General features: G+C 37.5%; 2 non-coding genes across 2 annotated transcripts; one reads left to right on the forward strand and one right to left on the reverse strand.

The window, feature by feature from the left end:
• Positions 1-39,174: 39,174 nt before the first annotated feature.
• Positions 39,175-39,278, reverse strand: LOC112745797 (small nucleolar RNA R71). The gene has a single exon (XR_003173708.1). It is a non-coding gene; the product is annotated as a small nucleolar RNA R71 (small nucleolar RNA).
• Positions 39,279-51,343: 12,065 nt separating this feature from the next.
• Positions 51,344-51,451, forward strand: LOC112745913 (small nucleolar RNA R71). Its single transcript, XR_003173819.1, has one exon. It is a non-coding gene; the product is annotated as a small nucleolar RNA R71 (small nucleolar RNA).
• Positions 51,452-72,089: the final 20,638 nt, after the last annotated feature.

Genomic DNA, 72,089 nt, shown 5'->3' on the forward strand with positions numbered 1-72,089 from the left:
ACTTTTCACCACTCGTACCACTAACCAGCAAGTGCACTGGGTCGTCCAAGTAATACCTTACGTGAGTAAGGGTCGAATCCCACGGAGATTGTTGGTTTGAAGTAATCTATGGTTATCTTGCAATTCTTAGTCAGGAAGTCAATTGTATTTATCAGTTGAATTGCGAATAAACAAGAGAGCATGGGTTAAAGGTTACTTGTTATGCAGTAATGGAGAATATGTTGGGGTTTTGGAGATGGTTTGTCTTCTGAATCTCTGCTTTCCTTTGTCCTCTGATTCACGCACGCACGTCCTTCTATGGCAACCTGTGTGTTGGGGCATCACCGTTGTCAATGGTTACATCCCCTCCTCTTGTGAAAATGGTCCAAATGCTCTGTCACAGCATGGCTAATCATTTGAGGTTCCCGATCATGCTGGAATAGGATTCACCCTCCTTTTGCGTCTGTCACTACGCTCAGCACTCGCGAGTTTGAAGCTCGTCACAGTCATTCAATCCCTGAATCCTACTCGGAATACCACAGACAAGGTTTAGACTTTCCGGATTCTCATGAATGCCGCCATCAATCTAGCTTATACCACGGAGATTCTGATTAAGGAATCTAAGAGATATTTATTCAATCTGATGTAGAACGGAGGTGATTGTCAGACACACGTTCGTGGATTGAGAAAGGTGATGAGTGTCACTGATCATCACCTTCTCCATAGTTAGGCGCGAATGGATATCTTATATAGGAACACGCATGTTTGAATAGAAATCAGAAATACTTGCATTAATTCATTGAGACACAGCAGAGCTCCTCACCCCCAACAATGGAGTTTAGAGACTCATGCCATCAAAGAGTACAAAGTTTAGGTCTAAAATATCATGAGATACAAAAATAAGTCTCTAAAAGTTGTTTAAATACTAAATTAGTAACCTAGGTTTACAAAAGATGAGTAAACTATGATAGATGGTTCAGAGATCCACTTCTGGGGCCCACTTGGTGTGTGCTGGGGCTGAGACTTAAGCAATTCACGTGCATAAGGCCATTTTGGGCGTTCAACGCCAGGTTTGGACCCATTTCTGGCATTGAACTCCAACTTTTAATCCTTTTCTGGCGCTGGACGCCAGAATTGGGCAGAAAACTGGCGTTGAACGCCAGTTTACGTCGTCTATCCTTGAGCAAAGTATGGACTATTATATATTGCTGGAAAGCCCTGGATGTCTAATTTCCAACGCAATTGGAAGCGCGCCATTTCGAGTTCTGTATCTCCAGAAAATCCACTTTGAGTGCAGAGAGGTCAGAATCCAACAGCATCAGCAGTCCTTTTTCAGCCTGAATCAGATTTTTGCTCAGCTCCCTCAATTTCAGCCAGAAAAATACCTGAAATTATAGAAAAATACACAACTCATAGTAAAGTCCAGAAATATGAATTTTTCCTAAAATCTAATGGAAATAAACTAAAAACTAACTAGAATATACTAAAAACTATATGAAATTAACCCCAAAAAGCGTATAAAATATCCGCTCATCACAACACCAAACTTAAACTATTGCTTGTCCTCAAGCAACTAGACAAATAAAATAGAAGACTAATAGGTTGAGAAGCAATAATATCTCAGAGTTTTTGAGTGAAGCTCAGATTCTAATTAGATGAGTGGGACTAGTAGCTTTTTGCTTCCGAACAGTTTTGGCATCTCACTTTATCCATTGAAGCTCAGAGTGATTGGCATCTATAGGAACTTAGAATTCAGATAGTGTTATTGATTCTCCTATTTCAGTATGATGATTCTTGAACACAGCTATTTCATGAGTCTTGGCCGTGGCCCTAAGCACTTTCTTTTCCAGTATTACCACCGGATATATAAATGACACAGACACATAATTGGGTGAACCTTTTAGATTATGACTCAGCTTTGCTAAAGTCCCCAATTAGAGGTGTCCAGAGTTCTTAAGCACACTCTTCTTTCTGCTTTGGATCTTGACTTTAACCGCTCAGTCTCAAGTTTTCACTTGACACCTTCACGCCACAAGCACATGGTTAGGGACAGCTTGGTTTAGCCGCTTAGGCCAGGATTTTATTCCCTTAGGCCCTCCTATCCACTGATGCTCAAAGCCTTGGGATCCTTTTTATTACGCTTGCATTTTGGTTTTAAGGGTTATTGGCTTTTTTTTTTGCTGCTTTTTCTTGCTTCAAGAATCATTTTTATGATTTTTCAAATTATCAATAACATGTCTCATGTTCATCATTCTTTCAAGAGCCAACATATTTAACAGTCTTAAACAACAAATTCAAAAGACAGAAAGTATTGCCACCACATGTAACTAATTAGAATTTCTCTTATTAAAACTCAAAATTTTATTGCCTCTTATTCAAAAGATCTACTATTTTATTCATGTTTGCTGATGATGAGAAAAATAAACTATGGCTTAATTGAATATAAAATCAAAATAGATACTAATTACTACTATATGACTCTTAAGGTGAACTTCTCTAATGATACTATCACAGAGTTAAAGCAGAAATTGGAATTTAACAACCTTTGTTCTGGGAAATGGGTGTTCCTCTGATCCGTGGGGTGCTTGATTCTTCAAGAGATAACTTCTGGCGCTTTAATTCCCTTAAGTCACGCCCTTGCTCCTCTTGTTCTTTAAACATATAGGTCAGCATTTGACTGTGTTCCTTCTGTTCTTTTATTATTTGCTCCATAGCTTCCCGTATCTTGGTGACAGATGTCTCAAGATACTCCCAGTATTCAGATTGAGGGATTTCTGGGAGAAATTCCTGTGTTTTCTTCTTGGTGGGATCATCCTGGGCTTGTTGTTTTTCCATTGATGCTTTGGTGATTGGTTTCTCAACTAAGATATACTCAGTTATTCCCATCCTTATCCCGGCGTCCTTGCAGAGCAGAGAAATCATGCTTGGATAAGCCAACCTGGCCTTTTTAGAATTTTTGTTAGCAATTTTGTAGAATTCAGCTGAGATCAGCTGATGAACTTCCACTTCTTTTCCCATCATGATGCAATGGATCATCACTGCTCTTTTAACTGTGACTTCAGAACGATTGCTAGTAGGTAACAGAGAATGCCCAATGAAGTCCAGCCATCCTCTGGTGACTGGTTTGAGATCCTCTCTCTTGAGTTGATTTGGGACACCCTTTGTGTTGGTGGTCCACCTGGCTCCAGGGATACATATTTCCTCTAGAATCTTATCCAGGCCCTTGTCTGTTCTCATCATTCTCCTGTTGAAGGAGTCTGGATCATCTTTCAGCTGAGGTAGCTTTAAGATCTCTCTGATCTTGTCAGGGATGGTATGAACAATCTTTCCTCTGACCATGGTCCGATATTCATAGAAAGCAGTTCCAGATAGTTTCTGCTTGTCAGTATGCCACATATTAGCATAGAACTCCTGGACCATATTCCTCCCTACCTTCGTTTCAGGATTAGCTAGGACTTCCCAGTTCCTGATTCAAATTTGCTCCTGGATCTCCGGATATTCATCTTCTTTCAGATCGAATCTAACTTCCGGGATCACTGATCTTAGACCCATTATTTTGTTATAATGGTCTGAATGTTCTTTAGATAAAAACTTCCCTTGATTCCAAAGTGGTTTTAGAACGCTCTCTTTCTTGCCTCTTGGAGTGGGTTGTTTTCCTTTAGGAGCCATGATCTTAGTGATCGCGGATAAACACACCAAACTTAGAGGTTTGCTTGTCCTCAAGCAAAAGAAAAGAAAGGAGAGGGATAGAAGGAGAGCTAGGTGCAATTGTTGATGGAAGGGGAGGGAGGCTGAACCCAAATTTAAAGGGAGGGAGGGTGGGTTTTCGAAAAAAAAAATGATAAAGATATGATAAAAAAGATTGATTTGGAAAAGATAAGATAGAAGATTTTTGAAAAAGATAGATCTAGATTTTAATTTTTTTTTTGAAAAAGATAAATTGGAGATTTTGAAAATGATATTGATGAGTTGAAAAGATAGATTTGTTTTTAACAGGATTTTAAAAGAGTTGGATTGAATTTGCAAAGAGGGTTTGTGCTTATGGATTAAGATATATTTGATATTTTTAAGGTAGGGTTTTTAGAAATTAGGGATTTTAAAAATCAGTGTTCCTAACATGTTTATGCAAGAAATCATGAATTGAAGTATGAAAATCAAGATTTGAATGAAAAAATATGAAGAAAAATGAATTTTGCCTCCTCCCTGTCATCCTGGCATTTGAACGCCCAAACACTGCCTGTTTTGGGCGTTCAACGCCCAAATGCTGATCTCCTGGGCGTTCAACGCTCAGTTGTTGCCCTTTTCTGGCGTTGAACGCCAGATTTCTATCCTTACTGGCGTTCAGCGCCCACTGGCTGCCCCTTTTGGGCGCTGAACGCCTAAAATAGGCTCTTACTGGCGTTTTCTTGCCAGTGAGCTCTTTTTCTCTGTTTTGCGTGCAGATTCCTTCTGTAACCCTGTGAACTTATGCAATTGATTCTTTACCTTGTCATCAATGAAATCTATATAAACAAATAAAAATAAAAATAAAAATAGAAATGGGGCAAAATTCTTGGAGGATTGATGCCCCATGGCTGGGTTGCCTCCCAGCAAGCGCTTCTTTATTGTCTTTAGCTGGACCTTGCTGAGCTTTTAGTCTAGCTTCAGCCTTGAGCACTCTTGTTCAACGTTGCCTTCAAGATAATGCTTGATTCTCTGTCCATTGACAATGAACCTCTTATCAGAATCAGAATCTTGAAGCTCCTCATAACCATATGGTGATACACTTGTAATCAAGTATGGTCCCCTCCACCGGGATTTCAATTTCCCGGAGAATAGCCTGAGTCTAGAGTTGAACAGCAGAACCTTCTCTCCTGGCTCAAAGATTCTAGATGACAGCTTTCTGGCATGCCACTTTTTTTATTTTTCTTTATAAAGCTTGGCATTTTCGAAAGCTGTGAATCTGAATTCCTCTAGCTCATTTAGCTGGAGCAATCTTTTTTCTCCTGCTAATTTGGCATCAAAGTTTAGGAATCTGGTTGCCCAGTAGGCTTTATGTTCCAGTTCCACGGGCAGGTGACATGCCTTACCATACACAAGTTGGTATGGAGAGGTCCCTATAGGGGTCTTGAATGCTGTTCTGTAAGCCCACAGAGCATCATCCAGGCTTCGTGCCCAATCCTTTCTATGGGTACTTACTGTCCGTTCTAGGATTCTCTTTAATTCTCTGTTAGAGACTTCAGCTTGCCCATTAGTTTGTGGATGATATCGAGTAGCCACCTTATGGCGAATTCCATACCGAACCATGGCAGAGTAAAGCTGTTTATTGCAAAAGTGAGTGCCCCCATCACTGATTAGTACTCTAGGGACACCAAACCTGCTAAAGATATGTTTCTGGAGGAACTTCAGCATTGTTTTAGTATCATTGGTGGGTGTGGCAATGGCCTCAACCCATTTTGATACATAGTCAACTGCCACCAGAATATAAGTGTTTGAGTATGATGGTGGGAAAGGTCCCATGAAGTCAATTCCCCATACGTCAAACAACTCAATTTCCAAGATTCCTTGTTGAGGCATAGCGTAACCATGAGGCAGATTACCAGCTCTTTGGCAACTGTCACAGTTACGTACAAACTCTCGGGAATCTTTATAGAGTGTGGGCCAATAGAAGCCACATTGGAGGACCTTGGTGGCTGTTCGCTCACCTCCGAAATGGCCTCCATATTGAGATCCATGGCAATGCCACAGGATCCTCTGTGCTTCTTCTCTAGGCACACACCTACGGATTATTCCGTCTGCACATCTCTTAAAGAGATAAGGTTCATCCCACAAGTAGTACTTTGCATCAGTAATTAATTTCTTCTTTTGTATCCTGTTGTACTCCTTGGGTATGAACCTTGCAGCTTTATAGTTTGCAATATCAGCAAACCATGGTGTTTCCTGAATGGCAAATAAATGCTCATCCAGAAAAGTCTCAGAGATCTCAAGAGACGGGAGGGGCGTTCCTTCTACTGGCTCTATCTCGGACAGATGATCAGCCACTTGGTTCTCTGTCCCTTTTCTGTCTCTTATTTCTATATCAAACTCTTGCAGAAGCAACACCCATCTGATGAGCCTGGGTTTTGAATCCTGCTTTGTGAGTAGATAGTTAAGAGCAGCATGATCAGTATACACAATCACTTTTGATCCTACTAAGTATGATCTGAGCTTGTCAATGGCGTAAACCACTGCAAGTAATTCTTTTTCTGTGGTTGTGTAATTTTTCTGGGCATCATTTAGAACGCGACTAGCGTAATAAATGACGTGCAAAAGCTTGTCATGCCTCTGTCCTAACATTGCACCAATGGCGTGATCACTGGCATCACACATTAGCTCAAATGGTAATGTCCAGTCTGGTGCAGAAATAACTGGTGCTGTGACCAGCTTAGCTTTCAGCGTTTCAAACGCCTGCAGGCACTCTGTGTCAAACACAAATGGCATGTCAGCAGCTAGCAGATTGCTTAGAGGTTTTGCGATTTTTGAAAAATCCTTTATAAACCTCCTATAGAATCCTGCATGCCCTAGAAAATTTCTGATTGCCTTAACATTGGCAGGTGGTGGTAATTTTTTAATTACCTCTATTTTTGCTTGATCCACCTCTATTCCCTTGTTTGAGATTTTATGCCCAAGAACAATCCCTTCAGTCACCATGAAGTGACATTTTTCCCAGTTTAAAACTAGGTTGGTCTCATGGCATCTTTTTAGAACAAGTTTCAGGTGATCAAGACAGGAGCTGAATGAGTCTCCATATACTGAGAAGTCATCCATGAAGACTTCCAAAAATTTTTCCACCATATCAGAGAAAATAGAGAGCATGCATCTCTGGAAGGTTGCAGGCGCATTACACAGCCCAAATGGCATCCTTCTATAAGCAAACACTCCAGATGGACATGTGAATGCTGTTTTCTCTTGATCCTGAGGATCTACTGCAATCTGGTTATAGCCTGAGTAGCCGTCTAAAAAGCAGTAATAATCATGACCTGCTAGTCTTTATAGCATCTGGTCTATGAATGGTAAAGGAAAATGATCCTTTCTGGTGGCTGTATTGAGCCTTCTGTAGTCAATACACATGTGCCACCCTGTAACTGTTCTCGTAGGAACCAGTTCATTTTTTTCATTATGAACCACTGTCATGCCTCCCTTTTTTGGGACGACATGGACAAGGCTCACCCAGGGGCTATCAGAAATAGGATTAATCCCAGCCTCTAGTAATTTGGTGACCTCTTTCTGCACAACTTCCTTCATGGCTGGATTTAGCCGTCTCTGTGGTTGAACCACTGGTTTAGCATCATCCTCCAATAAGATTTTGTGCATGCATCTAGCTGGGCTTATGCCCTTAAGGTCACCTATGGCCCACCCAAGAGCTGTCTTGTGTGTCCTTAGCACTTGAATAAGTGCTTCCTCTTCCTGTGAACTTAAAGCAGAGCTTATGATCACTGGAAAAGTGTCACCTTCTCCCAGAAATGCATATTTCAAGGATGGTGGTAATGGCTTGAGCTCGGGTTTAGGAGGTTTTTCTTCTTCCAGAAGAATATTCAGAGGCTCTTTCATGTCCTCTGAATCCTCTAAATCAGGCTGAACATCTTTAAAGATATTTTCCAACTCTGATTCGAGACTCTCAGCCATGTTGATCTCTTCTACCAAAGAGTCAATAAGATCAACTTTCATGCATTCTTTTGATGTGTCAGGATGCTGCATGGCTTTGACAGCGTTCAACTTAAAGTCATCATCATTGACTCTCAGGGTTATTTCCCCCTGTTGGACGTCAATGAGGGATCGTCCAGTTGCTAGGAAGGGTCTTCCTAGAATGAGAGTAGCACTCTTGTGCTCCTCCATTTCCAGCACAACAAAGTCAGTGGAAAAGGCGAATGGCCCAACTCTGACAATCATGTCCTCAATCACGCCTGATGGGTATTTAGTGGAGCCATCAGCAAGTTGGAGACATATCCGGGTTGGTTTAACTTCTTCAGTTAAGCCAAGCTTTCTGATAGTGGATGCAGGTATTAGGTTGATGCTTGCCCCAAGATCGCATAAAGCTGTCTTGGTGCATTGACCTTCTAATATGCATGGTATCAGAAAACTCCCAGGGTCTTTAAGCTTCTCAGGAAAGCTTTTCAGAATGACTGCACTGCATTCTTCAGTGAGGAGAACTCTTTCTGTTTCTCTCCAATCCTTTTTATGATTCAAGATCTCTTTTATGAACTTGGCATAAGAAGGTATTTGCTCAAGAGCTTCTGCAAATGGAATCTTTATTTCAAGAGTCCTGAGATAATCTGCAAAGCGAGCAAATTGCTTATCCTGCTCCTCTTTCCGGAGTTTTTGAGGATAAGGTATCTTGGCTTTGTATTCCTCAACCTTAGTTGCTGCAGGTTTATTGCCTACAGAAGTGGTTGAAGAAGCCTTTTTAGAGGGGTTGTTATCAGCATTTGTGTGTGTCTGATCCCTCACTGGCAATTGAGTGCCAGGGTTAGAAGCTGAAGTGAAATTGGACGCCAGCTCCTTATCTGTTCCTGGCGTCTGAACGCCAGAACTGTGCCCATTTTGGGCGTTCAGCACCAGATCTTGCCCATTTTGGGCGTTCAACGCCAGATCCTTGCCTATTTCTGGCGTTGAACGCCAGTCCTGAGCATGGTCTGGGCGTTCAGCGCTAGCCTTCCACTAAAATTCTGGCGTTTTAGTTCCAGAATTACTTTTCCCTGGGCTCTTACTGTCCTCAGGTGAATTTTGGGTGGTTTGCTCATTTTTTGGCTTTTTGCTGCCTTGAGGTGGGATATTTAATGTTTTCCCACTTCTTAGTTGAATTGCTTGGCATTCTTCTGTTATTTGCCTTGACAGCTGCTGCCTTGTTTGCTTAAACTGTTCGTCCATATGTATATTAGCCATCCTTGTTTCTTGTAGTCTATCTTTGAATTCGGCTAACTGCTTTGTTAGAAAGTCCAATTGCTGATTGAATTCAGCAGCTTGTTTTACAGGACTGAGTTCAGCAGTTGCTGTTTTAACCTCTTCTTTCATGGAAGGGTCACTGCTTAGGTACAGATGATGATTCCTGGCAACTGTATCAATGAGCTCTTGAGCTTCTTCAATTGTCTTTCTCATGTGGATAGATCCACCAGCTGAGTAATCCAAGGACATTTGAGCTCTTTCTGCAAGCCCATAATAGAAGATGTCTAACTGAACCCACTCTGAAAACATTTCAGAGGGGCATTTTTGTAGCATCTCTCTGTATCTCTCCCAGGCATCATAAAGAGATTCATTATCTCCTTGTTTGAAGCCTTGGATGTCCAGCCTTAGCTGTGTCATCCGTTTTGGGGGAAAGTATTGATTCAGGAATTTTTCTGTCAGCTGTTTCCATGTCCTTGTGCCAGAAACTCTGTAGGTTCTTCCTGTGGAAGACCAGAATACTGGCAACTTTGCTGCACCATGATGATGAGCTGAGGATTCAACTCAAAGCTACTGACTCCAATGGAGGGTATGCAGATGCTACTCCCATATGAAGCAGTAGAGGGATTAGAATATGACCCCAGAGTCCTCCTGGACTGTTCATTTCCACTTAGATCCATGATGGAAAAAGGGAGATGATGTAAAATAGAGAAAATAAAATTTTTTTATTTATTTATTTATTTCGAAAATAAAATAAATTAATAAAATAAATAAAAGTAAGTGAAGATTTTCGAAAAAAATGAGGGGAGAGAAAGTGGTAAGGAAGTTTTGAAAAAGATATGATTTGGAAAAGATTTTAAATTTAAAAAAAAATCTGAATTTTTAAAAATAATTTTCGAAAATCTGTTTTAAAATTAGAGAGAAAAGATATTTTTGAATTTAGTGAGAAAAGAGAAAAACAATAAAATAGCACAAGATTTAAAATTTTTAGATCTAATGCTCCTTGTTTTCGAAAAATTTGGAGGGAAAACACCAAGGAACACCAAACTTAAAATTTTAAGATCAAGTCACAAGGAAAACTTAAGAACACTTTGAAGACTCACAAGAACACAAGAACATGAAGAAGACCACCAAACTTAAAATTTTTAGAAAATCAAACTAAAATTTTCGAAAAACACAGATAAATCAACAAGAAAACACCAAACTTAAAGTTTGGCACAGGACTTAATAGAAAAATTATTTTTTTCTTTTGAAAAAGATTTTAAGAAAAGGAAAATAAGGATTCTAAAATTCTAACACGACAACAATAAGAGACTCTAAACTAAAAAGAGAAATTTTTCCTAATCTAAGCAACAAAATAAGCCGTCAGTTGTCCAAACTGAAACAATCCCTGGCAACGCTGCCAAAAACTTGGTGCACGAATTGTGAATCACACTTTTCACCACTCGTACCACTAACCAGCAAGTGCACTGGGTCGTCCAAGTAATACCTTACGTGAGTAAGGGTCGAATCCCACGGAGATTGTTGGTTTGAAGCAATCTATGGTTATCTTGTAATTCTTAGTCAGGAAGTCAATTGTATTTATCAGTTGAATTGCGAATAAACAAGAGAGCATGGGTTAAAGGTTACTTGTTATGCAGTAATGGAGAATATGTTGGGATTTTGGAGATGCTTTGTCTTCTGAATCTCTGCTTTCCTTTGTCCTCTGATTCACGCACGCACGTCCTTCTATGGCAAGCTGTGTGTTGGGGCATCACCGTTGTCAATGGTTACATCCCCTCCTCTTGTGAAAATGGTCCAAATGCTCTGTCACAGCATGGCTAATCATCTGAGGTTCCCGATCATGCTGGAATAGGATTCACCCTCCTTTTGCGTCTATCACTACGCCCAGCACTCCCGAGTTTGAAGCTTGTCACAGTCATTCAATCTCTGAATCCTACTCGGAATACCACAGACAAGGTTTAGATTTTCCGGATTCTCATGAATGCCACCATCAATCTAGCTTATACCACAGAGATTCTGATTAAGGAATCTAAGAGATATTCATTCAATCTGATGTAGAACGGAGGTGATTGTCAGACACACGTTCGTGGATTGAGAAAGGTGATGAGTGTCACTGATCATCACCTTCTCCATAGTTAGGCGCGAATGGATATCTTAGATAGGAACACGCATGTTTGAATAGAAAACAGAAATACTTGCATTAATTCATTGAGACACAGCAGAGCTCCTCACCCCCAACAATGGAGTTTAGAGACTCATGCCGTCAAAGAGTACAAAGTTTAGGTCTAAAATGTCATGAGATACAAAAATAAGTCTCTAAAAGTTGTTTAAATACTAAACTAGTAACCTAGGTTTACAAAAGATGAGTAAACTATGATAGATGGTGCAGAGATCCACTTCTGGGGCCCACTTGGTGTGTGCTAGGACTAAGACTTAAGCAATTCACGTGCATAAGGCCATTTTGGGCGTTCAACGCCAGGTTTGGACCCATTTCTGGCGTTGAACTCCAACTTTTAATCCTTTTCTGGCGCTGGACGCCAGAATTGGGCAGAGAACTGGTGTTGAACGCCAGTTTACGTTATCTATGCTTGAGCAAAGTATGGACTATTATATATTGCTGGAAAGCCCTGGATGTCTACTTTCCAACGCAATTGGAAGCGCGCCATTTCGAGTTCTGTAGCTCCAGAAAATCTACTTTGAGTGCAGGGAGGTCAGAATCCAACAACATCAGCAGTCCTTTTTCAGCCTGAATCAGATTTTTGCTCAGCTCCCTCAATTTCAGCCAGAAAAATACCTGAAATTACAGAAAAATACACAACTCATAGTAAAGTCCAGAAATATGAATTTTTCCTAAAATCTAATGGAAATAAACTAAAAACTAACTAGAATATACTAAAAACTATATGAAATTAACCCCAAAAAGCGTATAAAATATCCGCTCATCAAGCTAACCATTAAATCAAACAAGTACCACCACTGAATTTCATTCTAATTTCTACAACATTGGACAATCACTTTTCTATATCAAACATTTCTCTTTTATTTATGCAGAAGGGAACAAAACAGAATTTAAACACATGATTGATAATAAGCATAATGCAGGCTAGCATTCTTGGCAAACATCTCCACTTACACCTAATTGAACACTTCAGCAAGACATATAGGAATCTTCAAGTTAAAACACAGTAAAAAGGATTAAGTGTCAATACAACTTGGTGGGCATGTCTCTCAGCTTTTCTTCTGTCCTCATTATTTCTCTTTGTTGTATCTCCTTTGGATGATGATGCATATCCCTTTCAAAGGTTGAATATTTTCCTACATAATCCTTAGAAGTTGCTTGTTTCCCAAGCCCTTAGGCAAATGGTTAATATGTAGAATTTTTTTGTAAGATTTTGAACTTACTTTGGTGTGTGAACACCAAAATTAGTTCCTTTTCTTATGCAACAAGTCAACCATTTATATGAAACCTTGTGCCTTTGCTGAAAGTAATGAAGCTAAAAACTAGAAAACAGACAGTGGTTTAGTGGTTTTCCTTATTGCTTGGAGCTAGTAACCAATTATGCAGAGGGTGAAATGTGTTTTTAAATGAGATTTTTGGTGGAACACCAAACTTAGCATCCTTCATTCACCCTTAAATTATTTTGGTGTGCAGCACCAAATTTAGCTCCTTGCAATACAGATAAAACTACTTAACCTTCTTATTGAAATAGTTAGGAAAAGAAAACTACCTCTGGTTGGGTTGCCTCCCAACAAGAGCTCTTTTAATGTCACTAGCTTGACATCCTTCATTCTTTGTTCATGGGGGCTGAAAATCATAGTGCCTCAGCTTTTCTCCTCTTACTGTGAACTTCCTTCTGGCCTCTTCTTTGATAATCTCTAGGTGTTCAAGTGGAAGGATTCGGTTCACAGTATAGTACTCAGATAATTGTGGAGACACCTTCATTGGTTGGGTGTTTAACATCACTTTATCCCCTGGTGAGAAGCCTTCAGTGGGGATTTTCTGATCCCCTTCACTTCTCCCCTCTACCTCTTCCTGTGGAGCTTCTCTATTGCGTTCTTCCTGGATGATGGCTTCTTTTCCCATAGTCTTCCCACTTCCTACTGTGATTGCTTTGCAATCCTCCGATTTTGTGGCTTTTCCTTTGTCTCTTGGGTCGTCTTCAGTGATACTGGGGGGAGGGGGTATTTGCTCTCTTCTCACCCATTTCTGAAATTTGCTCAGCTATTTCCCTCATGTGTTTTTCAAGATTTCTAATTGAGGCCTCTTGGTTTTTGAATGCCAGAACTTGATTTTTCATGAGTTTCTCCATCATTATCTCTAGTCTAGAGATTCTCTGAGATGGTTGTAGTTGTGTGAGATGAGATGGTTATTGCTGGAAGTTGTTTGAATTATTTGCGGGAATATTTTGTGGGTAGAATGTGGATGTGGAAAAGTTATTCTGGTGGTTATGGGGTTGGTGATATGTGCTTTGTGAGTTTTTGAATTGGTTGGTATTATTGGATGAATGGCTTTGGTTGTTTGTGTTGCTGTGGCTGTTATAGTTGAAGCCCCTTTGTCCTTGATTTTGGTGCTCGCCCCACCTCAAGTTAGAATGAGTCCTCCAGGATGGGTTGTGTGCATTACCATGCAAATTGTGTTGGAACAAACTTGAGGTGTTATTCATGTATTGCACCTGCTCAGGGATTTGTTGCTCATAGTTGAATGTAGGGCTTTGTGCATTTACTGCAATAATTTGCAGTCCATCAATTTTTCTGGCCATCAGCTCCATTTGTTGCTGAAGTTGTTGGTGCATCTGCTTGTTTTGTGCTAAGATGCTGTCAACACCTTCAAGCTCCAAGACACCTCTCTTGGGAGCTGGGGGGTGTTGCCTTTGATGAGCATAGAAGTATTGGTTATTTGCATGGACATTGGGGGTGAGTATACTGCTCCCGCAGTGTCTTGCATTGGGAAAGATGTAGGAAGCTGGAATTTTCCTTTGGGGTTGGCCATTGTTGGCCACTCCCTCTGGTGGATTAGAGGGATTCCCTTCCATCTCTTGCTTCTCTTCTCAACCTTCAAAGTGTTTCAGGATCAAACGGTATGGATTCGTCGCTTCTTCCTCCTGACATAAACACAAAACCAGAAACCAAGATGCACCACTCTACTGCTAGAGTGAGTTAGTGTTAGCTTAAGTAAAATTTTAAACAGTTAGTGTGCTTATCAAAAGAAATAAAGAAAAACAAAGAAAAAAATGCTTAATCTAGATTATCACCTTACTTAATCATTGTCAATCTATATCAATCCCCGGCAACGGCGCCAAAAACTTGATGGGTGGAAATCAGATTTCCTCACAAAAACTCACCGACAAGTGTATTGGGTCGCATCAAGTAGTAATTACTCACAAGAGTGAGGTCGATCCCACAGGGATTGATGGATTGAGCAATTTTAGTTAGATGATGAATTTAGTTAAGTGAATATTTGATGAATTGAGTGATTTTGATTGACAGAAACTAAATTGCAAGTAAATAAAGGTGTAGAAGGTAAATTGAGCAAAAGGATAAAGTGTAGAAGAGGTAAATTGCAAATAACTTAAAGATCAAGAAAGTAAAAGAGCTGTAACTTAAATTGCAAGAAAAGTAAATTGCAGAAACTTAAAGTGCAAGAAAAGTAAATTGCTGAATCTAAATTGCTGAAAAATGTAAATTGCTTGAAGAGTAAAAGGATTTGGGTACTGGGACTTGGAATTGAACAAGGAATTTCAAACTAAAGTAAATCAGAAAGCTCTGAGTCTGGATCTCAGTAGCAAGAAAAGAAATTGAAAATTGCTTCAAGAAATAAAACAGCAAGAGAACTTGATTCAATTATGAAAACCTTAAAGAGAAATTGAAGATCGAAAAAGAGCAATGAGGTTAGAATGCATATCTAACTCTCAATTACTCTCTTTATTAAGCAGAAAATAAATTACAGAAGAAAATGAAATTTAAAACAGCAAAAGAAACTCAGTTCCACAATAGACTTCCTCAACCTCAATTCAAAAACCCAAACAGAAAAGTAGAAGTTGCAGATGAAAGAAATTGAAAACAGAAAACTAAACTCAGATCCAATTCTTAGAATAATTGAGAAGAGAGGTAAAAGATGATTCTCAGAATTTGAATCAATGGAGCTCTTCAATCTCAATTCCAGATCCAACAACAAGAATTAAAAGTTGCAGAAGAAAGAAAATGCAGAAAGAAAACCTCTGATCCAAATTCCCAAATTCAAAACAATTGAAAATTAAAAGTGAGCTAAAGGTAAAACTAAAAATGAGCAAAAGTTATTTTACAAATCAAATTAACTCTTATTTATACACTTTCTATTTTTGGTTTTCAGAATTTGGAGTGAGCTTTTCAAGTTAGTGAAGAAGTGGATCCAAGATGGCTTTTGATTGAAAATTGGACCAAGGGCTACCTCTAGTGGAGTGCTCAGTGAAGATTCAAAACGTAGCACTCCCTTTCGTGTGTCTCCCTTCGAACCAAGCCTCACACATAGCGCTCAGTTGGAGAATTCCAACGTAGTGCCCCTTGCTTCCATGGTTCCCTCTTCGAACCTTGCTGGCTTCACTTTGTGGGTTTCCTTGCTTGCTTGCAATTTCCTCATGCCAAGCCTTGTAGCGCCTTGCCCCCTCTTCGATCCTTGGTTGCCATATTTTGTGAGTGTTGCACCTAGATTTCTTTGCATGAAGGCCACAAAAATGTTAAAATGTTTTAACGTAGCGCTCCATTCTTTGAGCGCTTTGCCTTGCTAATTGAGCACTCCGTTTGGTGCATTTAGCGCTATGCTTGAGAGCTTTGCTCTTCGAACCCTTGTCACTAGCGTTCAATTTGTGAACACTCCGCTCAATTAGTGAGAGCTACATCTCTTTGTTGCTCCCTCATCCTTGCTTTCTTGGTGCATCATTGGGTGCTCCGTTGGGTCCTCGAGCGTTGTCCCTTGCTCCTTTGGATGAGCGCTACAATTTTAGTATCATGGGCCACACTTTGGTTGAGCACGCTTTCATGTATCTTTCTTTTCTTCTCCTTCAAGCAACCAAATAAACTTATCATTCATAAAATTCAAAGTATCACCAAATTCACAAGGTTTCTAAATCATTCATAAAATCAACTGATTCTAGCTTAAACCCTATGATTTTGTGTCAATTAAATGATGGTTGCTTGGTTTAACATAACCATGAGAATCCACTCCAAATCACTTACTTATTGTGCAAGAAAATGCATAAAACCTAATGAAACAAGTGAAAAATCCTTCCAACTCCAATTTACATCACAATATACCCTTTGTGTCATATTAGCCCATTCTTACCAAATTTTTTCGTCACATTTCATTATTCTCAACCGCAATCATCAATTATATCACATTATAAACAATTCTCCACCAACACATTCATCAATCATAAATCTTTCAATACCAACCATCATATTCAATCTCACGTCATCTCAATCTAAATATTTTACACCATCTTTATCAAATTCAACATCATAATTAATCACATACTCAAATCATCAATCCATCATAACTCATCATAAATCATCATTCAACAATCTAACAACCAATTTAATTAAACCCTATCCTATGGGTCACTAGCCTAAGTGTCAAAAAATATTATATATTACATAGAGAAAACCGAAACCATACCTTGGCCGATTCCCAATATGTTCCAAAACCCAAAAATTGAGTGCAAACAAGCTTTCAATCACAATTCAAGCCACCAATCAACTCCAACAAGCTTCAACTCAATTCCAAAGGCTTCCAAACTTACAATAATCAAGCTATATACACACAAATCATAACTAATCAACCTAGGGTTCATCATAATTAAAATTTCACAAGAGTTCAAGACCTCTTATCTTGCCCAACAGTTTTGGAGGCCAAACCCAAAGGTAATTAAAGGCTAGAGTGTACCTATACACCCAAAATCACAAAAATTCATTCAATACAAAACCCTAAGAATTCAAAATTTTGGAAGGAAGAACTGAGAGGGATTTCGTGACTTCCTGATGCACCACTATTTCGTGGTGCATTTTATGCTGAATTGAGTGGATTTTTCTCCATTATTCTCACATTTATTCAACGAAATAGCATGGTTTTGTAATTATCTCTTAATTTTTGCTTAAGTTTGAAAACATGCTTTTTAGGCCTTTAATTTGCTAGTTTTAATTCAACTTTGATTCCACTAGATGCCTTGATGTGTTTGTTAGTGAATTCAAGTTGAAAAGGCTAGGAATGGATCAAAGGAGTGAAGAGAAAAGCATACAAAGTGGAGAATTCATGGAAAATCAAGGATTTGGAGTGCATGCATCGACATGCACGCGTAATACACGCGCACGCCTGGATGTGAAGTTGCATGGCGATGCGTACGGGTGACATGACGCGTACGCGTGGGAAGTAAAAATGCCAATCAACGTGTACGGATGACCCATGCATATGCATCGCAGCTCGCACGTGACCTCATTAAAGTGAAAATGCTGGGGCGATTTCTGAGCTTCCCAGGCCCAAATCCAACTGATTCTAGAGATTATTTCATGCAGAATTGAAGATTGGACAAGGGGGAGCACTTGGATGAAGGATGATGAGCCTTTAGTTAGTTTTCTAGAGAAAGAAGCTCCCTCTTCTCTCTAGAATTAGGTTAGGATTAGGTTAATTCTTCTTAGATTTAGGTTTGATTTCATGTTTTCATTTGGTTTTCCTTTCAATTTCTTATTGTTACATCCTTGTTCTCTTAGTTTCCTTGTCAATTTCCCTTTTGATGTCTCTCCTATATTGATGCACTATTGTTGGATTTGGATTTTCTTTTAATGCGATTTGTATTTTATATGCCCTTGTTGTTTAATTGAGTTGTTATTATTGTTTCTTCATAATTGGGTAGTTGTAGATTTAATACTCTTGTTGTCAATTCACCATGCTTTTCTTTTAATCCTTCCAAGTCCTTGACAAAATGCTTGGAAGGATGTTAGAGTAGATTTTTCTCCTCTTGGTTTGAATTGAGTAATTGGAGACTCTTGAGTTATCAAACTCTTTTGTTGATTGATAATTGGAAGTTGCTAGTTGACTAGAAAGCCACTAAAGCTAGTCTTTCCTTAAGATTTGACTAGGACTTGTGGATTCAAGTTGATTATGTCCACTTGACTTTCCTTTATAGTTAAAGGTTAACTAAGTGGAGCAATGGACAATTCTTGTCATAATTGATGATGATAATGAGGATAGGACTTCTAATTCTCATTCCTTGCCAAGAGCTTTCTTAGTATTTAGCTTATTTATTTTGCTATTTACATTTCTTGCCCCTTATTCCAAAACCCCAAAGATATTTGTCCCATAACCAATAACATGAACACTTCCCTGCAAGTCCTTGAGAGATGACCTGAGGTTTAGATACTTCGGTTTATTTTTATTGGGATTTGTACTTGTGACAAACAAATTTTTTATTGAGGATTGTTTGTTGGTTTAGAACTATACTTGCAACGAGATTTTATTTGCAAAAATCTTTACCAATAGACAATTTCCGTTCATCACTTCCTTACCAGTTTCTTGGGTGGATTTTGTAGAGCTCTTCGTAAGGATTGTGTGGCCGCAAACGGTGCGGCGAACGGAGCTCTATAGCTCAAGTTTTGAGCTTGAGAAGTTCATGATGAATAGTGTTAATGGGGCTTTCTTCCTTCTTCCCCTTTCAGCTGTGTGGTGTTGTGTTTAAGTGTGTTGTTGCCGAATGTGTTCATTAATGGACCTATATATATGTTGGGCTTGGGCCCAACTTGGACCCAGTCCAACCCGTTAGCGGATTTAGCCCATTTGGCCTAACTTTGGGCCAAACCTTTAAAATTAACACCCGGTTTTGCATTTCTAATATTTTTCTAAGGTTTTTCATTGTTTTAAATCTTCTCGCAATGTACCAGGCAGATTTAAACCGGTTCGACCAGTTCAACTGCGGGTTCGCAATTTTTCTCGGTTTTTTGCAGAAAATACATTTTTTGACTCAGAAAAATCTACTGAGTCCAAAAATCTTATTTAAATCCTCAAACTCTCATTCCAAATTTTCGGATCCTATTTTGGGCAACATTAATTATTTACTTACATGATTAATTAGTCTCGGTTCTTATATTCAACGCCAGCTTCCCTGGGCTGGTGGGCGTTAAACGCCCAGTGAGGGGTTCTTCACAGCGTTCAGTGCCAGAATGGCTGCCTGGTTAGGCATTGAACGCCCAGTGAGAGGTTCCTCACTGGCGTTCAACGCCAGAAAGCCTTCCTATTTGGGCATTGAACGCCCAGCTAGTGCTCCCTGGCTGGTGTTCAACGCCATCTTTTCTGCCAGGATGGGCGTTAAATGCGCAGTGAGGGTTCCTTACTGGTGTTTAATGCCAGGCTTGCTGCCATTGTGGGCATTGAACGCCCAGTGAAGGCTTCTTCACTGGCATTCAACGCCTTCCCATTCTCCTTCAATTCGGCTTCAACCTCCATGGTTATGACCTTGCACTCTTCTCTAGGATTAACCTCAGTATTACTGCGAAGAGTCTCAGGAGGAATATCAGGGATCCTCTTGCTCAATTAACCAACTTGTACCTCCAAATTTCTAATGGAGGACCTTGTTTCATTAATGAAACTATGAATGATCTTAGTGAGGCTGGAGACTAGAGTGGCTAAGTTAGAGAGTCTCTGCTTAGAGGTCTCCATATTCCCTTGAGATGATGGGAATGGTGGTCTATTATTGAACCTATTCTGGTTCCTACCACCTTGGTTGTTATTGAAACCTTGCTGAGGTTTTTGTTGATCTTTCCATGAAAGATTTGGATGGTTCCTCCATGAAGGGTTGTAAGTGTTTCTATAGGGCTCTCCCATGTAATTCACCTCCTCCATGGTGAGTTGATCAGGATCATAAGCTTCTTCTTCAAGAGAAGCTTTCTGATTACTGCCAGGTGCAATTTACATCCCAGTGAGATGTTGAGAGATCATGTTGACCTGTAGGGTCAAGATCTTATTCTGAGCCAAGATGGCATTCAGAGTCTCAACTTCATGAACTCCTTTCTTTTGAGAGGTTCCATGGTTTATAGGATTCTTCTCAGAGGTGTACATGAATTGGTTATTTGCAACCATCTCAATGAGCTCTCTTGCTTCTGTAGGCATTTTCTTCAAGTGAAGAGATCCACCTGCAGAGTTATCCAAGGAAATCTTGGATATCTCAGACAAGCCATCATAGAACACGCCTATGGTGGACCACTCTGAGAGCATGTCAGGAGGACATCTCCTGATCAATTGCTTGTATCTTTTCCAAGCTTCATAGAGGGATTCACCTTCTCTTTGTCTGAAGGTTTGAACTTCCACTCTAATCTTGCTCATCCTTTGAGGAGGAAAGAAGTTAGTAAGAAAAGCATTAACTAGCTTTTCCCAAGAGTTAAGACTCTCTCTAGGGTGGGAATCTAACCAGAATTTAGCTCTGTCTCTTAAAGCAAAGGGGAAAAGCATCAGCTTATAGACTTCAGGATCAACTCCATTAGTCTTTACAGTATCACAGATCTGTAAAAATTCTGCTAAGAACTGATGTGGATCTTTGGTGCACGAAATTGCAATCACACCATTACAACTCCACACAACTAACCATCAAGTGTACTGGGTCGTCCAAGTAATAAAACCTTATGCGAGTAAGGGTCGATCCCACAGAGATTGTCGGCTTGAAGCAAGCTATGGTCATCCTGCAAATCTTAGTTAGGCAAATTCAATTAGTCACGAGTTTTGATAATTGAAAAATAAAGAAAACGTAAATTAAAATAAAGATACTTATGTAATTCATTGGTGGGAATTTCAGTAAGCGTTTGGAGATGCTTTGTTGCTTCTAAACCTCTGCTTTCCTATTGTCTTCATCTAATCATGCGTGCTCCCTTCCATGGCAAGCTGCATGTTGGTGGATCACCGTTGTCAATGGCTACCATCCGTCCTCTCGGGTGAAAGATACCAGGTACGGTTTCTGCACGGCTAATCAACTGTCGGATTTCTCGTCTCAGATGAAAAATACCAGGCACAGCTACCGCACGGCTAATCATCTGTCGGTTCCCACTTGTGTCGGAATAGGATCTCTCTATCCTTTTGCACACTGTCACTGCACCCAACATTCATAAGTTTGAAGCTCGTCACAGTCATCTCATCCCAGATCCTACTCGGAATACGACATACATGGTTTAGACTTTTCGGATCTCAAGAATGCTGACTTTTGGTTCTAACCTCTACCACGAAGGTTCTAATCTCACGGATTTGAATGCTCTGTAGTCAGGAGAGGCAAGTCAAATCCGTGGATCAGAGACCCAAGAGACTATACTCTGGCTGTCGTCCAATGACTACGTTACACATCATGTAGACCACTTTTGGTTGTCAGGCACGCGGATCTTGGTTAAGCGAGTAACGAAGATAGTGGGTGATTGTCACGGGTCACCCCTTCATTCTGACTTAACTGAATTAAGTACGAGAGTATATCTTGGAGAAGAAGTAGGCGTGAATTAAAAGAGAAACAATAGTACTTGTATTAATTCATGAAGGACAGCAGAGCTCCACACCTTAATTTATGAGGTGTAGAAACTCCACCTTATAAATACATAAGAGAAAAAGGTTTAGGCATGGCCGAATGGCCATGCTTCCCAAATGTAACATAAAAGTCCAATTATAGATATCTCAATACAATAGTAAAAAGTTCTTTTTATACTAAACTAGTTACTAGGGATTACAGAAAATAAGTAACTAGGTGCAAATAGTGCAGAAATCCACTTCCGAGGCCACTTGGTGTGTGCTTGGGCTGAGCATTGAGCTTTACAAGTGCATAGGCCTTTTCTAGAGTTAAACGCCAGCTTGGATGCCAGTTTGGGCATTTAACTCTAGTTCTGGTGCCAGTTTTGGCATTTTACGCCAGAAAAGGGTCTCTGGCTAGCGTTTGAACGCCAGTTTGGGACATCAAATCTCGGGCAAAATATGGACTATTATATATTGATGGAAAGACCAAGATGTCTACTTTCCAACGGCATCTGCAGTCCTTTCTCAGCCAAAAAATACCTGAAATTACAGAAAAACACACAAACTCATAGTAAAGTCCGGAAATGTGATTTTTTTCATAAAAACTAATAAAAATATAATAAAAAGTAACTAAAACATACTAAAAACTACCTAAAAGCAATGCCAAAAAGCGTATAAATTATCCACTCATCACAACAATAAAAAGAAGAGAAAATACAATAAATTTCAAAATATCAATGAAGCTTAGTTCCAATTTAGATGAGTGGGACTAGTAGCTTTTTGCCTCTTGAATAGTTTTGGCATCTCACTTTATCCTTTGAAGTTCAGAATGATTGGCATCTATAGGAACTTAGAATTTAGATAGTGTTATTGATTCTCCTAGTTCATTATGTTGATTCTTGAACACAGCTACTTTATGAGTCTTGGCCATGACCCTAAGCATCTTGTTTTCCAGTATTACCACCGGATACATAAATGCCACAGACACAGAACTGGGTAAACCTTTTCAGATTGTGACTCAGCTTTACTAGAGTCCCCAGTTAGAGGTGCCTAGAGTTCTTAAGCACACTCTTTTTGCTTTGGATCACGACTTTAACAGCTCAGTCTCAAGCTTTTCACTTGACACCTTCACGCCACAAGCACATGGTTAGGGACAGCTTGATTTAGCCGCTTAGGCCAAGATTTTTTTCCTTTGGGCCCTCCTATCCATTAATGCTCAAAGCATTGGATCCTTTTTACCCTTGCCTTTTAGTTTAAAGGATTATTGGCTTTTTCTGCTTGCTTTTTCTTTTTCTTTCTTTTTTTTCCACAAGCTTTTGCTTTTCACTACTTTTTCTTGCTTCAAGAATCAATTTTATGATTTTTCAGATTATCAATAACATTTCTCTTTTTTCATTATTCTTTCAAGAGCCAACAATTTTAACATTCATAAACTTCACTATAAAAAATATGCACTATTCAAGCATTCATTCAGAAAACAAAAAGTATTGCCACCACATCAAAATAATTAAACTATTTTCAAGATAGAATTCGAAATTCATGTACTTTTTTTTCTTTTTCAGAAAACATTTTTCATTTAATAAAGGTGAAAGATTCATGGAACATTCATAGCTTTAAGACATAGACACTAAACACTAATGATCATGTAATGAAGACACAAACATAGTCAAAACATAAAGCATAAAACCTGAAAACAAAAAAGAAAATAAATAAGGAGATTAAAGAACAGGTCCACCTTAGTGAGGGCGGCTAGTTCTTCCTCTTGAAGATCCTATGGAGTGCTTGAGCTCCTCAATATCTCTTCCTTACCTTTGTTGCTCCTCTCTGATTTTATGGAGGGTAATAGAGTGCTCTTGTTGAGATCCATGAATGAGCTCTCCTATTTGCTCCACCCTTCTTTCTAGTGATGGGCTTTTGAGATGACTTTCTCCATCTCCCATGACTCGAAGTTGGAAGTAACTACCTTCCCTTTCCTCTTCCTAGAGGTTTCTCCGGCCTTAGGTGCCATTAATGATAATGAAAAAACAAAAAGCAGAGCTTTTTCCATACCAAACTTAAAAGGTTTACTCATCCTCGAGCAAAATAAGATAGAAGGGAGTAGAAGAAGAATGATGCAATTAATTTTAAAAACTTATTATTGTATGCAAGAAAAATTAAAAAGAGTTGAAAACAATTTGAAAAGATATGTAAGTTTTGAACACATTTTGGAAGGAATTGAAAAGAATTGAAAAAAAGAATTAAAAAGAATTGGAAAGATTATTAATTTTTGAAAATAGAAATTGAAAGATAAACGTTAAAATATGTTTGATGCAAAAAATTATGAATTAAAACTTGAAAAATTGAAAAAAAATTCGAATTGGAAACAAAATTACCTCCCTTGTGTCATCCTGGCGTTAAACGCCCAGAATGCTATCCATTCTGGCGTTTAACGCCCACTTGACTGCCTCTTTGGGCGTTTAACATTAACACCCAGCCAGATACCCTGGCTGGCGTTAAACGCCAGGAATCCTTCTTTACTGGGCATTTTTCTGAACGCCTAGAATGCTGCCATTTCTGGCGTTAAACACCCAGAATGCTGCCTATTTTGGCGTTTAACGCCCAGAATGCTGCCTGCATGGGCGTTAAACGCCCATTCTGCTATCCTTACTGGCGTTTAAACGCCAGTAAGCCTATCCTCTAGGGTGTGCTATTTTTGATGCTGTTTTTGATTCCACTTTAATTCTGCAGCTGTTTTTATGACTCCACATGATCAACAACCTAAAGAAAACATAACATGGCAATGGAAAACAAATGTCTATAAAAAATAAATATAATTAAATAACATTGGGTTGCCTCCCAATAAGCACTTCTTTAATGTCAATAGCTTGATAGTGAGGTCTTAGAGAGCTTCACAGAGACTCAGAGCTTAATGGTGGCCTCCCAACACCAAACTTAGAAGTTGAGTGTGGGGGCTCTGTTTGACTCTGTATTGAGAGAAGCTTTTCATGCTTCCTCTCCATGGTTACAGAAGAAGATCCTTGAGCCTTAAACACAAGGTAGTCCTCATTCAATTGAAGGACTAACTCTCCTCTGTCCACATCAATCATAGCCCTTGTTGTGGCTAGGAAGGATCTTCCAAGGATAATGGATTCATCCTCATCCTTCCCAATGTCTAGGATTATGAAGTCAGCAGGGATGTAAAGGCCTTCAACCTTCACTAAGACATCCCCTATAAGTCTATAAGCCTTTTTCATTGATTTGTCTGCCATCTCTAGTGAGATTCTTGCAGCTTATACCTCAAAGATCCCTAGTTTCTCCATTACAGAGAGTGGCATAAGGTTTATTCCTGACCCCATTTCACACAGAGCCTTCTCAAAGGTCATGGTGTCTATGGTACAAGGTATTAAGAACTTTCTGGGATCCGGTTTCTTCTGAGGTAATTTCTGTTGAACCAAGGCATTCAGTTTCATGATTGCTCCTAGATACCGAGCTACTTGCTCTTCAACAATATCTTCATCCTCATCAGAGGAGGAATCTTCATCATAGCTCATGAACTGCAACATTAAGTTCCATAGAATCTCTATGGTCTCTATATGAACCTCAGATTCCTTTGGTTCCTCAATGGGAAACTCCGTATTGGTCAGTGGACGTCCAGCAAGGTCTTCCTCACTGGAAATCACTGCCTTTTTGCTCTCACCAGGTTCGGCTACTTTGGATATAGTTATGACCTTGCACTCTCTTTTGGGATTCTCTTCTGTATTGCTTGGGAGAGTACTAGGAGGAGTTTCAGTAACTCATTTACTCAACTGACCCACTTGTGTCTCCAGATTTCTAATGGAGGATTTTGTTTCAGTCATAAAAATGAGAGTCATTTTAGATAGATCAGAGACTATGGTTGCTAAGTCAGAGAGGCTCTGCTTAGAATTCTCTGTCTGTTGCTGAGAAGATGATGGAAAAGGCTTACTATTTCCAAACCTATTTCTCCCACCATTATTATTATTGAAGGCTTGATTAGGCTTCTGTTGATCCTTCCATGAGAAATTAGGATGATTCCTCCATGATTGTAAGTGTTTCCATAGGATTCTCCCATGTAATTCACTTCTTCTATTCCAGGATTCTCAGGGTCATAAGCTTCTCCTTTAGAGGAGGCTTCTTTAGTATTGCCAGATGCAGATTGCATTCCAGTCAGATTCTGAGAAATCATATTGACTTGCTGAGTCAATATTTTGTTCTGAGCCAATATGGCATTCAGAGTATCAATCTCAAGAACTCTTTTCTTCTGAGTCATCCCATTATTCACAAGATTTCTTTTAGAAGTGTACATGAACTGGTTATTTGCAACCATCTCAATGAGTTCCTGGGCTTCTGCAGGGGTTTTCTTCAGATGAAGAGATCCACCAGCAGAGTGGTCCAATGACATCTTGGACAATTCAGACAGACCATCATAGAATATACATAAGATGCTCCATTCTGAAAGCATGTTAGAAGGACACCTTCTGATCAATTGCTTGTATCTTTCACAAGCTTCGTAGAGGGATTCACCTTCCTTCTGTCTGAAGGTTTGGACTTCCATTCTAAGCTTGCTCATCTTTTGAGGTGGAAAGAATTTGGCTAAGAAAGCATTGACCAACTTTTCCCAAGAGTTCAGGCTTTCTTTAGGTTGTGAGTCCAACCATATCCTAGCTCTGCCTCTTACAACAAAGGGGAAAAGCATAAGTCTGTAGACCTCGGGATCTACCCCATTGGTCTTAACAATGTCACAGATTTGCAAGAATTCAGCTAAGAACTGATGAGGATCTTCTAATGGAAGTCCATGAAAACTTGCAATTCTGCTGCATTAGAGAAACTAATTGAGGCTTAAGCTCAAAGTTGTTTGCTCCAATTGCAGGAATTGAGATGCTTCTTCTATAGAAGTCGGAAGTTGGTGCAGTAAAGTCACCAAGCATCTTCCTTGCATCTCTACCATTGTTGTTGGGTTCGGCTGCCATGTCTGCTTCTTTTTCGAAATTTTTTGTAAGGTCCTCTCTGGAGTGTTGTGCTTTAGCTTCTCTTAGCTTCCTCTTCAGAGTCCTTTCATGTTCAGGATCAGCTACAACAAGAATGTCTTTTATCCCTATTCCTGCTCATATGAAAAAGAAAAGAACAGAAAAGAAGAAGAATCCTCTATGTCACAGTATAGAGATTCTTTTATGTGTCAGAGAAAAAGAAGAATAGAATGAAGAAGGAAGAAGAAGAAATTCGAACACAGAGAGAGAGAGAGAGAGAGAGAGAGAGGGTTCGAATTATTAGATGAGTAGAAGAGAAGTATTAATGAATAAATAAAATAAATAGAAAGACATGAGAGAGAGAGTATTCGAATATTAATTAAAAGAAAAGAAAAATATTTTTATTTTTATTTTAATTATAAGTTAGAATTCAAAATTTAAGAAAAGAAATAAAAGCAAATTGAAAACTAAATAAATTAATTAATTAAAAAGATTTTTGAAAAAATTGTTAGTTAGCTTTCGAAATTAATGAGAGAGAAAAGTAGTTAGGTGGTTTTGAAAAATATAAGAATTAGTAAACTTTTTTTATTTAAAACAAACAAGTCAAGTGGTTAATTGAAAAAGATTTGAAAATAAAGTTTGAAAAGATAAGAAGTTAGAAAAAGATTTTGAAATTAAAATTTTAAAAAGATATGATTGAAATTTATTTTGAAAAAGAATTGAAACATAAATTAGAAAGATTTGATTTTTAAAATTAAAGTTGATGACTTGACTAATAAGAAACTAAAAGATATGATTCTAGAATTTAAAGATTGAACCTTTCTTAACAAGAAAGTAACAAACATGAAATTTTTGAATCAAAACATTAATTGTTAGTAAAGTTTTCGAAAATATGAAGTAAAAATAAGAAAAAGATTTTGAAAAATTGGTTTTAAAATTTTCGAAAATATTAAAAGAGAAATGAAAAAGATTTTGAAAAGTTTTAAGAGTGAAATTCAAAAATCATAAAAAAAAATGAAAAAGTATTGATTTTGAAAGATATTTGAAAAGATAAAGTTTTTAAATTGAAATTTTGACTTGACTAACAAGAAACAACTAAATTTTAAAAATTTTTGACCAAGTCAACTCAAAATTTTGAAAATCATGAGAAGAATAAGGAAAAGATATTTTTTTTTACTTTTAAATTTTTAATGAGGAGAGAGAAACAAATAATGCATGCAAGAACACTTTGAAGATCATGATGAACATAAAAATTTAAGATCAAAACAAATAATGCATGCAAGAACACTTTGAATGTCAAGATGAACACCAAGAACACTATGAAGATCATGATGAACATCAAGAACATATTTTTGAAAATTTTTAAGAAAAGAAAGACATGCAAGACACCAAACTTAAGAACTTTTGTACTAGGGACACTAACAATTTGAAAATGCATATGAAAAACAAGAAAAGACACAAAACAAGAAAATGTAAAGATCAAATAAAGAAAATCATCAAGAACAACTTGAAGATCATGAAGAACATAATGCATGAATTTTCAAAAATTTTAAGAAAATGAAATTAAAAAAAACGCAATTGATACCAAACTTAAAATTTGACATAAGACTCAAACAAGAAATACAAATTTTTTTGGTTTTATGATTTTATTAATATTTTTTTGTATTATTTTATTTTTTTCGAAAATAAAAATAATAAAAACTTAAACATAAAATAAAATTACCCAATCTAAGTAACAAGATAAACCGTCAGTTGTTCAAACTCGAACAATCCCGGGCAACGGCGCCAAAAACTTGGTGTACGGAATTGCAATCACACCTTTGCAACTCCACACAACTAACCAACAAGTGCACTGGGTCGTCCAAGTAATAAAACCTTACGCGAGTAAGGGTCGATCCCACAGAGATTGTCGGCTTGAAGCAAGCTATGGTCATCCTGCAAATTTTAGTGAAGCAGATTCAATTGGTCATGAGTTTTGATAATTGAAAAATAAATAAAACGTAAATTAAAATAAAGATACTTATGTAATTCATAGGTGGGAATTTTAGATAAGCGTCTGGAGATGCTTTGTTGCTTCTAAACCTCTGCTTTCCTATTGTCTTCATCCAATCATGCGTGCTCCCTTCCATGGCAAGCTGTATGTTGGTGGATCACCATTGTCAATGGCTACCATCCGTCCTCTCGGATGAAAAATACCAGGTACGGTTTCTGCACGACTAATCAACTGTCGGATTTCTCGTCTCGGATGAAAAAAACCAGGCACAGCTACCGCACGGCTAATCATCTGTCGATTCCCACTTGTGTCGGAATATGATATCTCTATCCTTTTGCACACTGTCACTGTGCGCAACATTCATGAGTTTGAAGCTCGTCACAGTCATCCCATCCCAGATCCCACTCAGAATACCACAAACAAGGTTTAGACTTTCCGGATCTCAGGAATGCTACCAATTGGTTCTAGCCTCTACCACGAAGGTTCTAATCTCACAGATTCGAATGCTCTGTTGTCAGGAGAGGAAAGTCAAATCCGTGGATCAGAGACCCAAGAGATTATACTCCGGCTGTCATCCAATGACTATGTTGAACATCATGTAGACCGCTTGTGGTTGTCAGGCACGCGGATCTTGGCTAAGTGAGTAACGAAGATAGTGGGTGATTGTCACGGGTCCCCTTCATTCTGACTTAACTGAATTAAGTACGAGAGTATATCTTGGAGAAGAAGTAGGCGTGAATTGAAAGAGAAACAATAGTACTTGCATTAATTTATGAAGGACAGCAGAGCTCCACACTTTAATCTATGAGGTGTAGAAACTCCACCGTAGAAATATATAAGAGAAGCCATGCCTCCCAAATATAACATAAAAGTCCAAAGATAGATATCTCAATACAATAGTAAAAAGTGCTATTTATACTAAACTAGTTACTAGGGATTACAAAAAATAAGTAACTAAGTGCATATAGTGCAGAAATCTACTTCCGGGGCCCATTTGGTGTGTGCTTGGGCTGAGCATTGAGCTTTACACGTGCATAGGCCTTTTCTAGAGTTAAACGCCAGCTTGGATGGCAGTTTGGGCGTTTAACTCCAGTTCTGGTGCCAGGTCTGGCGTTTTACGCTAGAAAAGGGTTTATGGCTGGCGTTTGAACGCCAGTTTGGGCCATCAACCCTCGGGCAAAATATGAACTATTATATATTGCTGGAAAGCCCAAGATGTGTACTTTCTAACGCAATTGAGAGCGCGCCAATTGGGCCTCTGTAGCTAAAGAAAATTTTCTTTGAGTACAGGAGGGTCAGAAATCCAACAGCATCTGCAGTCCTTTCTCAGCCTCTGAATCAGACTTTTGCTCAGGTCCCTCAATTTCAGCCAAAAAATATCTGAAATTACAGAAAAATACACAAACTCATAGTAAAGTCCATAAATATGATTTTTGCATAAAAACTAATAAAAATATAATAAAAAGTAACTAAAACATACTAAAAACTACCTAAAAGCAATGCCAAAAAGCGTATAAATTATCCGCTCATCAATCTTCCAGTGGAAATCCATGGAATTTGAAGTTCTATTGCAGAAGAGAGACTAACTGAAGCTTAAGCTCAAAATTGTTAGCTCCAATGGTAGGTACAGCAATGCTTCTGCCATAAAAGTCGGAGGTAGGCATGGTGAAGTCACCAAGGGCCTTTCTAGGCTCCTCTTATGGTTCGGCCATATCCTCCAATTCTTGTTAAAAACTTTTTCAAAGGTCTCTTCTGGAGTGTCGTCCTTTAGCTTGTTGTAAATGCCACCTTAGAGTCTTCTCAAGTTCAGGATCAGGAGTCAAGAGGGGTTCTTTATCCCTGTTCCTGGTCATAAACAAGAAGAAAAGAAAAGGAGAAGAGAGACTACGCCAATAGACAAGAAGCTCCTCCTTAAAGTCAGAAGTAAAGAAAGAAGAAGAAGATAAAAAATAAAAATAAAAATAAATAAAAGAAGTAAAAGAAAAATACCTTGGAAATAGTAGATAAGAGTAAATAAAAGAAGATAGAATAAAAGATGAAAAAGAAATCACAAGAAAGCTTTTTGTACCACTTGGACAAAAGAGCTTCCAGTGAAGAGGAGAGGAGATAAGATGAAGAAGTTGAGGTAGACAAAGAGAAAGAAGAATACAGAGGGTGAAGAAAAAGAGTGATATGAGTGGAGATGAGACGAAGTATAAATAGAAAAAGTAAATAAAAATTAAAATATTTTTTTAATTAATTTTTCAAAAATTAAGTTAAATTAATCTTAAAAAGATTTGAATTTTAATTGTTGAATTTTCAAAAATAGAGGAGGGAAGAGAAGAAGAAATTTTCGAAAATTAAGAGAGAAGAGAGTTAGTTAGGTGGTTTTAAAAAAGAAGAGAGAGGGAAGAAGATATTATTTTCGAAAATTAAAGAGGGAAGAGTTAGTTAGGTGGTTTTGAAAAAGATGAGAGAGAAGATAAGATATTAATTGAGAAAAAATAAAAATAAAAGATAATATGAGAAAAGATTTGAATTTTAAAAATAAGATAAGATAAGAAAGGATTTGAAATTAAAGTTTGAAATTAGAAAAAGATAGGATATGAAATTAAAAAGATTTTAAAATTGATTTTAAAAAGATAAGATTTTGAAATTTGATTTTGAAAAAGATATGATTAAAAAAATTTGAATTTTGAAAAAGATAAGATAAGATTTTTAAATTTTGAAAAAGATATGAAAAGGATAATATTTTTGAAAAAAGATAAGTTTTTTAATTTTGAAAATTTTGATTTTTGAAAACTTGACAACTAAGATATGATAAGATAAAATTTTGAAATCAAAATCTGAATTTTTATATGTAATTTTCGAAAATTATGGTTAAAGTTAGTTAGAAAAGATATTTTTTGATTTTTTTGAATTTTATGATGAAAGAGAAAAACACACAAAAGACACAAGTCTTAAAATTTTTAGATCTAGCACCCTTATTTTTTGAAAATTTTTGGAGGGAAACACCAAGGGATACCAAACATAAAAATTTTAAGATCAAGACACATACAAGACTCAAAAATACTTTGAAGACTCACAAGAACACAAAGAACAAAATTTAAAGACTCAAAGAACTCAAGAACATAAAAAGAACACCAAACTTAATATTTTTAGAAAACTAAAACAAAATTTTTGAAAAAAACACAATAAAATAAACAAGAAAACACCAAACTAAAAAAATTGAAACAATATTTGAACAAAGAAAAATATTTTTGAAAATTTTTAGAAAGAAAGACTTAAAAGGGACGAAAATTTCAACAAGAACAAAACAAAAAGACTCAAACTAAGAACAAAGATTAAACAAGAAAAATAAAAATATTTTGGAAAAATTTTTTATGGTTTTCGAAAATTTGAAGAAGAATCTCAAAGACTCTCAAACATAGAAAAGACAAATATCTTAAAAAAGAATGTAGGAAGAAGTTTTAAAATTTTTGAATTTGAAAAGTATGAACATGCAGGACTCAATAGCAAGAATAAGAATTGAACAAAGAAAATAAAAATATTGTTTTTTGAAAAGATTTTAGAATTTTTTCGAAAAGAATTGAAGAAAAAGAAAACAAAAATTAAAGACTCAATTAAAATAATGTAAAATAAACTTACCTGATCTGAGAAGCAAGACAATCCGGCAGTTTGTCCAAACTCAACAATCCCCAGCAACGGCGCCAAAAACTTGGTTGCGCATGTATGCAAAACCCACACTATTTCGTACAGCAGCAGTACCAGCAAGTGCACTGGGTCGTCCAAGTAATACCTGAGCGAGTCAGGGTCGATCCCACGAGGATTGTGGCTTGAAGCAAGCAATGGTTGTCTTGTAGGTCTTAGTCAGGCGGAATCAAAAGGTTGTGGTTGTGAAACTATGAAGACATATAACTAATAAATATATTCAATAGGGATAGGAATTATATGCTAGGAATAGTAAATAATAAGAATAGAGTTGAGAGTCAGAGTTGCTTTGTCTTTCTGAATGAACTCTGGTATTACTGTCTTCCTTGCTTGTGAATGATCTTCTTCTATGGCAGGCTGTAAGTGATTGACACTAGTTTGAGCAGCTGCCAATACTCCTCCGGATCTGAACCCCAAGTTTAGTGTGGATCCATCTCTACTTGACGGTGAAGCGCGTACAGTCCATTCTCTTGGCGATCCGACTCAAAGTGCCACAGACAAAGTTGAATCATCCGGATCAGAGAATGCTACTTCTTTGGGTTCTAGCCTCTACCACAGAGATCTTAATCTCCCCCGAAATCAACTGAACTGGTGTCTCGAGAAGTCCCCAATGAAGTCATGGATTAGCCGTCTGAGAGATGTATAAACATAGCTGTTGGCTCGTGCTTTCCAGCCAAGTATTCACACGAACCCAAGTAGACACGAGTGTTTGTCAGGCACGCTCGTCTTAATGTGATGAACATAGCTAACTTGTCAGATCATCCTGCTCACCATGATGAAGATCGGATATACATCTTAGAGATAGATCAAAGACGGATCGAAAAAGAAACAGTAATACTTTTATTAATTCATAGGACTCAGCAGGCATCCTCCCCTCAACTTAGGAGGTTTAGAAACTCATACTGAAGTAAAATACAATGGTAAAATGAAAATAAGACTGAATGGTAGTATGTTCTCTACGAAAATCATGTAGAATAACACTTAAATACTAAACAGATGACTAGTAAGGGTAAAACAGTCTATTTAGTGCTAAAATCCACTTCTAGGGCCCACTTTGTGAGTGTTTAGGCTGAGCTTTGATGAAATCCATGTGCTTCGGCTTCCTTGGGCATTGAACTCCAGTCCTGGCACCTTTTTGGGCGTTGGACTCCAGCTTGGAATCCCTTTCTGGCGCTGGACGCCAGAACTGGTCACATGGCTGCCGTTGAACGCTGATTTTGGGCCTTCTAATCCGAAGCAAGGTATAGACTATTATCTATTACGAAAAAGCTCTGGAAGTCAGCTTTCTATATCTATTGAGAATGCTCCATTTGGACTTCTGTAGCTCCAGAAAAGCTCTTCCGAATGCAGGCAGGTCAGATTTGGACAGTATTTGCAGTGCTTCCTTTGTCTCTGAATCAGACTTCTGCTCCAGCTCCTCAATTTCAACTAGAAATTACCTGAAATTGTCCAAAAATACAAAAACTCATAGTAGAATCCAAAAATGTAAATTTAACACTAAAACCTATAACAACTCAATAAAAACTAAACAAAAACTACTAAAAACTATTAAAAATTACTTGAGTTTGCCTAACTGTATAACATGCCTACTTGCTTCTTGAATCACTTGCTGTAAATGAATACTATCTATATTTTACTTGCTTGCATTTATCTTGTGTTTGTCTGGTGCTAAGGAGGTTAGGTAGGTGGTGGCGATGGGATCGCACGGAGGTTAGGTTGGCGAAGGCTGTGGGATACAGCGGTGTGGTTAGTATTAGTTAGAATTCCCCTAAGTTTAGATAACCCGGTTTATGGTTTAAGTTTCTTATGTATTTATTTTATTTTGTTAAGCTTGAATATTCGTATGTGATGTGAAGTTCTAAGATTACCTTCGGCGTCCCGAAAACTTACATCTTACATCATTGGGCACTGTTACCATACTGAGAACCTCCGGTTCTCATTCCATACTTTGTTGTTGTTTTTCAGACGCAGGTCGTAATCTACTTCAGTGAGATTACGGATATGGTGACAGAGCAGAGTATGGTTCGTTCCTTGTTTATTTTTGTTTTACTTTTGTCATAGTATTCTCTCACCTTTTGTATATTTATCTTTATAGTCTTAGAGGCTTATTTGAGAGATTGGTTGTATAAGCTGTTTTAATTCTAAAGCTCTGTATCTTTCTATTTGTAACTAGTCGGCTTAAACTCCACAAGCTGCGGCTAGTTCTCTATGATTATTATATTCTTATATTTATATATGTTTTATTCTCTTATACCTATACCTTGTATCTTATGCGTTAGCTTCGTGTGAATGTTTCACGCTTTTGTAATTCTGTCTTTGAGCTTAATCCTTCATCAGGCTTCTAGAATATATTATTTCCTTCTATATATAAATATGTATAAGCCTTAGAACTGTCGTAACCCTTGATTAGCCTTTGCTTTACGGATAGAGGTAAGGCTTAGGGTAAGTAGGGTGTTACAAAGCTAGCTTGCCCTTGTTGTAAACCATGGGACTTGTTCTACATGGGTCATCGTATCCTTTTGCATGAGGATCATCCATGGAGAGCTAACAAGAGATCTTTCAATGGAAGAGTAGAACATAAGCAAGCTCCACCATTATTGATGGGTAATGAAGCTTTAAGTTAGTTGGAGTCTATAGAAAATTCATTTGGGAAACTAAAACCAAAAAAATATGGTCCATGGAAGAAAAGGTTAATATTCTTTAATTTACCTTATTGGTAGTATAACACATCACGACTTAATCTAAATGTGTTGGACATAGAAAAGAACATAGTCGACTGTATTCTTGGAACTCTGTTGGAAATTTTTGGCAAGACAAAAGATCACACAAATGCTCTATATGACCTGCAAGAAATGCGCATTCAAAAGAACCTTCACCCCAAGAAAACAAATGGTAGAAAAAAGGTGATGCTGGCAAATGCATGCTACTTAATGACTAATGCTGAAAAGTTAATTTTTTGAAATGTCTTTGATGAGCGGATAATTTATACCCTTTTGGCATTGTTTTTGCATAGTTTTTAGTATGTTTTAATTACTTTTTATTATATTTTTATTAGTTTTTATTCAAAAATCACATTTCTGAACTTTACTATGAGTTTGTGTGTTTTTCTGTGATTTCAGGTATTTTCTGGCTGAAATTGAGGGACCTGAGCAAAAATCTGATTCAGATGCTGAAAAAGGACTGCAGATGCTGTTAGATTCTGACCTCCCTGCACTCGAAGTGAATTTTCTGGAGGTACAAAATCCCAATTGGTGCGCTCTCAATTGCGTTGGAAAGTAGACATCCTGGGCTTTCCAACATTATATAATAGTTTATACTTTGCCTGAGATTTGATGGCCCAAACTGGCATTCAAATTCAGCCTAAAATTTCTGGGGTAAAACGCCCAAACTGGCACCGGAATTGGAGTTAAACGCCCAAACTGGCACCAAAGCTAGCGTTTAACTCCAAAAACAGCCTAATCACGAAAAAGCTTCAATGCTCAGCCCAAGAACACACCAAGTGGGCCCCGGAAGTGGATTTCTGCACTATCTACACTTAGTTACTCATTTTCTGTAACCCTAGGCTACAAGTTTAGTATAAAAACTACTTTTAGAGATTTATTTAGGCCTGAAGTCTTTTTATCAAGCTTATTATCATAGACTATTGTACACATTTGGAGGCTGGCCTCACGGCCATGTCTAAACCTCTTTTCACTTATGTATTTTCTACGGTGGAGTTTCTACACCCCATAGATTAAGGTGTGGAGCTCTGCTGTTCTTCATGAATTAATGCAACTACTACTATTTTTCCTTCAATTCAGGCCTACTTCTTCTCCAAGATATACTCTTGTTCTTAATTTAGTTAAGTTAGAATGAAGGGGTGACCCATGACAATCACCCAATCTTCGTTACTCGCTTAGCCAGGATCGCGTACCTGACAATCACAAAGCGGTCTACATGATGTTCAACGTAGTCATTGGACGACAACCGGAGTATATTCTCTTGGGTCCCTAATCAACGATTCACATCATCTCTCCTGACAACAGAGCATCTGAATCTGAGATTAGAACCTTCGGGGTACAGATTAGAACCATTGGCAGCATTCCTGAGATCCAGAAAGTCTAAGCCTTGTCTGTGGTATTCTGAGTAGGATCTGGGAATGGATGACTGTTACGAGCTTCAAACTTGCGAATGTTGGGCGCAGTGACAGTGTGCAAAAGGACAATGGTCCTATTCCGACGCTAGCGGGAACCGACAGATGATTAGCCGTGCGGTGACAGCGCATATAGATTTGTTTTCATCCAAAAAGGATCATACAGCTTGCCATGGAAGGAGGTAACACATGGTTGGAAGAAGGCAATAGGAAAGCAGAAGTTCAGAAGCAACAAAGCATCTCCAAACGCTTATCTAAAATTCCCACCAATGCATTACATAAGTATCTCTATCTTATTTTATATTTTATTTATATTTTAATTATCAAAACCTTATAACCACTTGAATCCACCTGACAGAGATTTACAAGGATGACCATAGCTTGCTTCAAGCCGACAATCTCCGTGGGATCAACCCTTACTCACGTAAGGTTTATTACTTGGACGACCCAGTGCACTTGCTGGTTAGTTGCACGGATTTGTGTAAAAGATGAGATCACGTTCTTCCACATCAAGTTTTTGGCGATGTAGACAGGGAACGAACAATCATGATTTCGCGTACCAAGTTTTTGGCACCGTTGCGAGGATTGTTCGAGTTTGGATAACTAACGGTTCATCTTGTTGCTCAGATTAGGTAATTTTATTTTATTTTTAAGCTTTTTATTTTCAAAAAATTCAAAAAAATTATACAAAAATTTTGTTTTATTCTTCATAATTTTTAAGAATGAATTCTAGAGTTTCAGATGATATGTGAAGCCTGGCTGGCTGCTAAGCCATGTCTAAATTCTGTTGGACTGAGGCTTCAACTTATCATTGCAGGAACTTTTTGATTCCTATCAATTTGGCTGTTGTATGTAATGCTCTGCTGAAGCTTGGCTGGTCATTGGCCATGTCTAATCTTTTGGACCGAAGCTTTCACATAAAGCTTGGCTGGCTATTAAGCCATGTCTAAATTTTTGGACCGAAGCTTTAGACTAACATTGCATGATTCTTGGAATTCATATTAAGAATTTTGAATTTATTTATTTTCTTTTTCCAACATAATTTTCGAAAAATCCAAAAAAATTTAATAAAATCATAAAAACCAAAAATATCTTGTGTTTCTTGTTTGAGTCTAGAGTCAAATTTTAAGTCTGATGTCAATTGCATGCTTTTAATTTTCTTTAAATTTTTGAAAATTCATCATGTGTTCTTTCTTGATCTTCAAATTGTTCTTGATGATTTTCCTTGTTTGATCTTCAGTTTTTCTTGTTTTTTGTCTTTTCTTGTTTTTCTTATGCATTCTTGAATTATTAGTGTCTATAGATTAAAAATTTTTAAGTTTGGTGTCTTGCATGTTTTTCTTTTCTTAAAAACTTTCAAAAATATGTTCTTGATGTTCATCATGATCTTCAAAGTGTTCTTGGTGTTCATCTTGACATTCAAAGTGTTCTTGCATATTTTTCTTGTTTTGATTCATAATTTTTATGTCATGTTTCATTTTGATGTTTTTCTCTTTCCTCATTAAAATTCAAAAATAAAAAAAATATATCTTTCCCTTATTCTTCTCATAAATTTCAAATATTTGAGTTGATTCAGTCAAAACTTTTAAAATTTAGTTGTTTCTTGTTAGTCAAGTCAAAATTTCAAATTAAAAATTCTATCTTTTTCAAATCTTTTTCAAAAATCAAATCTTTTTCATTTTTTTTATTTTCGAAAATTTTCAAAATTGATTTTCAAAATCTTTTTCTTATTTTTATTTCATATTTTCAAAATTAAGGCTAACATTTAATGTTTAGATTAAAAAATTTTCAAGTTGTTACTTGCCTATTAAGAAAGGATCAATATTTAAATTCTTAAATCATATCTTTTAGTTTCTTGTTAGTCAAGTAATCAACTTTAATTTCAAAAATTAAATCTTTTTAATTTCCTTTTCAAATCTTTTTCAAAATAAATTTCAATCATATATTTTTCAAAATCAATTTCAAAATCTTTTCTAACTTTTTATCTTTTCAAAATTGATTTTCAAATATTTTTCAATTAACTACTTGACTTTTTGTTTGATTTTAAAAGTTTACTATTTCAATCATATCTTTTTCAAAACCACCTAACTAATTTTCTCTCTCCAATTTTCGAAAATCACTAACCCCTTTTTCAAAATTCTTTTTAATTAACTAATTATTTTAAATTCTAATTTTATTCTATTTCTCTTTTTAAATTTCGAATACTAACCAATAATTAAAATAAAAATAAAAATATTTTCCTTTTATTTTAATTTAAAATTCGAATTCTCTCTCTCTCATCTCTTTCTATTTATTTATTTAATCACTAACACTTCTCTTCTTCTTATAATTCGAACCCTCTCTCCCTCTCTGTGTTCGAATTCTTCATCTTCTCTCTTCTTCATTCTACTCTTCTATTCTTCTACTCACATAAAGGAATCTCTATACTGTGACATAGAGAATTCCTATTCTTTTTTGTTCTCTTCTTTTTCATATGAGCAGGAGCAAGGATAAGAACATTCTTGTTGAAGCTGATCCAGAACCTGAAAGGACTCTAAAGAGAAAGCTAAGAGAAGCTAAAGCACAACACTCTAGAGAGGAACTGACAGAATTTTTCGAAAAAGAAGAAGGGATGGCCGAACCCAACAACAATGGTGGAGATGCAAGGAAGACGTTTGGTGACTTTATTGCACCCTCTTCTGACTTCTATGGAAGGAACATCTCAATTCCTACAATTGGAGCAAACAACTTTGAGTTTAAACCTCAATTAGTTTCTCTAATGTAGCAGAATTGCAAGTACCATGGACTTCCATTGGAAGATCCTCATCAGTTTTTAGCAGAATTGTTACAAATCTGTGACACTGTTAAGACCAATGGGGTTAATCCTGAGGTCTACAGACTTATTCTTTTCCCCTTTGCTGTAAAAGACAGAGCTAGGACATGGTTGGACTCACAACCGAAAGATAGCCTGAACTCTTGGAAAAAGTTGGTCAATGCTTTCTTGGCCAAATTCTTTCCACCTCAGAAGTTGAGCAAGCTTAGAGTGGAAGTCCAAACCTTCAGACAGAAGGAAGGTGAATCCCTCTATGAAGCTTGGGAAAGATACAAGCAATTGATCAGAAAGTGTCCTTCTGACATGTTTTCATAATGGAGCAACATATGTATATTCTATGATGGTCTGTCTGAATTGTCCAAGATGTCATTAGACCACTCTACTGGAGGATCTCTTCATCTGAAGAAGACGCCTGTAGAAGCCCAGGAACTCATTGAAATGGTTGCAAATAACCAGTTCATGTACACTTCTTAAAGGAATCCTGTGAATAATGGGACAACTCAGAAGAAAGGAGTTCTTGATATTGATACTCTGAATGCAATATTGGCTCAGAACAAAATATTCACTCAGCAAGTCAATATGATTTCTCAGAGTCTATCTGGAATGCAAGCTGCAACAGGCAGTACTAAGGAAGCTTCTTCTGAAGAAGAAGCCTATGACCCTGAGAATCCTGCAATGGAAGAGGTGAATTACATGGGAGAATCCGATGGAAACACCTACAATCCTTCATGGAGGAATCATCCTAATCTCTCATGGAAGGATCAACAGATGCCTAATCAAGGCTACAATAATAATAATAATGGTGGGAGAAATAGGTTTGGCAATAGCAAACCATTTCTATCATCTTCTCAGCAATAGACAGAGAATTCTAAGCAGAGCCACTCTGACTTAGCAACTGTAGTCTCTGATCTATCTAAGACCACTCTCAGTTTCATGACTGAAGCAAAGTCCTCCATTAGAAATTTGGAGGCACAAGTGGGTCAGCTGAGTAAAAGAGTTACTAAACTCCATCCTAGTACTCTCCCAAGTAATACAGAAGAGAATCCAAAAAGAGAGTGCAAGGCCATAAATATAACCAATATGGCCGAACCTAGTGAGGAAGAAAAGGCAGTGATTTCCAGTGAGGAAGACTTCAATGGACGTCCACTAGCATCCAAAGAGTTCCCTAATGAGGAACCCAAGGAATCTGAGGCTCATATAGAGACCATAGAGTTTCCACTGAACTCACTGTTGCCATTCATGAGCTCTGATGAGTATTCTTCCTCTGAAGAGGATGAAGATATTACTGAAGAGCAAGTTGCTCAATATCTAGGAGCAATCATAAAGCTGAATGCCAAGTTATTTGGTAATGAGACTTGGGAGGATGAACCCTCCAATGCTCATCAATGAACTAAATGATCTGGTTCAACTGAAATTACCTCAGAAGAAATGAGATCCTGGAAAGTTCTTAATACCTTGTACCATAGGCACCATGACCTTTGAGAAGGCTCTGTGTGACCTGGGGTCAGGGATAAACCTCATGTCCCTCTCTGTAATAGAGAAACTAGGGATCTTTGAGGTACAAGCTGCTAAAATCTCACTAGAGATGGCAGACAATTCAAGGAAACAGGCTTATGGACTTGTAGAGGATGTCTAAGTGAAGGTTGAAGGCTATTACATCCCTGCTGACTTCATAATCCTGGACACTGGGAAGGATGAAGATGATTCTATCATCCTTGGAAGACCCTTCCTAGCTACAGCAAGAGCTGTGATTGATGTGGACAGAGGAGAGTTAGTCCTGCAATTGAATGAGGACTATGATGGGGTGCAGAAATTGGAAAATTAAAAATTGTTAAAATATTCACGTTGCAAGTATAGTTCTTAACTTGCTAGAAATCCGCTCATCAATTTAGAAAGGTGTCACAGAGAATTAAAATTTAAATTACTGGGAGTACGAATCCCAGGTCGTCTCCTAACGAGTTGCAGGAAAGTGTGCTATTTTATTAATCAGAGATTTTCAAAGAAGTGAGTTGAATAAACAGGAAATTAAAATTGATGAAATTAATTAATCTAAATAAAAGCCTTGACTGGGAGTTGATTAGTTGGAATCTCTATTATTGTTGGAATGCTTTCAAGATTAATTGATAATTAATGGTTGTTCTGTTTAGTTATCCTTTACCAGGTAAAGAAAAGTCAAACAAGTTGGAATGTTACTTCTGTTCACGAGTTGCAACCCACTTAGTTCAAAAGGATTGGTGTTGGTGACTAGAGATCAATCCAACAGTTAACCCAATTACAATTTCTCTTTCAATCCTTCCAACTCAAGAGTTCCTTTCAATTAACTCCCCATCAAGTGAGAGACTACTCGCTCATCGTAAATAATAAATTCATAACATACGAAAGGAAATTAAAAGAAGATGTGATTATTAGAAATTAAAATGAATTAAAATAAAATAAATAATCCTTGTATTAAATAATCATAAAAATATTCCAATGGCAAAATTGAACAAAGCAAAGAACATGGAAGAATAGTACCCAGTAAAGAAAATGAATTAGAATGACAGAGTCTTGATGAGGTATTAACTCTTCTCAGTGTTCCAATGCAAAGAGCGAGTAAATATTAAAATCCTAAAACTATGAATGTCTAGAGAGAAAACCTAGAGGAGGAATAAAACTAGATCTAAAAAAACTAAAACTGTGTAGAATGAATGTTGTTCCTGATTTCTGCATGTTCTCTGGCTCTAGTCTATTGTTCTGGGCTGAAAATTGGGTCAAAATACGGCCCGGTATTGCCCCAGCGATTCTCTAAATTATGCAGATCGCGCAAGTCACGCGATCGCGTCGCTCATGCGGACGCGTCATTCGCGTTTCGCTTTACCATGCGGGCGCGTCATCCATGCGGCCGCATCACTGCAATTTGTCCTTTTTCGCGCGGTCGCATGAGCCATGCGACCGCGTCACTTCTCGCTAGTTATCTCCTTAATTTCTTGTGTTCCTTCCATTTTTGCTAGCTTCCATTCCAATCTCCAACTCATTGATGCCCTGTAAAGCCTGAAACACTCAACACACATATCACGGCATCGAATGGAATAAAGGAGAATTAAGAATATATGATTAAAGTCTCTAGGAAGAAGTTTTCAAACATGTAATAAATTCAAGAAGGAAATATAAATGCATGCTAATTTAATGAATAAGTGGGTAAGGATCATGATAAAACCACACAATTAAACACAATATAAACCATAAAATAGTGGTTTATCAACCTCCCCACACTTAAACATTGGCATGTCCTCATGCTTAATTGAAGGAGATAAAGTAAATAAGTATGAACATGTAGAAACCCATGCAATGCAATCCTATATATATAAATAAATGCAACTATATGATTCTTGCCCACTTGATCAAAAGTAAATAAGCTCTTCCAAATAATTACAAATCAAATCCCACTAATTCTTTCATTATACAGTAAAACAGATAAAAGTGCAAGAAGATAGCTCATGAAAGCAGGGAACATGAAAATTCAAACATTGAACCCTCACTGATAATGTATGTACGCTCTAATATCTACTGTATAGGGTAATCACTCTATCCTTCTCTAATCATGATTTCTAGCTTTTGTTCTTCTCTTAACCAATCAACAACAGTTAATATACCAATGCAAACATCATGAGGTCTTTTCAAGGTTGTAATGGGGCCAAGGTAAGGGTAAGGATATACATATGGTTAAGTGAGCTTATAAATTGAATCTTTAATTAACCCAAGCTTCGACCCAACCTATATATTTTTAATGTAACCTTAAAGATCGTAACTAGCTACCCAGAATTCCCTTTTTCAATCCATACTCATGTATCAACTTTTTATTTTGATTTTATCATATGTGCATTGATCTTCGAATTCTGAATTCAATATTGGGGTAATTTTGTCCCCTTATTTATTTATTGATATTTTAATTTTTATTTATTTATTGATATTTTAATTTTTATTATATATATATATATATATATATATATATATATATATATATATATATTTTGAAAATAAAAATAGCTTATCAATGCACATAGATTTTTAATTCTTATAATTTCACATGACTAGGTATCCAAATTCCCATTAAATTCTCATGACACATTCCCATAACAACTTTTGTTCCCACAATTTTCCATACTTAACTAGCACACACAATTCTATCTTAAGCTAACCAAAGATTCAATTTGGGATATACAATTGTTTTTCTGCTTAAGGTTAGTAATGTGGTAAAATATAGAACAAATGGGATTTAAAGGCTCAAAGTGGTTAACAAAAGTAATTGAAAAGGGTAGGCTTACTTTGGATAAGTGAGTTCAAACAAATAATGGCCTCAATCATGTGCAGGCATACAGATATAATAAATATCAGACATATAAGATAAAACAAAATATAGATTACAATCATAGAGAAGTAAACACACAAGAATAAAATAATTATGGTTAAATAATGTAACCACACATAAAGGCTCAAATCTTCACAGGTTGTGTGTTCTTTAGCTCAAACATCATGTTCCAAATACATTTCAAGCAAATTTATCATAAAAATTTTAAAAATTAGTGAAATTTTGTTCCAAAGATAGAGTCTTAGAAGAAACTTATTGTCTTTTCAATCAAGTAGAACATGCATGCGACTAACCTATTACTATACAATTTATGCTATTTTATAAAAGAAAGAAAATCTAACTAAAATCCTAATTTATTGGTGCTAGGGAAGTGAAATTACCTCCGGAAGTCAGGTACTGACCGACCTCCCCACACTTAAGGCTTTGCACCGTCCTCGGTGCCATCTGTCAGGAACAGGGGTGGGCTGGTAGCAGTATCTCCACAGTCGGGACCATCATGGCTCCCTGTGCTGGTAAAAGAAGTGGATTCCGGGGTGTCTGAGTCTCTGCAATCCCCTCGAAGTAGCTCCCTGAGGTGTTTGAATCTTCGGTTGTTACGGCATTCTCGCATCTTTACTTTCTGTTCTTGCCGATCCAACCTTTTGATTATCTGCTGGAGCAATTCATTAGTTGTAGGTGCTTGTGGTGTTGAAGAAGGAATATCTTCAACTGGAGCAGTAGGAAGGCTTGTAGTGGCTGCTAGAAGTTTGAGGTACTTCCCGTTAGGGACATACTGATCATCCCGTGGAAGCATGGCTTTGGTGTCCCCAGCTCTGTAGGAGACTCCGGCTGCTGAGACAAGATCTGAGACCAAGGCGGGAAAAGGTAGGTTGCTCGCGATTTGTACGTGTCCCATGGCATTCCGGATATGTCGTGATAGATTCAGAGGTTGGTTTGTAAGGATGCACCATAGTAGAACAGCCATGTCCGCAATGAAGGAGGACTCGTGAGTGCTCGGAAAGACGTAATGGGACATGATCTGTGCCCATACGCGAGCCTCCAAGGTAAGTGTTGAAGCCGATATTCCCTTAGGGCGGGTACGATAGTATCTGTAGATCCAACGGCTGCCAAGTAGTGCGATAACTCTGAGAACAGCTTCCCAGTCAAATTGGTACATCTGGCGCTTGAGTGCGGCTTCTTGAAAGGCGTCCAATCCTTCTGGAATAGGGGGAATACTCAAAGTTTGTTGAATAGCCTCTTCTGTAATGGGGACTTACTTCTGACGTACATAGACAGACTGTAGAGTAGGCAGGTAGAAGTTAGAGTAGAACTCGACTACCCAAGAAAGATTGACCTGCCTTGGCTGTCTCTATAGGAAACCCCATTGTCTTTGTTCAATTTGCGGCTCAACAAAAGTAGCAATATTGGGCGGGAGGATAAGAAGGTGTTCGTTGTTGTAACTCCTTTCAGCTAGAATAGGGAACATCTGCTCACAGTAGCGATTTGGAAATCACGCAGTGTCCTTTGCTGGAAAGGCTTTCTCCTTTTTATCAACCTTGATGATCCTCTTAACTCTCTTTGTTGAGGGCTTGACTGCAGTTGAAGAAGGCTCTGCCACTAATGCTCGTTTAGTGCCTCTTCTTGCTGGGTGTTTGGGAGTAGCTTTCTCTTTTCCTTTCCTGGTGGCCATCCTGAAAAAAAAAAGAGAAAGGAAATTAAATTTAAAGAGATATATAGCAATGAAGAGAACGGAAGAGGATGGTTATAAATGCACATAAAAAGATAAATGATGTGAACACACGCTCATGAGTACATGTGAAAAATCATTAAGAGAAAATAGCAAGTGCATATAATGATAAGTGAATACAAGGTGTTTATTGGCATGCCAGAAAAAGGGCATGAGTAGCGTAGACCAAGCAATACTTTGTAACAAACCATCATATTTGTATTGACAATTAAATTCAATTAATACAATAGTAAAGGGAATTTGTGAAAAGCAAGCATTGAATAGTAAAATAACATAGAGGAGTGCATAATGCTATATGGGCTTTTTCACAAACACATAGCATGCATGGTGAATAAGGTATAGAAAATATGAAGGTGAACATGCAAGCAATCCCTTAAAGAGAATAATAATAATTGTCAAACACTTTGCAACAATCCACAAGCATATAATGAGGAATAATGACTCAAATAAATTTCTAACACCATGTAAAAAGGAAAAGAAAAAGAAAGAAAATAAGATTAATGAAAAGAAAAAGAAAAAAAATAACATATAAGATAAGAAGAATGGTAGAAAAGAAAAGGGTGAAAAAAAGAAAAAAAACCTTTGTTAATGGAAGTGAGGGAGAGAGAGAGTGAAAAGTGAGATAGAAGGGAGAAGGGGGAAGGAAGAAGTAAGGAGGGAAGAGAAAAACTAGGATTTGGAGGAGAGAAAGATAAGATAATTTGGCAATTTAGGTTGAGCTGTGCGGCACAGGCGACGCGGCCGCGTGGGGCACGTGTTCGCGTGGGTGCGCTTGAAGTAAGGTGACGCGGTCGCGTCGGTCACGCGGTCGCGTGACCCATATTATGCATCTAGCGCGAGTGCAGCCTCGCGCCTGCGCAACTCTCTGTTCAAATTAATTTATTAGCCAAAATTGGGGTGACGCGATCGCATGGGGCGCGCGATCGCGTGAGTGGGCTTCAGAAAAGGGATGACGCGGACGCGTCGGTGACGCGATCGCGTGGTAGGGATTGTGTGTCCAGCACCAATCCAGCTCCACTCTCGCACAATATTTCGTTGTGCACCCTTTTTACGTCGGAAACGCAGGGCACGCGACCGCGTGAGGCACGCGGTCGCGTGGGAGGCTATTATTCCCATGCGATGCCGACGCGTCAGCGACGCGGTCGCGTGGGTTGATTTGTGCTATTGGCACGCCTCCATCCATGCTCCAGCGTGACTCTCTGTTCTTTTTTTTATTGTTCTTTACTCTCCTTGCGATGCGGACGCGTCGCTGATGCGATCGCGTCGCGTGGCAATTCATTTTTTTTAAATATATATATGCAGATGTAAATGCACGAAATGCACTGATAAAGAGAAGAGTTATTGAATAGGAAAAACTAAAAATAAAGAAAAGAACGATCATACCATGGTGGGTTGTGTCCCACCTAGCACTTTGCTTTAACGTCCGTAAGTTGGACGCTCCACTAGCTCAATCTTCTGCTATGTGGGGATCTTCCAAGAGGAAGATCTCAAGCTCCTTGTTTCTCTGCATCTTCTCGCCATGGTATAGCTTCAGGCGTTGTCCATTAACCTTGATAAGTTCAGAGCTTGAAGGATGGCTTAGGTGATAAACTCCGTACGGTTCGGCCTTCTCTACTCTATATGGACCTTCCCATCTTGATCTCAACTTACCTGGCATGAGCCTTAGTTGAGATTTGTAAAGGAGGACTAAATCCCCAGGTTGGAACTCCTTTTTCTTGATGTTCTGATCATGCATAGCCTTCATTTTCTCCTTGTATATTCTTGAATTCTCATAAGCTTCTAGGCGAAGGCTTTCCAGTTCTTGCAGTTGCAACTTCCTTTCAGCTCCGGCTTTCTCCATTCCCATGTTGCACTCCTTAACTGCCCAAAAGGCTTTGTGCTCCACTTCAACTGGTAGATGGCAAGCTTTTCCATAAACTAAGCGGAAAGGGCTCATCCCAATGGGTGTCTTGTATGCTGTTCTATATGCCCAGAGTGCATCTTGTAGCCTGGTGCTCCAGTCTTTTCTATGAGGCTTTACTATCTTTTGTAAGATACGCTTAATTTCTCTGTTTGACACCTCGGCTTGCCCATTGGTCTGAGGATGGTATGCTGTTACAACCTTATGAATTATCCCATGCTTCTTCATTAATCCTGTTAGTCTCCTGTTACAAAAATGGGTGCCTTGATCGCTAACGATTGCTCGTGGTGATCCAAAGCGACAAATAATGTGGTTTCTCACAAAGGAAACAACAGTGTTAGCATCATCAGTGCGGGTAGGAATTGCTTCCACCCATTTGGAAACATAATCCATAGCAAATAGTATATAAAAATATCCATTAGAATTTGGAAATGGACCCATGAAGTCAATGCCCCAAACATCAATAATTTCATAGAAAAGCATAATTTGTTGAGGCATCTCATCCCTCCTGGATATATTACCAAATTTTTGGCATGGGAGACAAGATTTACAAAACTCAACAGCATCTCTAAAAAGAGTAGGCCACCAGAATCCACAGTCTAAGATCTTTCTAGCTGTTCTTTGAGGGCCAAAATGTCCCCCACTCTCAGATGAGTGACAGGCCTCTAAAATGGACTGGAATTCTGATTGAGGCACACAACGTCTAATTACCTGATTAGCGCCACATCTCCATAAATATGGGTCATCCCGTATATAATATTTAGACTCGCTTTTCAGCTTGTCTCTTTGATGCTTAGAAAAATTTGGAGGAAATGTGCGGCTAACTAGATAATTAGCAACAGGTGCATACCAAGGGACTACCTCAGATACTGCTTGCAGGTTATCAAAAGGAAAATTATCATCTATAGGAGTAGAATCATCCTTAATATGCTCAAGGCGACTCAAGTGGTCTGCCACTAAATTCTGATTACCACTCCTATCCTTTATTTCTAAATCAAATTCTTGTAACAGCAGTATCCAATGTATAAGTCTTGGTTTGGACTCCTTTTTTAGCTAATAAATACTTTAAAGCTGCATGGTCCGAATACACTACTACTCTGGTACCAAGTAAATAAGCTCAGAATTTATCCAGAGCAAAAACAATAGCAAGAAGCTCTTTCTCAGTAGTAGTATAATTGGACTGGGCAGTGTCTAAGGTCTTAGACGCATAAGCAATAACAAAAGGATCCTTACCTTCACGCTGAGCCAGCGCTGCTCCTACTGCATGGTTAGAAGCATCGCACATGATTTCAAACGGCTGGCTCTAGTCTGGTCCTCTCACAATTGGAGCTTGAGTCAAAGCGGTCTTCTGTTTATCAAACGCTTCTTTACAATCGTCACTGAACTCGAACTCTATATCCTTCTGTAGCAATCTGGATAAGGGAAGTGCTACCTTACTAAAGTCCTTAATAAATCTCCTGTAAAAACCTGCATGGCCAAGGAACGAACGGACTTCCCTCACAGAAGAGGGGTAAGGTAAACTAGAAATAACATTCACCTTTGCTGGGTCTACAGAAATGCCATTATTAGATACCACATGTCCTAATACAATCCCTTGTTTTACCATAAAGTGACATTTTTCAAAATTTAATACAAGGTTTGTATTGACACATCTATCCAATACTCTAGATAATCCATCTAAGAAAAGGCTAAAAGAATTACCATAAACGCTAAAATCGTCCATAAAAACTTCCATACAGTCCTCAATAAGATCAGAGAAAAGACTCATCATGCACTTTTGGAAAGTAGCTGGTGCATTGCACAAGCCAAAGGGCATTCTCTTGTAAGCATATGTCCCAAAAGGACATGTAAAAGTGGTCTTTTCCTGATCCTCGGGAGCTATATGAATCTGGAAATAACCTGTGTAACCATCTAAAAAGCAATAATGTGATTTACCTGACAGGCGATCCAGCATTTGATCAATGAATGGAAGTGGGTAATGATCCTTACGGGTGGCTTGGTTGAGACGCCTGTAATCAATGCAAACTCTCCAAGCGTTCTGAACTTTAGTTGCTATAAGCTCTCCATGCTCATTCTTCACTGTAGTGACTCCCGACTTCTTGGGCACCACTTGTACTGGGCTAACCCATTCACTGTCTGAAATGGGATAGATGATCCCTGCTTTCAATAGTCTGGTCACTTCCTTTTTGACAACCTCCAAGATAGTGGGATTCAATCTTCTTTGGGGTTGACGGACAGATCTTGCTCCCTCTTCTAGAAATATTCTGTGCTCACATACTTGAGGGTTGATTCCTACTATGTCTGCCAAACTCCACCCAATTGCCTTCTTATGCCTCCATAGCACATCAAGTAACTGCTCTTCTTGTTGAGAAGTAAGTTCCCTTGCAATGATAACTGGAAATCTCTGCTCATCTTCAAGATAAGCATATTTGAGATACGGAGGGAGGGGTTTCAATTCTAACTTCTAATCATGAGCAGGCTCTGGATTATCTGGGGCTTGTGAAAATGGCGAAGTGCCCTCATTGTTAGTTAAAAGGGTCCCCACACTTAGACCTTGTCCAATTTGTTTCTCTTCAAACTCTTCCTTGTGAACTTCAGCTACACTTTCATCTATGACATCACACTGGAAGATAGAATGATCTTGTGGAGGGTTGTTTATGACTCCATTCAGATTGAAAATTACTATGCGGCCATCTATTTCAAAGGAGTATATTCCTGAAAATGCATCCAGCTTGAATTTTGATGTCTTCAGGAATGGTCTTCCAAGTAGGATTGATGATGGCTTATCTTAGTCATTATGGGGCATCTCCAAGATATAAAAATTAGTGGAAAATGTAAGCCCTTTAATGTTCACTAAAACATCTTCAGCAACTCCAGCCACTGTGATAATGCTTTTATTTGCTAACACAAAACGAGCTGCCGACCTTTTTAAGGGAGGGAGCCTCAAAACATCATATATAGACAAAGGCATTATACTAACACATGCTCCTAAATCACACATGCAATCATAAATTACTACACCACCAATAGTACAACTAACTATACAAGGACCTGGATCACTACATTTTTCAGGTAATCCTCCCATTAAAGCAGATATAGAACTACCTAAAGGAATAGTTTCTAATTCATTAATTTTGTCTTTATGGATACACAAATCTTTTAGAAACTTTGCATATTTAGGTACCTGTTGAATAACATCAAAAAGAGGAACAGTTACCTCAACCTTTTTGAATATTTCTACCATTTTAGGGTCGGGTTCCAGCTGCTTCTTGGACTTCCTTGCAATTTGTGGAAATGGAATAGGGGTGGTGTTTTCTGCAGTGTTTGCGCCTCTGGGTGCTTCCTCCTGTGGTTGAGCTTCTTCTTCTTCAGCGATGTCTTGTATGTCCTCTTCCTCTTCAACATCTTCTATTTCTACTACCTCTTCAGCTGAGGTGTGTTCTGGTGGGCTTGGTTCCTCCTGATTCCTTTCCTGCAGTGTGGTTCCAGACCTTAGGGTGATGGCATTAATGCCTCCCTTTGGATTGGGTAATGGTTGAGAGGGGATTCCAATGGAGCTTGAAGGTTGGTTACTGGGATTTTGCATTGATCCAATCTGTGAGATAAGAGCTTGCAAAGTAGAGGTCAGACCATTTAGACTGGCATTAATGCTATTCATGATGTTACTTTCCATGGTCTGTTGTCTTCGCTCAAAAGATTGTAGTAACTCTTCATTAGGAGATAAAGAAGAATGAGTAAATTGAGAGGTCTGCTATTGATTGTTCTGTGGTCCTTGGTTTTGCCTCAGGTGAGGTGTTCTGTAAGGTTGATTCTGCTGCCTGTTGTTGTTATTATTCCACCTCTGATTTCCCTGATTATCTCTGCCTCCTCTGTTATTGTTGTTTCTCCAATTCTGGTTAGAATTGTCCTGCCATCCATGGTTATTATTTCCACTTGGATTGTACCCTTGGTTGGGGCGGTCATAGAAATTATGAGTGGATGCCACCATGTTGTCTTCTTGTTGGAGCTGCGGGCATTCATCAGTGTAATGGTTATAATCAGCACAGATTCCGCAAATTCTCTGCGGGACTAATTGTTGGTTTTGCTGTGGCGAAGGAGGTGGAGCTTGCTGAACTTGTTGTTGGTTCAATTGCATCTGGTTAAGCAAGTTGGTCATTTCACAAATACTCTGAGTTAGAGCAGCAGTCTCTCTGCTAGAGGATACTTCTGCAACGGCTTTTGAACGGCCTTGCTTCTGTCTGTGGTTCCTAGTAGATTTAGCCAAGTCGCTGATCAATTGCCAAGCCTCATCAGTGGTCTTGTACTTCTTCATAGACCCATTGCTAGCACTTTCCAATGTGTTCTTATCTTGGGGCCTCATGCCCTGTGTGATATAGCTAAGTAACACTATCTTGTCAATCATGTGGTGGGGGCATACTTCCAGAAGATTATTGAAGCGCTCCCAGTATTCAAAGAGAGTCTCATTGTCATCCTGAACGATCATGGAAATGTCTTTCCTTAGTTTATCAGTAACTTCAGATGGAAAAAATTTCTCCAAAAACTCTTTTCTGAGTGTATCCTAGTTGGATACATTTGCTAGAGGTTGAGTGTAGTACCACTCCCTTGCTTTTCCCTCAAGAGTAAACGGAAAAGCTTTCAGCAGAATTGAAGTTTCATCTGTACCGTCTCGCCTGACAGTAGAACAGGCTGCCTGGAAATCTCTCAGGTGCTTGATAGGCTCTTGAGCAGGTAGGCCATGAAACTTGGGCATCAAATTTAGCAGTGCAGTCTTTATTTCAAAATCTGTAGCTACCGCTGGATGATGCGCTTGAAACGGTTGCATCGTAAAATCAGGAGCTCCTTCCTCCTGGATGGTAACTCTCCTAGCTGCCATGTCTTTTGCACGTAAAACAACCGAATCAGTAGAACGGGGGCTGGTTTCTTCCTCAAGTTCACTTTCAGATCCGCCCTCAGAGCAGACTAACCGACACTGATCTCGCCTTATTCATGAAATAGTCCTTTCAATTTCAGGATCGAATATTAGCAAGCGCGGATCAGGAAGTGAACGCGTCATTTGACGAAAGAAACATGCAGCTCATAGTAGCAAAATAAAATAAAATGCAAATAAATAAATTCTAATTAATAATTTTTAGCACTCTATTGCAACTCCCCGGCAACGGCGCCAAAAATTGATGGGGTGCAGAAATTGGCAAATTAAAAATTGTTAAAATATTCACGTTGCAAGTATAGTTCTTAACTTGCCAGAAATCCGCTCATCAATTTAGAAAGGTGTCACAGAGAATTAAAATTTAAATTAATGGGAGTATGAATCCCAGGTCGTCTCCCAATGAGTTGCAGGAAAGTGTGCTATTTTATTAATCAGAGATTTTCAAAGAAGTGAGTTGAATAAACAGGAAATTAAAATTGATGAAATTAATTAATATAAATAAAAGCCTTGACTGGGAGTTGATTAGTTGGAATCTCTATTATTGTTGGAATGCTTTCAAGATTAATTGATAATTAATGGTTGTTCTGTTTAGTTATCCTTTACCAGGTAAAGGAAAGTCAAAAAAGTTGGAATGTTACTTCTGTTCACGAGTTGCAACCCACTTAGTTCAAAGGGATTGGTGTTGGTGACTAGAGAGCAATCCAACAGTTAACCCAATTACAATTTCTCTTTCAATCCTTCCAACTCAAGAGTTCCTTTCAATCAACTCCCCATCAAGTGAGAGACTACTCGCTCATTGTAAATAATAAATTCATAACATACGAAAGGAAATTAAAAGAAGACATGATTATTAGAAATTAAAATGAATTAAAATAAAAGAAATAATCCTTGTATTAAATAATCATAAAAATATTCCAATGGCAAAATTGAACAAAGCAAAGAACATGGAAGAATAGTACCCAGTAAAGAAAACGAATTAGAATGACGAAGTCTTGATGAGGTATTAACTCTTCTCAGTGTTCCAATGCAAAGAGCGAGTAAAAATTAAAATCCTAAAACTATGAATGTCTAGAGAGAAAACCTAGAGGAGGAATAAAACTAGATCTAAAAAAACTAAAATTGTATAGAATGAATGTTGTTCCTGGTTTCTGCATGTTCTCTGGCTCTAGTCTACTATTTTGGGCCAAAAACTGGGTCAAAATACGGCCCGGTATTGCCCCCAGCGATTCTGCAAATTATGCATATCGCGCAAGTCAGCGATCGCGTCGCTCATGCGGACGCGTCATTCGCGTTTCGCTTTACCACACGGGCGCGTCATCCATGCGGCTGCATCACTCGTGCTGTTCCATGCCGCGCGGTCGCGTCATTCATGCGGTCGCGTCACTGTAATTTGTCCTTTTTCGCACGGTCGCGTGAGCCATGCGACCGCGTCACTTCTCGCTAGTTATCTCCTCAATTTCTTGTGTTCCTTCCATTTTTGCTAGCTTCCATTCCAATCTCCAACTCATTCATGCCCTGTAAAGCCTGAAACACTCAACACAAGATCACGGCATCGAATGGAATAAAGGAGAATTAAGAATATATGATTAAAGTCTCTAGGAAGCAGTTTTCAAACAAGTAATGAATTCAGGAAGGAAATATAAATGCATGCTAATTTAATGAATAAGTGGGTAAGGATCATGATAAAACCACACAATTAAACACAATATAATCCATAAAATAGTGGTTTATCAGACTACCTTGTGTTTAAGGCTCAAGGATATTCTTCTGTAACCATGGAGAGGAAGCATGAAAAGCTTCTCTCAACACAAAGTCAAACAGAGCCCCCACACTCAACTTCTAAGTTTGGTGTTGGGAGGCCATCATCAAGCTCTGAGTCTCTGTGAAGCTCTATAAGAGCTCACTGTCAAGCTATTGACATTAAAGAAGCGCTTATTAGGAGGCAACCCAATGTTATTTAATTATATTTATTTATTTTCCATTGTTATTTTATGTTTTCTTTAGGTTGATGATAATGTGAAGTCACAAAAGCAACTGAAAAATCAAAAACAGAATGAAAAATAGCATTAGAAATAGCACACCCTAGAGGACAGGCTTACTTGCGTTTAAACGCCAGTAAGGATAGCAGAATGGGCGTTTAACGCCCAGCCTGGCAGCATTCTTGGCGTTAAACGCCAGAATGGGCAGCACTCTGGGACTTTAAACGCTAAACCATAAATGCCAGAATTTGCACAGAATGGGCGTTTGAACGCCAGAATGGTGCAGGGACTCAAATTCTGTGACACCTCAGGATCTGTAGACCCCACAGGATCCCCACCTACCCCACCTCTTCTTCTCTCCTCTTCACACCTTTCTATAACACTCTTCCCCAAACACCCTTGACCAATCCCATCAAAACCTCTTCCCCAAACACCCCTCACCTATCAAATCTTACCCTCTTCCCCACAACCTCTTCACCACTCACATCTATCCATCATTAAACCCCACCTACCTCACCATTCAAATTCAAACCATTTCCCTCCAAAACCCAACCCCTCATACACGGCTACCCTCTCTCCCTTACCCTATAAACACCCCCTCCTTACCACCTTTATTTCCACACATCATACACACTCAACCCACCTTAGTTGAACCTACACCCCCTCCATCTCCTCCATTTCTTCTTCTTCTACTCCTTTATTTTTTCTTTTTTTTTTTTTTGCTCGAGGACGAGCAACCATTCTAAGTTTGGTGTGGGAAAAGCTAAAGCTTTTTATTTTCCATAACCACTAATGGAACCTAAGGCCGGAGAAACCTCTAGAAAGAGGAAAGGAAGGGCAATTGCTTCTACCTCCGAGTCATGGAAGATGGAGAGATTCATCTCAAAGGTCCATCAAGACCACTTCTATGAAGTTGTGGCCAAGAAAAAGGTGATCCCCGAGGTCCCCTTCAAGCTCAAAAAGAGTGAATATCCAGAGATCCGACATGAAGTTCGAAGAAGAGGTTGGGAAATCCTCACCAACCCCATTCAACAAGTCGGGATCTTAATGGTTCAAGAGTTCTATGCTAACGCATGGATCACTAGAAACCATGACCAAGGTGTGAACCCGAACCAAAAGAATTGGCTCACAATGGTTCGGGGAAAATACTTAGATTTTAGTCCGGAAAATGTGAGTTGGCATTCAACTTGCCTATGATGCAAGGAGATCCTCACCACTTCAATAAAAGGTCAACTTTAATCAAAGGTTGGACCAAGTCCTTAGGGACATCTGTGTGGAAGGCGCTCAATAGAAGAGAGATTCAAGAGGCAAGCTGGTTCAACTAAGAAGGCTTGACCTCAAACCCGTGGCTAGGGGATGGCTAGAGTTCATCTAACGCTCTATCATTTCTACTAGCAACCGATTTGAAGTTACAATAGACCGGGCCATCATGATCCATAGCATCATGAATGGAGAGGAAGTAGAAGTTCATGAGATCATATCCCTAGAACTCTACAAGGTGGTGGACAAGTCTTCCACTTTGGCAAGGTTAGCCTTCCCTCATCTCATTCCTCACCTATGCAATTCAGCTGGAATTGTCATAGAGGAAGACATCCTCATTTAAGAGGACAAGCCCATCACTAAGAGAAGGATGGATCAAACATGAGAGCCCACTCATGGACCTCAACAAGAGCATGAGGAAATTCCTCATCAAGAAATCCCTGAGATACCTCAAGGGATGCACTTTCCTCCACAAAACTATTGGGATCAAATCAACACCTCCCTAGGAGAATTGAGTTCGAACATGGGACAACTAAGGATGGAGTACCAAGAGCATTCCATCCTCCTCCATGAAATTAGAGAAGACCAAAGAGCCATGAGAGAAGAGCAACAAAGGCAAGGAAGAGACATAGAGGAGCTCAAGCACTCCATAAGATCTTCAAGAGGAAGAACTAGCTGCCATCACTAAGGTGGACCCGTTCTTTAATTTCCTTGTTCTTATTTTTTCTATTTTTTGTTCCCTATGCTTTATGTTTTATTTATGTTTGTGTCTTATTACATGATCATTAGTGTCTAAGTGTCTATGCCTTAAAGCTATGAATGTCCTATGAATCCATCACCTTTCTTAAATGAAAAATGTTTTTAATTGCAAAAGAACAAGAAGTACATGATTTTGAATTCTATCTTGAAATTAGTTTAATTATTTTGATGTGGTGGCAATACTTTTTGTTTTCTGAATGAATGCTTGAACAGTGCATATTTTTGAATTTTTTGTTTATGAATGTTAAAATTGTTGGCTCTTGAAAGAATAATGAAAAAGAGAAATGTTATTAATAATCTGAAAAATCATAAAATTTATTCTTAAAGCAAGAAAAAGCAGTGAAAAGCTTGCGAAAAAAAGAGAAAAAAAGAAAAAAATTGGCGAAAAAAAAGAAGAAAAAGAAAAAGCAAGCAGAAAAAGCCAATAGCCCTTTAAACCAAAAGGCAAGGGTAAAAAGGATCCAAGGCTTTGAGCATTAATGGATAGGAGGGCCCACAGAAATAAAAGCCTGGCCTAAGCGGCTAAACCAAGCTGTCCCTAACCATGTGCTTGTGGCGTGACGGTGTCAAGTGAAAGCTTGAGACTGAACGGTTAAAGTCGTGGTCCAAAGCAAAAAAAGAGTGTGCTTAAGAGCTCTGGGCACCTCTCACTGGGAACTTTAGCAAAGCTGAGTCACAATCTGAAAAGGTTCACCCAGTTATGTGTCTGTGGCATTTATGTATACGGTGGTAATACTGGAAAACAAAATGCTTAGGGTTACGGCCAAGACTCATAAAGTAGCTGTGTTCAAGAATCAACATACTGAACTAAGAGAATCAATAACACTATCTGAATTCTGAGTTCCTATAGATGCCAATCATTCTGAACTTCAAAGGATAAAGTGAGATGCCAAAAGTGTTCCGAAGCAAAAAGGCTACAAGTCCCGCTCATCTAATTGGAACTAAGTTCAGTGATAAGTTTGGAATTCATTGTATATTCTCTTCTTTTTATCTTATTTTGTTTTCAGTTGCTTGGGGACAAGAAACAATTTAAGTTTGGTGTTGTGATGAGCGGATAATTTATAACATTTTTGGCATTATTTTTGCATAGTTTTTAGTATGTTTTAATTACTTTTTATTGTATTTTTATTAGTTTTTATTCAAAAATTACATTTCTGGATTTTACTATGATTTTATGTGTTTTTTTGCGGTTTCAGGTATTTTCTGACTGAAATTGAGGGACCTGAGCAAAAATCTGATTCAGAGGCTGAAAAAGGACTACAGATGCTGTTGGATTCTGACCTCCCTGAAATCGAAGTAGATTTTATGGAGCTACAGATGCCCAATTGGTGCGCTCTTACTTGCGTTGGAAAGTAGACATCTTGGGCTTTCTAGCAATATATAATAGTCTATACTTTGCTCGAGATTTGTTGGCCCAAACTGGCGTTCCAAGTCAGCCTAAAATTTCTGGCGTAAAACGCCCAAACTGGCACCGGAATTGGAGTTAAACGCCCAAACTGGCACCAAAGCTGGCGTTTAACTCCAGGAATAGTCTAAGTACGAAAAATCTTCAATACTCAGCCCAAGCACACACCAAGTGGGCCCCAGAAGTGGATTTCTGCACTATCTACACTTAGTTACTCATTTTCTGTAACCCTAGGCTACTAGTTTAGTATAAAAACTACTTTTAGAGATTTATTTAAGCCTGAAGTCTTTTTATCAAGGTTAATATCATAGACTATTGTACACGTTTGGAGGCTGGCCTCACGGCCATGCCTAAACCTCTTTTCACTTATGTATTTTCTACGGTGGAGTTTCTACACCCCATAGATTAAGGTGTGGAGCTCTGCTGTTCTTCATGAATTAATGCAACTACTACTATTTTTCCTTCAATTCATGCCTACTTCTTCTCCAAGATATACTCTTGTTCTTAATTCAGTTAAGTCAGAATAAAGGGGTGACCCGTGACAATCACCCAATCTTCGTTACTCACTTAGCCAGGATCGCGTGCCTGACAACCACAAAGCGGTCTACATGATGTTCAACGTAGTCATTGGACGACATCCGGAGTATATTATTTTGGGTCCCTAATCAACAATTCACATCGTCTCTCCTGACAACAAAGCATCTGAATTTGAGATTAGAACCTTCGTGGTATAGGCTAGAACCATTGGCAGCATTTCTGAGATCCAAAAAGTCTAAGCCTTGTCTGTCATATTCTGAGTAGGATCTGGGAAGGGATGACTGTGATGAGCTTCAAACTTGCGAATGTTGGGTGCAGTGACAGTGTGCAAAAGGACAATGGTCCTATTCCGATGCTAGCAAGAACCGACAAATGATTAGCCGTGCGGTGACAGCGCATATGGATTTGTTTTCATCCGAGAGGATCATACAGCTTGTCATGGAAGGAGGTAACGCATGGTTGGAAGAAGGCAGTAGGAAAGCAGAAGTTCAGAAGCAACAAAGCATCTCCAGACGCTTATCTGAAATTCCCACCAATGCATTACATAAGTATCTCTATCTTATTTTATATTTTATTTATATTTTAATTATCAAAACCTTATAACCACTTGAATCCACCTGACTGAGATTTACAAGGTTGACCATAGCTTGCTTCAAGCCGACAATCTCTGTGGGATCGACCCTTACTCACGTAAGGTTTATTACTTGGACGACCCAGTGCACTTGCTGGTTAGTTGCGCGGATTTGTGTAAAAGATGAGATCACGTTCTTCGACACCAAGTTTTTAGCACTGTAGCCAGGGAACGAACAATCATGATTTTGCGTACCAGTCATAATGATAATAAAGTTGCCAGATGGCTCTGTCTCAAATATTTCTCTGTGTGTGAACCTTTTAGAGAGAAGAATTTCTAGTTATAAGACTCATGATGCTCATTTCATGCTTCACTATTTGTTACAAATTCCTATAAAAGGAATACTTCCAGATCAAGTTGTAGTTCCTTTGATTTGACTTGGCTCATTTTTTTGTCAATTGTGTTAATAGTCTATCACATTACAAGAGATAGATCAATTAGAAGAGGATATTGGGACAATATTATGCCAATTAGAGAGGATCTTTCCTCCTTTTTTCTTCAATAGAATGATTCATTTGTCTGTTCATTTATATATGACCTCAAAATAACAAGGGTTAAGGTCAGCTAGTGAGACGATGGAGGTTGACGAATTTTCCTCTTCCTATAAATTTCATTGTTGTCAAGATTTCCTCCTTATCTATACCTAGCTACTAACTATAGGTCAATCTCGACAACAATGAAATTTATAGGAGAGGAAAATCCGTCGACTTAAGTTTTGGCTAATGAAGTGAGATTGGGTGGCCTAGTTCAATTTTGGTGGATGTATCCTGCAGAAAAAGACATGTGTACTTTGAAGTCATATGTTCGAAACAGAAGTCGTCCTGAAGGATCCATTAAAGAGACATATTTGGATGAAAAATGTTTGACATTTTGTTCACGTTACTTACATGCTGGTATTCAAACAAGATTGAATAGACAACCCAGAAATAATGATGAACCTAATAGATCTGTGATGGAAACTTCAGATGCATTTCCTAATATATTTCCTAAAAGAGGTGTTCCTTTGGGAGCAAACAAGGGTGAACCTTTTCTTCTTGATGACAAGTATCAAGAGCAAGTTCATAGCTACATATTATTGAATTGCCACAAAATAGATGACTATGTTAGGTAAATCATACTAATTCTAGTATATTTTAGTATTTTAGAATTTATTATAGGTGTATTTTATACTTACAAATATCATACTTTTAGGTTTAGTGAGCATGAGACTTATCAACAAAAAATAAGATGGATAAAATCTAAGAACCATAGCAAGAACTTTTTTACATGGTTTAAAGCACGTGTTTGCAGCATGATGTTTCAAATTGGATAGAAAAGCTCTCTAAAGGATTAACCCAATATGCAAAAAGATATTTTAATTATTTTATCAATGAATATAGATTTCATATTAGACAACGTGAGGTAAGACACAAGACATAAAATAATGGTGTTACTTTAGTTGCATTAATGACAAGCTTTGCAAGCACAAAGGATGCAAATCTAATTCATGAAAAGGTTTCCTATTATGGTAGAGTGAATGATATAATTGAGTTAGACTACTGAGAAAATTTTAAGGTTACATTGTTCAAATGTGATTAGTATGAGGCTAGGATGCTTATGGCTCAACATACGTGTATTTTAACAAGAAGTGCTATAAGAAAAGGCCTTTTGTATTGGCATGTCAAGTGCACCGATGCTTCTATGTATAAGATGCATTTGATAAAAATAAACATGATGTTATGAAGACTGTTCCAAGGGACTTATTTAACATAAGTGATCAAGCTGACATTGATGCTAAAGCTACTTATGAAGATGAGCCATTTGATAATTCAATAGTTCCTTTTATACCTAATGATGATGGTGAAGTAGACTTGGTAAGGAATGATTTGAATGAAGTTCTTGTCGATGTCACAAAAGAAGTCTATTTTTTCGAAGAGTATAACATAGGATCGGATGAAGAATATGATTCCGAAGACTTTTGAGTGACTTGTTTCCCTCATTTATGGTATATAAGTCAAATTTCATGCTTTATTTTTACAGTTTTAAACATGAACTTGCTTTATTTCATGCTTTATTTGTTATGGTTCACTATTTGATTTGTTGAACATTTTGTTTTACATATTTATTACTCTCTTGTAACCTTTTTCTCTTATTAGATGTGTATACAATTGTGTTTGAAGGTATTTAATATTTTTATACAACAACTTAATAGAAAATAGAGCAACTTCAAAGAGGAAAAGGCTAGTGAAGAAGTATCAAGCTCATACAAAAGTTAAAGAAATTGAAATGAAGGAAGATCTTTTGCTGTAAAATTAGTCCAAAATTTTATATCCAAAGGTGATCAAGGAAGTAATCAAGCCAAAATAGCACACTATCCTAAAAGAAAATCTTCAGAAATTAGAGACAAACAAAGTAGAGAGAATTCCATGGAAGAGAAAAATAAGACATTTGTGGATAATGTTATGAACTAACCTTTAAGGTCTTTCGATAACCAAGTGAGAAGTAATGTTCAACTAGAAGAATAACCAATCTCTAACAAGATGAAGAGTAAAGCAAAGTGTCCAACAATGGCTCTTGATGCATTTTTGCGTACAGAAGAAGTAGAAGTGGAAAGAGAAGAGGAAGATGACTTTGAGTCATTTGGTGAGGATGCTAGAGCTACCGAAAAAGAACCAGCTAACTTGACAAAATCAAAAGATAACTTAAAGCATCCCATCAATGATTTTTGGGTAAACAATGAATTCATGTGAACAGAGAAAAGGAACATATTGAAGTTCCAACTACTGAAGATGCTAGATCTAGGCCATCTCCAATTGATGGAGGACATGTTCATATTCCCCATGAGGAGATTATGTTGGTGAACATGAAAATGACAACTTTGATGTGGAAGGAGACCAAGTTATGAAAAATTCTCATGTAGAAGGTAATGTAATTTTGTTTGTTGCTAGTTATTTTTGGGTATTTATGATGTATAATGTGAATTTATGTATGTGTTATAGTTGTTGATTTTGTTTTAATTTATATAACTTGTCAACTTCAAAGGTTAGAAAGGGAGGCTAACTCCTCAGAGAGTAAAAAAAGGGATGAAGTAATTTTTTATTGTGGAGCAGCAGTGGGGCCAGCTCCTCAGAGAGTGAAGAATTTAACCAATGTTATTAGAACAATGGGAAAGAATAGTAATTTTATTACCTTGATGTACACTAATTGAAAAGTTGTACCTAAGCAAATCAAAAAACACATGGAAGTATATTAATGTAAGCTCAATTTATCTTTATGTTTATGCCATATGTTTATAATCTTTATTTTATATGATATGATGAAATCAATGTATTTGTAATCAATGTTCATTCTTCCGAAATCCTCTAAGCTATGGGTGATGACTAGTGTTCAAGGAGCATGGAAGTATTACAAGACAAGAATCAAGAAGAAACACTTTGAAACATATTCTAAAAATATTGAGGATATGTTGGTGAATCATCCTTTGGAAATTCCAGAAGTCCAATTTCAAAAACTAATTGCATATTGGAGTATTCCAACTGTCAAATTGAGTTAGAGGATTTCAATTATTATTATTTGACATGACCAAGTATAACTCTTTTTCAATTTTTATATTTTATTTCATCATTGTTTATGTTAAACATAGGCCACGTGTGTTGTAAGTTTTGAAAATTGCAAGAAGCAACAATGGAGGCATAAGATGAGGCTTATCAATTTTGCAAGAGTGCGTGTTAATTTGGTAAGGTCACGTTTAAGTTAAAATTATCTACTCATGATTTTTATCTAATTATATTATATGTTATAACTTTGTAATTGTCATCTTGTTTTTTTGCGTGAGAAAAAAGAGAACAACCAAATCAAATTGAAATATGTGTTGCAATTCGGAATGGACTAAAAAGAAAATCACTTGATGTAGAAACACAAATTGTCATTGTAAGTTAGTCTATATTTTTCTTCTCTTGGTTGCTATTTTATGCTTATGGCTGTAACTCTAATTATTTGATAAACACAAGCATAATTATTTTGTTCCTATGACTAATTTAGTTGTTATTTTATGTTTATGACTATAATATTTTGATTATTATTTTAGGCTTATAGCTAGGAATGTTCAAATACTTGCATATGTATATATTATTTTAATGGTGTTGAATTTCTGGAAGGGCTTCAACTATTGTTTTAATTCAAATCATGAACTTGTTCTCTAATGAATCTATTCTATCCATGCATGATATATATGTTCCCTTTTCTTCCGAAACAAAAATAATAAATTAAATAAGCAGGTAGTAGGGAAAAGAAATAAAAGGAAAAGTAAACAATATTCAAATAAGGAAAAGCATTTATATATGTATTTAAATAAGGAAAAGCATTTATATTTGTTTCAGAGTACATATATACAATTCTTTTAATTAACGCATTATTAATTAATTGTAGCATTATATTCTTATGAAGAGTTAACTAGATAATGTGCTTTATTTAGAGTAGTTCGAACAAATCAAGCCATCTGGAGGAATACTAATAGAAATAATTAAAAACAAAGGAAAGGTTAAGATGCATAAAATAAAATGATAATGTAAGGTTATTATTGTAAGTTAGTCTATAATTTTTTTTCTTTTGGTTCTATTTTATGCTTATGGTTGTAACTCTAATTATTTTAGAAACATAAGCCTGATTATTTTGTCCTTATGACTAATTTGGTTGCTATTTTGTGTCTATGGCTATAATATTTTGGTTATTATTTTATACTTATAGCTAAGGGTGTTCAAATACTTACATATGTATATGTCGTTTTAATGGTGTTGGATTGTTGTCTCTATTAGTTATCAATAGGTTATTAGATTCATTCGTTTGAATTTTTAGCTCTAAAAATAGGCATATAATATATTTGTGTATATAGAATAAACTTGATGATCTACAAGAAGTTGGAAAAACTCTTACTAATGGATTTCAAAAAGTATTTGGTAAAGAGAATCCAGGAAGAGTTCGATATTTTGGAAGAATTGTTACAAAAATTCTCTTAAGAAAAATTAAAAAAATTAGATGTAATCAAGAAATAAAGTGAAAAGAGAAGGTAACAGCCATAAATAACTGAACTAAACAACCATAAGCAAAGGTTGCAAGGATTGGAAGATATTGTGAAACTTATGTTGCAATAAACTTCTTCTGGTATGAGTATTGATAAAGTGCTTTCTCTCTTGCGATCTAAGCAATCGTTTGCAAATAGTGCACAAGAGCCAAATTTGATTCCTCAACATTCTCCTCCATTGACTCATATACCGACTAATGATTAGGTATATGTGTGTTAAATTGTTGTAACACTTGAATATACATGTCATTGTTGAGATTCTTTTTTACTATATATATATATATATGTCCATTTAGATTTGAGTGCACAATGGTAAAGTACAAAAGTCTTTGGTTTCAAATGAAAAAATATATATAGTTTTTTTTTCGTTCAAGTTCATCATGAAAAAAACATGTATTTTGTTCATTTATGTTTATGAATTTGACTTGGTAACTTAGTAAATATGTTAATTGACACTTGAAATACCTTTCTATATACATGCAATATATATTATTAACTTATTCTCCTCATATTGATTAAATTAAATTTAAATATTTAAATATTATTAGTGTGTGTTATATATCCTTCAAATGTCATATAAATATAAGAAATGTAAAAAAAATATTGCTTTAAATATAAAAAAAGAGAACCTAAGAAAAACTCAATAAAGTGTTGCTTTAGGTATTAGAAAAAGATAACTGCAAATAAACTTAACAAGTGTTATTTTAGGTATATGAGAAAACAATAAAAAAAATTTATACAAGTGTTGCTTTAGGTATATGAAAAAGCAACTTAAAAAAAATTTGGACAAGTGTTGTTTTATATATTAGAAAATACAACTCGTAAAAAGTGTCGCCATAAAGTCTTTATTAAAGCGTTGTGTTTGAATCCTCTAACATTGAAATTGCTTTGTTTTATTAGAAAAAGCAATATTTTTTAAAGGTTGATATGGAAAGAGTTCCCTTTGATACAAAAAAGCATTGCCTTAGATCAAAGGTAACGGCCGTATAGCCAATCCTCCCCCCCCCCAAAAGAGTTGTATTTTGTCGAAAAGTGTTTCCTTTTCTCAAAGGCAAAACTTCTTATATAGGCAACATTTTTGAAGGGTTGTTTCACCTCAAATTTGTTGTAGTGATAATAGGCTTGTAAGAGATGGTGACCAAGATAACCGGTTCAAACCACAATAAGAAACTTCTTCTTACTCATCTTCTTTCTCTAATTCATCTTCTCTTTTTTAGGAGTTTCCTTACAAATGCAATATTTTTGGATGGAGTTTTTTGCTCTTCCTTTGCTTTTCTTTTTAATTAATAAAGACATGTAAGTAATTTTGTTTATTTCAATCTTTATATTTATCTTAAATTAAATAAAAGATTGAGACTTAAATCAGTCATATATATTTTACACCAAACACAATATAAATACTTAATTTAATCCCAGTCTTAGTATCCTTTTCAAATATAGTCTTATAGATCAATATTCTAAATACCTCATATCCTATAATTTTCTAATGCTATTTGTAAATAGTAATAAAAATGGGAAAGTGACTTCATTAAATTATTTAAATAACAAAATGATTTGGTGGCTCAATTTTGATGAACATATAGTAATTTTTTTTGTATGTTTGAATTTATAGGTTTAATTACTCTATTTGTCCCTATAGTTTCATCAAATTTTTAATTAGGTCTCTACACTATTTTTCTTTTCAATTAAGTTCCTGAACTATTTATTTTTTTAATCAAGTACTTACCATGACAAAAATGTTTGGTTTAACGGAATATTTAGTTTCTAAATTGAGGATACCCTGACTTTTGTTTTCTGAAACCCTAATTGTCTCTTGCCTTCTATTTTCATAAAGACAAAATTAGCCCTTTGACTCATCAGCTCTCAACACCGCCACCATTACTCCGTGCACACCACATAGCTAACAAGCAAAACACAAGAAAAAAAAAACCAAACTTTTAGCATACCCAGCTATGGATCTTTTCTCTTCCTCCTACTCCACTCTCATTATCCTCTTACTTCTCTCACTCACACCCGAACAAGGTAACTAAGACACTCTTCGTCAACAGATGAGACTACAATGTTTGGCCGAACATTCTTGCAACCTTCTGATGACGTGAGCCTGTTGGACGGTTACAACCTTCCAATGATCGTTGCATTGGTGGGTTGGGTCTGTGCATGTCGACAGGTCGCACTCCAGATCTGAACAAGTGGTGCCCTTTGGAGCTTAAACCGTTGGATGGGAGCACGAGTAAGAGAGCGTGTGAGGCTTTTGCGTGGCAGAAGTTAGACCAATTAAGAGATTATAATATAATAGAACAGTGTTGCGAGTATATCTCTTAACCAGCAAAAATTTGCCTCATCAATTTAGAAAGGTTGTCACAAAAATTTAGAATAAAAATACTGGGAGTATTAGTCCCAGGTCATCTCCCAACGAGTTTCTAGAAAGGGTTCTAAGTTATTAATCAGGAGTTTTCCGAGAATTTTGAGAGTTAAATGACAGAAAATAAATAATTGTAATTTAAAAGAGAAATATATATTCTAATTAAAAAGCCTTGACTGGGGGAATTGATGTGTATTTTTGTGGAAATGAATTCCAAACACACAACTCACCGGCAAGTATACCGGGTCGCATCAAGTAATAATAACTCACGTGAGTGAGGTCGATCCCACAGGGATTGAAGGATTGAGCAATTTTAGTTTAGTGGTTGATTTATTCAAGTGAATCAAGATTTAGTTGAGTGATTTATAATTAATTGAAATTTAAATTGCATGAAAATTAAAGGGAGAGGGATGATTGCAGTAAAGTAAAGAGAACAGAAAATAAAAGTGCTGAATCTTAAAGAACAAGAAATTAAATGGCAGAAACTTAAAACGCAAGAAATGTAAATTGCAGAATCTTGAAGTGAAAAAAATGTAAATGGCTTGAATTATAACGGTAATTGGGAATTGGATTTGCAGAAATTAGACAAGGAAAAGTAAATTGCGATAAACAGAAAAATAGAAAAGGAATTAAAATGAAACGGATCTCAACTAGAAATGTAAATGAACTTGGAGATGCATTCAACAGAGAAATTAAAATGAAAACTCCAGATCTCAGGACCCAAGAGACTAGATAACCAAGTCTAGATCTCAATGCCTTCCTAGATCCAAATTCAGAATTCAATTGCAAGAAAAGTAAAGATCAAGCAGTAGAAGAAAGGAATGCAAATATTGATTTCTCAAAAAGTGCAGTAAATAAAACAGAGAGACAAAGAGATCTCAGGGTGGGATTGAAACAGAATTCCTTCAATTCTCCAACACCCAAGATTCAAGCAAAGTGTAAATGAAATTGAAATTAAGAAAACTAAGAGAAAGAGAATTCAATTCCCTTTCCCAAGACTTAGAATCTCCAAATAACTCCTAACCAAAAGCTCTCCCAAAATCACTCAGCGAAACTAAAAAGGAAAAGCTTTTTAAAAACTTAAAATCTAAGCTATTTATACACTCTCTTTAAATGATCTTCAAGCCTTGAATTGGGCCTTTGCTCTTGATGGAATTGGGTTGACAAAAGCCTCTGTTGATTGCTCTTGGAGTTGGAGAGAAACCCATTTGTGAACCGGGCCATGAACCAGAAAAGCTTGATTAAAAGTTTGAGTCAAACCTTTACTCAAACTTTTCATATCAGCTAGCCTCCCTTTTGAGCTAATGTTTGAGGTCAAACTTTGAGCCAAACGTGGATCCCTTTTGTATACCTCTTGGGGTGCTACTTTCTCCTCTCGTCAACGTTGCCAATTTTATGCCCACTATAGACTATTATATATGGTTGGAAAGCTCTGAATGTCAGCTTTCTAACCCAATTGGAATCACCTCAATTGGACATCTACAACTCAAGTTATTCTTGTTGGAAGTATACCCCTTCAGGCTGTTGTGGCGCCAACGTTTGCCTAAAAGCTTGAGGTCAAACGTTGGCGCAAGCTTTTGCTCTTCTCCAGGGTGTGTTTGTTGTGGCGCCAACGTTTGCCTAAAAGCTTGAGGTCAAACGTTGGCGCAAGCTTTTGCTCTTCTCCAGGGTGTATTTGTTGTGGCACCAACGTTTGCCTAAAAGCTTGAGGTCAAACGTTGGCGCAAGCTTTTGCTCCATCCAGGGTGAATTCAACTCTTCCAAAAGTTTGAGTTAAAGTTTGAGGCAAGCTTTTGTTCAAGCTTTTTGTTCTCTCTTGCTCCTTGCCATTTCTTCTTTCTTCAACCTTCTTCAAAGCTCTTTTCACCTATCATCAATCAACCAAGCACATCAAAGCTATGCTCAAAATCATGAGATTGTTATTCTTTCATAATATATGACAATTATAGCACAAAATCTCATGAAATTGTATTAATTTATCCATGGTTGATTGAATCAAAGGAAACATGAAATTCTACCCAATTGGCTTACTTATGGCTCAAGAAAGTGCATAAAATCAATTGAAAACAAAAGAAAAAGACTAGTGAAACTAGGCTAAGATGACTTGTCATCACAACACCAAACTTAAAGCTTGCTTGTCCCCAAGCAAGAAAAGAATTATTGAGAAGAAAGAATGAAATGGAAGAAGATGTTCATGCTAGCAGAGTATTATTGGTAGCTCATGGGATTCTATGTAGATATGTAAATACTCACTTCTTATTGACATTTAGGCCTAGAAAGTCTCCTTCAAGCATCAAGCAATACACTGCTATGACCTCTCATTATTCCTTTGTCCTTGACTATTAAATTTTTTTTATAAGCTTTAGTTCAGTGTCATGTGTAACAAACTCTTTTCTTTCTTTATGCTTGACACATTATTCACTATAGACACTTGGCTCACATTCCTTCTTAGAACATTGATGCCCAGCACCTCTTTGAGTTACTAAATGCCTTGTAGTTAGGTTGCTCTTGATAGTGGACTTTCAGTTGATGATTCCGGGTTAGTTAACCCAAGTCAGCAAGTGTTGATGCACTCCAAAGAACTTAATAATCCAAGCAGATCCTAGTACAAAGACACCACAGGCATATATTCTAAGGTTCAAGCTATTGGTGTCTAGCTTTGTTTCTTTTTATTTTTCTTTTGTTCTGTTGCCACTCTTTGGCTATTTCTTTTCTCTTTTTGTTTTTTTCTTTTTAACCTAGGACTTTTATTCTATTGAGATTCATAGACAGTGAGCTACCTTCTATTTAAAAGGAGACAGTCTAGTTCTTTTATTCACTAAAAGTGAGCTATCATACAATCACACATACATACCACCACTTACTTTTATTGTACTTCCAGCTAACAAAGAACTATCTCATTTCACATTCCAAACATTTCTTTTATTAAATTAAAGATGCAGGAGACAAAGCGTGCTTTTAGTTAAGTGAAAGTGAACACACAAGCACACACTTAGACTAGCTTACTTATTTTAAAGAGTGATTTTGCCTACACTAGATGAACACTTTAGCAAGTCATAAATCGAAGCATTTCTCAACCGCAAGAGTTAAGTATAGATACAACCTATTGGTTTGCAGTTCTTTTTGTTCTTCCTTCTGTTGTGCCCCTTTTGAGTTGTGGTGCATGATGTCTTCAATAGGTGGTTAGTTCCCTGCACAATTCTCAAAAGTTGCTTGCTTCTCAAGCCCTTAAGTGACTGGTCAGTATGTATGAATTGAGTGTGGTTTTTGGATTTAATTTGGTGTGGGAACACCAAACTTAATTCCTTGCCACTTCCTCTGATGCAACAGGTTGACTATACGTAAAATCTTGTGTCCTTGCTAAAGGTTATGGAGTTAAAATTAGAAAGCAGTTAAGTAGATGAATAATCTGTTTGATTGCTTAGAGCTAGTATTGTGCAGGAGGTGAGAATGTGCTTTTAAATGAGGTATTGGTGGAACACCAAACTTAGAATCCTTCATTCTCCCTTAATTTGTTTTTGGTGTGCAACACCAAACTTAGCTCCTTGCAATGCATACCAATTATTCAACATTTTTATTGAAAAGGCTATGAAAAGAAAACTACCTCAGGTTGGGTTGCCTCCCAACAAGCGCTCTTTTAATGTCACTAGCTTGACACTCTTCATTCTTTTTAAGAGGGCTGTAGGCTCTGAACCTCTTTTTCCTTGTCCCACTGTCCTCCTAAGTACAACTTTGCTCTGTGACCATTTGCTGTGAATTGACTCTTTGTTACTTCGTCCAGCAATTCAATACTCCCATAAGGAAAAACCTTGGTTACCGAATATGGACCAGTCCACTTAGATTTAAGTTTGCCAGGGAACATCTTGAGTCTTGAGTTGTACAAGAGTACTTGCTGCCTAGGTTTAAATTCTTTCTTCAAGATCTTTCTGTCATGCCACTTCTTGGCTTTTTCTTTGTATATCTTGGCACTTTCATAGGCTTCTAGCCTAAATTCATCCAGCTCATTTAGCTGCAACAACCTTTTCTCCCCTGCTGCTTCAGAGTCAAGGTTTAGGAGTTTAGTAGCCCAAAACGCCTTGTGTTCAAGCTCTACAGGGAGGTGACAGGATTTGCCATATAATAGCTGAAAGGGGGACTTCCCAATGTGAGTTTTGAAAGCCGTCCTGTATGCCCATAGTGCATCCTCCAGCTTCCGAGCCCAATCTTTTCTTGTACTTCCTACTGTCTTCTCCAAGATCTTCTTCAATTCCCTATTTGCTAATTCAGCCTGACCATTGGTCTGGGGGTGATATGGCGTGGCTACTTTATGAATGACTCCATATTTGTGGAGGAGTTTCTCCATCTGTTTGTTGCAAAAATGGCTACCACCATCACTCACAAGACCCTTGGGAACTCCATATCTAGTGAAGATATGCTTCTTAAGGAATTGAAGGACAATTTGTGCATCACAAGTGGTTGTGGCTATGGCTTCCACCCACTTTAAGACGTACTCCACTGCTACCAAGATATATCTAAAGGAATAGAAAGGGGGAAAGGGTCCCATGAAATCAATTCCCCATAGATCAAATAATTCCAATTCCAAAATGAAGTTTTGAGGCATTTCGTTCCTTCTTGTCAGTCCTCCTGCTCTCTGGCATTCGTTACATTGGTGAATATACTCTCTGGCGTCCTTGAAAATAGTTGGCCAATAGAAGCCACTTTGCAGTATCTTTGCAGCTGTTCTTTCTGGGCCAAAGTGTCCACCATAAGCTGAGCCATGGCAATGCCACAAGATATCCCTTATTTCACTCTCAGGGACACACCTTCTAATTACTCCATCAGAACATCTTCTGAACAAGAAGGGTTCATCCCACAAGAATTTCCTTGCTTCATTGATTAACTTCTTCACTTGTTGCTTAGAGAACTCTTGAGGTATCTTCCTTCCCACTTTGTAGTTTGCTATGTCAGCAAACCAAGGTGTTTGCTGGATCTGCAAAAGGTGCTCATCTGGGAAGCTTTCATTCACGGGCTGGGAGGATTTTTGAATTATTTCTTGTGGTAGCCTCGACAAATGATCATCAACTCGGTTTTCAGTACCCTTCCTGTCCCTTACCTCAATTTCAAACTCTTGTAGGAGCAATATCTACCTGATAAGTCTTGGTTTAGCATCCTGTTTTGACATCAAATACTTAAGGGCAGCATGGTCAGTATAAACCACAATTTTGGATCCTATCAAGTATGATCTAAACTTATCAAATGCATAAACTACAGCTAGCAATTCCTTCTCTGTTGTGGTGTAACTTTTTTGAGCTTCATTCAACACTTTACTTGCATAATATATGACATGATGCAAGTTTCCCTTTTTTGTCCAAGCACAGCGCCAATTGCAATGTCACTTGCATCACACATAAGTTCAAAAGGCAGCTCCCAATCCGGGGGTGTGATGATTGGTGCTGTTGTGAGTCTGTTTTTTAAAGTTTCAAAGGTATGCTGGCAGTTTTCATCAAAAACAAAGGGGTTATCGATCATTAATAGATTACTCAAAGGTTTGGCTATTTTTGAAAAATCCTTGATAAACCTTCTATAAAATCCTGCATGCCCCAAGAAACTTCTAACAGATTTCACATTGGTTGGTGGAGGGAGTTTTTCTATGATCTTAACCTTTGCCTTGTCAACCTCTATCCCTTTTCTTGAAACTTTATGACCAAGAACAACCCCTCGGGACCATGAAATGGCACTTCTCCCAATTCAAAACCAAATTAGTTTCTTGGCACCATTTCAAGACAAGAGTTAGATGGTTCAGGCAAGCATTGAAATTATCACCAAAAACAGAAAAGTCGTCCATGAAGATCTCTAGAAACTTTTCGACCATATCGGAGAAAATGGAAAGCATACACCTCTAAAATGTGGCTGGGGCGTTGCATAGCCCAAATGGCATTCTCCTGTATACAAAAACTCCAAATGGACATGTGAAGGCAGTCTTCTCTTGGTCCTTGGGGTCCACTACGATTTGATTGTACCCAGAATATCCGTCTAAAAAGCAATAATAGGCATGGCCGGCCAATCTTTCTAGCATCTGATCAATAAATGGGAGAGGGAAATGATCTTTCCTTGTGGCATCATTCAATCTTCTATAGTCTATGCACATTCTCCACCCAGTCACTATTCTAGTAGGGATTAACTCATTCTTCTCATTAGTGATGACAGTCATTCTTCCTTTCTTTGGTACAACTTGAACCGGACT

The sequence above is a fragment of the Arachis hypogaea genome, chromosome 14, assembly GCF_003086295.3.
Source record: "Arachis hypogaea cultivar Tifrunner chromosome 14, arahy.Tifrunner.gnm2.J5K5, whole genome shotgun sequence".
Taxonomy (NCBI): Eukaryota; Viridiplantae; Streptophyta; class Magnoliopsida; order Fabales; family Fabaceae; genus Arachis; species Arachis hypogaea.